The sequence below is a fragment of the Lycium ferocissimum genome, unplaced genomic scaffold (genome assembly GCF_029784015.1).
Source record: "Lycium ferocissimum isolate CSIRO_LF1 unplaced genomic scaffold, AGI_CSIRO_Lferr_CH_V1 ctg7998, whole genome shotgun sequence".
Classification (NCBI taxonomy): Eukaryota; Viridiplantae; Streptophyta; class Magnoliopsida; order Solanales; family Solanaceae; genus Lycium; species Lycium ferocissimum.
In genome coordinates this window covers 1-64,361 of record NW_026727045.1, presented here as the reverse complement: position 1 = coordinate 64,361, position 64,361 = coordinate 1, and the positions used below count along the sequence as shown (strand labels likewise).

Below are 64,361 nucleotides of genomic sequence, written 5' to 3'. Positions count from 1 at the left end.
GAAGGCACGTGTACATAATGCAAATAGAAAAATCATGCATAAGGCTCAGGAACGTGGTCACCACTCCGACGCTGGTGCCACACACAGTATACTTCAGAAGGTTTCAAATCTCCGTACAAACCCCGAACACAACACATCATATCATCAAACATATCATAAGCCATATCACAGCATAACTCCATAAACGGAACCCGGCCCTATGGCGAGGTCTCGGGAACGTAACACGAGATACTTTGAATTTATCATAGTGCACACGATCACAATCCGGCTCGGGAACCGGTGAACGATATCATAGTAATAGGCACGAGCAGAGTAGTGCGGAAACCATATGCATATACACCATTAAATTCCAAGACTTGACAAATAAATGCACACATATATATATATATCTATTGAGATCAGAAAGTTCAAAATAAGTATCGAGTCTGTCAGAATTGGTATACAAAAGATATGAGCCTTTAAATTACAAGAACTTTCGAAAATACTTCATAAACCGTTTTCTGAAAATTTAGCATCATTCACATTTAGGAGCCTTCAAATAACTTATAGAGCAAATCAAACATTGTTCTATAATAGCCAAAATCATAAGCAAAGGTCTTTCCCCGACATTATACAAAGATGAGTGTATTAGGGCAAACGAAGGAGAGTCTCGGGGGCTAGTGGGCCCACCTCGGGTCAAGTCGAGGTGGCGGACACAAATTACGAACATTAGACTCTATGGAGTCATCCATGTAAATTTCAAAACAATTCTATCACATTTGTGCAAATTATGGATGTTCGGATAGTTTTCCAACAAAACATAAGAATTATAATTCAATTACATTGAATGAATAGTGTCTAGAATCAGACTCGAATTTCTATGAACAGAATTGCCCCCGAGGCTCAAATATCAACCTAGTATGTCTAGGACATGCCAAAGAATAAAAGTGATAGCTTTACATACCTTTTTCACTTCTTACGCTCGCCCAAACTCAAATCCCGTTTGCTTCAAAATCTTTTTCTTCAATTTTCCACTTGCCGCAAACGTCGTCCTTTCGCTAAACTAATTATACCACGTCGAAGAGCGTCTTGAACTTACTAAGATTTCAAGAAGAACAAGATTTTTGAATCAAAGTTGAAAGCTTGAAATTTTTTTTTTTCCTTGAAGGGGCCGAACCCCTCTCTCTTGTTCTTCTTTCTTTCTTTTGTTTTGTTTTTTGCCTTGAATGCTCTAGGGAACTAATTATATAGTAAGCCATCTCAATTATTTGTCACATGGAAGAATTTCCATGGACATGGGCCAAGGCCTCATGGCCGGCCACCCCTTATACTTTGCCTCAATTTCTCTTTTATTTTTTTGAGCCCAACTAGTTAAGATCATAATTTCTAATTCCCGAAACTAATTTCCGAAATTCCAATTTTTCCCTTGGTCTTCTTTCCGTATTTCGACATCAATATTATTTGAATATCACACACATGTTAAGTAAAATAAAAATATAGCTGTGTTTCCTACAAAACAAGATTATTCCAAATTTTTCCAAACGCGCAAAAACACGGGATATAACATTTTGTTTTCCATAACTTCTCATATTCTAGGAGATATGCCTCTCTCAAGTTGGACCAAAAATCCTGTCCAAAATTCTGCCAAGTTTTCCCAAATTTTTGACAAACTTAATTTCTTCGATTCGCTTGATCTCGAAACATTTAGACCTTTGTTTATCACTTGCTAGAATTCCTCCTTAACCTTAGAAGGGTTCCATGACCTCTACGGTTTACGTTAGTTTACTTACAATGAAAACGACGCAAAAATTTTCTAGGTGTAACACACTTGAGGATAGGTTTGTTGATTGGTGTTTCAGAAAGTGTGTGGTTAGTGTAGTGGAGCTTTTTGGGTAGGTGAAGAGGTAGTAGGGGGATATTACAAGGCGTGTGCTTTCCCGGGTGTAAGATTCAGGGTAGTTTTCTTGTTCTTATCTAAATCTCCTTCAACTTGAGAATGGGGAGTGCCAACTCTACTTGAGGTCTCAACTGGCACCACCTTCATCTCCAAACTTCCTATCCTTTTCATCAACCCTCCCTCATTCGCGGTTAATGTCGTCAATTGACTAATGATCATGTTCAATGAACTCGCCATGTATGATGGTTCCTCCACTTCTTGAGTATGATCTCCTTGATTAGACATTATAACCTATAAAAACTAGCAAACAATGTTAGTAGTAAAGGTCTTATTGAACTCTCGCTCCTTACCACACAACCTAGTGTTATCTCCAAAGTTGGAATAGCAACCACTTGTCCAATCAAGTCACTCAGTTGCTAGCTTTGTGGAAGAATGAATTCTTGTCAATTGAAAGACAGACGACTCGATAAAGCTAACGAACATGAGCCTATGAACTTCCAATGAATTTAAAGGAATAAAAGCTTGAAGGAATTGGCATGAAAGAAGTTAAGGACACAAGAACTAATTAGCAAGTAGTAAGAACAATTAGAGTTGCTAACTAGCTTAGAAGATCAAATAGATGATATGGAAGTGAACGGAAATTATTCAATCAATGAAAAACTTACCTTGTACTTGGGTGATTATACGGTTGGGGAAGGGGTATTGTACGGTCTGTATAATTTTTGATGGTCTGTAGAATGGAAACTTATAATGGGAACAATAAGCAAGAATTTGACCTTCAATTATACGGTGGACAAGGAGGTAATTTGACTCCCCGTATAAAATTCTGCGGACCGTAGAAAGTTAACATATAATGGAAACAGTAGCGGGGTTTTTGGTCTTCAATTTGATGGGACGTGAAATATTTCACGGTGCGTATACAAGCATCGTATAATAGGAACAATTTACTATTTTCTTGGCTACATTTTGATGGAGCAATTTGACGGACAGTGGATTTTTATGCGGTCCGTATAATGGACTGTACAATTGCTTCGTTGATGACGTCTTGTACTTGAACTTCTTTGATCTTGGGTCAAATTTTCTGACCTTGTTGACTTCCTTGGGTCCACACAACCTATTAATTACCCTTTTTAGGATATTTTAACAACTTTTTCACTTGTACTTGGAAAATTTTAGATCAAACCTTCTTTTTTGGTCTTCTTCCTTAAGATGAATTTATGAAGGAGCTCAACAACATGAAGAATATTAAAAATTCCAAGTACCTTAATTCCAACTCATTTTTTCTTCCAACTTTTGGATCTATGCTCCTCTTGGTTAGAAGAACAAAGCCCAATATCTATTGAAGTCAATTTCACTCTCAATCACCAAGACCCAATTGTTGTTCTTCAAAAGCTTAAGGTCTTCAATGGTGATTGAGCCAATTCTTGTCCAAATACCTTTAAATTCGAACCCTAGCTAGATTTGATACTAAGGAACTCAAATATAACCTGAAAAACACTCAAATCAAATCAAAACAACAATTTTTTGGAATTTTTGAATTTTTCACATTTTGAATTTTTTTTTGGGATTTTCAAACTATGAACCCAAGATTAAGAATTGTAGGGACAATCCTTTAGCCTAAGCTCTGAAACCAAATAATAGAATCCTAATTGAGGAAACTATAAAACTAAACTAAAATGGCGGAAATTGAAGAAAACAAAAGAGAAATTGAGATGAGAAGATTAGAGATAGTATAAGACCCAATTCATAAAGGAATTATAGGAAAATCTAGGTATGTGCAATCTAAACCCTCCTAATTGAATCCTATCAATGAACTGCTACTATTTGAATTCAATAAAAGGAGAGACAACTTGAATCCACAAAGGTGCAACTCCAATTGAAATCAATAGACGTAGGTTTGCAATTCCAACAAAGGATTAACACAACTAAAGCTATAATAACTAATCTTAACAAACTATCACTCATAGGATATTTTCATCATAATTCAAGGCTAGTCTATAATGAATGACTAAGGCATCTATTTATACAAGACCTATTACAACAAATTCCCTAATGTGACACTTTGCGAAATTAACCCCACATGAGGCCTTCAATACTCCACACGCCAATAATTGCAATTATAGCCTCAATTTTCACCCTTAGCCTTGAATTTTATTCCTAACCATGAGTTGCAACCTTTAGCCATGAATTGAACTTCTAGCCCTCTTTGCGCTCCTAGCCACTTTGTGTAGTAGCCTCCTTTCTTATGGTTTCCTCTCCAATCTTCTCCCAATCATCCAAACGTCATATGCTCTCTTATGTGGGTCCACAAGAGGGTCAAATGTTCCTCTTAGTATCCACATGCCTTGGATGTAAGTCCTTGAGAAATTTGTGCCATATGTGCTATTTGAAATCATATCACACGTGTACTCAGCAACATCGTTGACCAACCCTAAACTGATATGATGACGAGGGTTGGTCCTTCCAATACTCACCTCCACCCTTTGTTAGTAAGAAGTTTGTATAGTTTATAAAGACTTAGGTAATTAAGATTAGAAAGTCCACATTTCAATCAAGTCATAAAGCTTGGTTCTTTCTAATTATTTGTATAAGAGTCACACAAAGACAACACAACCAAATAAGTATGGTATGAAATGTAATGCAATGGCCAATATGCACCAATATACACACTCTTACAGTAGGTTTCACGTGACCCATGGGAGACTCATGATGTCTATATACTCACTTGGAATTCCAGATCCTCCAGATCAGCATCGGGTACCATCCAATAGGCTATCATGTCATCAAAACTCCAACTATGTACCATATTCAAATCCGGCCTCTACAGGCGATTAACAAAATCATGAATGTATGAAATGGATATGCATACAACATGCAAATGCATAATATCGATTCAATACCAAATATAGTTCCTTTTTCATGATTTAGACCAGATGCAGTGATGAATGCACAATCAATCAATGATTACAAGTATTAATCAAATTTGGCTATCATAAGCCCACATAATAAAGAAACATACCAAAAGTTAGATTTAACACTACCATTAGATTTAACACTACCACCAATGCCCTTAGGCTCAACATTCATCCCCTTCAAAATATTATTCCATTTTCCATTAATTACCCATAACAATACAACAGTACCTGCACAAGTGCTCGTCACCTCACAAGTACGGGACCAACAATTCCTTATTACGCTCCTTAATTAGGTTAACCAACACAAATACTTCACAAAGAGTCTAGTAAGTCTCAAATTTCCTTAGATTTGAAGTCTCATAGCGCACGAATGAACTTGCCCTTTCTAGACATCTTCAAAAGATACTAAACTTGATCCTATCATGACCCAAATGATGATCATGGGCACTTACACTTTCCCATCGGTAGGTGAACCATCTCTAATTGCTTAGATAATATTTTCAAGTAAGAGAAGGAAAAATATAATAATAAGATTATCTTTAAGTCTTAATTATATAAACACTAGAAGGCCAATAGTATCCCCAAAATTTAATCTATGTTGTACAAGGGCACTAACAAAAGTCTGAATACATGCCTCGTAGGATGAATAACTATCTATAGAAATGTCACGACCCAACTAGGGGCCATGACGGGTACCCGGAGCTGACTGTCGAGCACCTCTTAAGATGCTAACTATCATACTCAACACTAATTTATCATGAAACAATCTCCAATGATCTCTCTAAACAGGTATATACGTATAAGCCCACGAGGCTACAAAAATGATGTACAAAATATACGCTGAAAAAGTCTCATAACACCTACAACCCATATATAAGTATCGCGAGCCTCTAACTGAAGTACCGAAATCTTAAGGACAGACAAGACCCCGCCGTGCCCCAATATGTATACAAAAGAATATACCAAGAATGGCGACTCGGAGTAGTGAAGTCTTGCTTTGTAACCTGTCGAAGAGCTCCTAGGTGTCCGCACCGTCTCCCTGTCTACCTGTGGGCATGAACACAGCGTCCATAAAGAAAAGGACGTCAGTACGAACAATGTACTGAGTACGAATAATGTACTGAGTATGTAAGGCATATATGAAAAACATAATAAGGAAACATAGAAAGCATAAAAAGAAAGATAACTGTAGCTGCTTGCCTCTTGAGGCGGGATCATGCATGCTCACTTTTACCTTTTGAACATGTCACATATACATAAATAATCTGCATGACTCAATAACATCATTAACCCGCATCCGGGGTAACCATCTCACGCCGCCCACTAGTGGTGCTGCCCGTGCCATATAGACATGGTGTAATCATCCATAAGCTGCCCACCTTAGCGGTGCTGCCCGGCCGTATAGGCACAGTGTAATCTTACATATATATAAGCCAATGCATGCATGGGAGCTCAAATAAAAGCTATCAATCTATCGGAGTGACGTAAGGTTGGGAACCTCCGATTATGTTATGGAATAATCATGATCATCATGTCTCACCTTGAAGGAACCAAAAGCATGATGTGAGACTAACAGCAAGAAGCAACATTCATGAAATCAAGAAAATAAGAATATCGGACTCGCCATAGCATCATTATCATCATCATTATCATGGAACATAGCTCATCTCTATATCATAAGAAGCTCTTAAAAATCATTAGCTTACCTCTTTTAGAGGGTAGAAAGATCATGGAAATGTAGGGAAGAAATCACAATACAAGAGTCATGCCTTTGAAAGAAGGGAACTAGCCTCACATACCTTTATATCTCTTTAACTCTATCATCTACTTGGTTTCCTTTCACGCTCGCAATTCTACCTTCAAGAGAATTCGTACTAAGGTTAGATAACCGAAAACATACTTGAGCTTGAGCTAAAGCTAACGAAAATTGGACAACACTTCCTTTGTTCCTAAAACTTCCTCCATATAATATAACAACTCCCAAACATCCATAGCAACATTCATCATATCATAACAAATAACTTCTTCAAGTTCAACATTATCCAATTCTCACAATTCCTTCCCAAAATGATTCATGACCATAACTATGGCATAACACTGTATTCGTTCTCATGTAATACTTCTTTAACATCATTTGTATTATTTACAATAAGATTTTACTCATAACATATCAAGAGTCATGATTCATGTCAAACTACTATTCACGAATACCATTATTTTCACATTTGAGCTCCATATTCTACTTTCTTCCCCAATCCAAGTCTTTCAACCATTCACTACTCTTAATAACATGAAATGATCATAAAACTCACCTTTGATTATGTAGGAATGGGCTTTGGATGAAAACAACTCATTTGGAGGAAACCCTAACTTCAATTCCAAGGGAATTTCTAGCTTCCATGAACCCTTGTTAGCCTCCTTGCACTTCATTCCACTAATTATTGGTGTTTGATCTTGGATTTACCTTAAGTTTATATTGGTGAAATATATGGAACCTTCTAGAGGCACTGAGAGAAGTTGAGAAGATGGGAAATGAAAAATAATAACTTGGATCACCTATTTATAGTTGAAAAAAAAAACCTGTCCCGATCATGTTATATGGATACTTATACGGTCCGTATAACATTATACTGTCTATATAAGTGACTGTATTTCACCATCAGGGATTTTGCTTTCCGGTTAAGGTTATACGGACCCTTATATGGACCGTATAAGTGGTCGTATAACTCCAATTTTCTGAAGTTAATCTCGTCGTTTCGTTTAATCTCCAATCCTTGTGGATCCTTCTTAGAACTTGTTTAACACTTCATTGACAATCTAAGGGGCACTATAACTCTTCCTCAAGACATCATTAAATCAACATTAACTCGGTACTTTGCAAAATCCTTCCAAAACACAACTTATACCTTGCCTTCCCCGACGAACTTTCTTCTCTTACCTCAAATGTCTTTGGAATCTTAATTAGAATTGCCAAGTAACCTCTCTTAATTGTAGGGACATCATATACATCTCACCCTGTGTTAGTCTATCTACCACATGACGACATGAGATTTTTCGAGGTATAACACTCTTCCTCCCTTTAAAACATTCGTTCTCGAATGTTAAGTTCTCGGGAATCCTACAAAAATTTCGCCAGAGTTTCCCCTATAATATGGCGCTACCATACTGTTTCAACAACCCACAATAATAATGCCTCACAAGGTTACAATACAATGGAAAGAAAATATGGCCACGCACGACCAAAAGCACCAAAAAGAAAGCATTACATACCTTATGATTATGGCATCTCATCTGGAATCTCTTCCGGGGGTAGAAACAATTGCGGGTACTTGGACTTCATGTCTTCTTCTACTTCCCAAGTCATCTCCTCTCGGTTATTGTTTCGCCACAAGACCTTAATTGAGGCTACCTCCTTATTCCTAAGTTTCCGTACTTGCCTATCTAGTATGGCAATGGGTACCTCTTCATAAGACAACTTTTCCGTAACTTGAACATCATCTACAGGTACGATTCTTGTAGGATCTCCAACACATTTACGGAGCATCGATACATGGAAAACTAGATGAACCGGCTTAAGTTCTGAAGGTAAGTCCAACTCATAAGCCACTTGGCCCACTTTTCGGATAATCTTATAGGGTCCAATTTATCGAGGACTTAATTTTCCCTTCTTACCACATCTAATCACGCCCTTCATTGGTGACACCTTCAGGGATACCCAATCATTAACTTGGAATTCTAAGTCTTGCTGACGGTTGTCCGCATAAGATTTCTGGTGGCTTTGGGCTGTCAACAATCGATCCCGAATAACCCTGATCTTTTCCACTGCCTGCTGAATCAGTTCTGGACCTATTAGTTGTGTCTCCCCAACTTCAAACCATCCAATTGGCGACCTATATTTCCTTCCATATAGAGCTTCATACGGAGCCATTTGGATGCTGGAATGATAGCTGTTGTTATAGGCAAATTCAATAAGTGGCAAATGTTCATCCCAATTACCTCCGAAGTCTAATATGCATGCCCGCACATATCTTCCAATGTCCGAATAGTGCGTTCAGCTTGTCCGTCGGTTGTGGATGAAATGCCGTGCTAAGTCTTACCCGAGTTCCCAATCATTCTTGAAAGGATTTCCGAATTTAACGATGAGGCTATGCTCCTCTATCTGTGATAATAGACACTGGGACACCATGAAGTTACACGATCTCTTTAAGATACAACCTTGCATAATCTTCTGTCGAATATGTGATTTTGACTGGAAGAAAGTGAGGGCGATTTTTGTGAGTCTGTCAACAATCACCCATATGGAGTCATACTTGCGCCGGGAACAAGGCAAACCTACAATGAAATTCATGTTGATCACTTCCCATTTCTAGGTCGGGATTTCCATGGCTTGTAAAAATCCTCCTGGCTTTTAAAAATCCTCCTGGCTTTTGATGCTCAATTTTCACTTGTTGGCAATTGGGACATTGAGCTACAAATTCTGCTATGTCCTTCTTCATTCCATCCCACCAATATATTAGCTTAAGGTCGTGATACATCTTTATCGCTCCTAGGTGAATGGAATACCGAGATTAATGAGCTTTTTCTAAAATCCAACGACGTAGTCCTGCAACATCTGGAACACATAGCCTATCTCGGTACCTAAGAACTATATCTGCAGAAACTTCAAATGGCGACTTCTCTTTCTCAGGAAATGTATCTCTATAGTGACTCAACTGAAGATCTTCATATTGACACCTTTTCACTTCTGTTTCTAAGGACGCAACAACTGGGATATGAACACCGACTCTCGCATTGCCTGAATCAATTAACCGAACTTAGAGGCTAGCTAGCTGGTGAAGCTCACAGATTAATTCCTTCTTCTCTGGAGGGGCCTCACATAGACTTCCCATTGATTTGCGGTTAAGTGCATCAGCTACTACATTTGCTTTTTCGGGGTGATATAAAATACTCACATCATAGTCCTTCAGCAATTCTAACCATCGCCTTTGCCGTAGATTCAACTCCTTCTACTTGAAAATATATTGGAGACTCTTATGGTCGGTATGAATATCAATATGTACACTATACAAATAATATCTCCATATCTTTAGTGCATGAATAACTGCAGCCAATTCAAGATCATGGGTTGGATAATTCTTCTCATGTTTCTTCAACTGTCTGGAGGCATAGGCTACAACCTTCCCATGCTGCATTAATACATAGCCTAACCCGACACCGGAGGCATCACAATAAATAACATAGCCTTCCGACCCCTCTAGAAGTGTCAAAACTGGGGCCGAAGTCAATCTATCTTTCAATTCTTGGAAACTACACTCACAGGCATCAGTCAATTGAAATTTTACTAATTTCTGAGTTAGCTTCGTCAATGATGCAGAAATAGAACAAAATCCTTCCACAAATCTCTTATAGTAACCTGCCAATCCCAGAAAGCTACGGGCTTCTGTAGGTGTTATAGGCCTCGGCCAAGTCTTCACAGCCTCAATCTTTTGAGTATCTATGCGAATACCATCAACTGAAATAATATGGCCCAGAAAAGTCAGCGATTCAAATTTTAACTCACATTTCGAGAATTTAGCATACAACTCACGAGTCCGAAGAATCCCAAGGACAATACGCAAGTGGTCTATATGCTCTATTTCTGACCGAGAATATACTAATATGTCATCGATGAATACGATCACAAATAGATCTAGAAAGGGCTTGAATACATTATTCATCAGATTCATAAACATTGCCGGGGCATTAGTTAGCCCAAACGACATCACTCGAAATTCATAATGGCTATATCTAGTTCTGAAAGCCGTCTTCAGAATGTCTTCTTCCTTAACTCTCACTTGATGATATCCCGGTCTCAAATCAATCTTTGAAAACCACTTGACACCTTGCAATTGATCAAATAAATCCTCGATTCTCGGAAGTGGGTATTTATTCTTGATTGTCACCTTGTTTAGTTGTCTGTAAGCAATGCACATTCATAGGGAGCCATCTTTCTTTCTTACAAATAGGACGGGTGCTCCCCATGGTGATGAACTAGGCATTATAAATCCCTTCTCAAGCAAATCTTTCAATTGTGCCTTTAGTTCTTTCAGTGCAGAGCCATTCGTAAGGAGGTATAGATATAGGCTCGGTGTCCAAAGAACATGTCAATAGTAAAGTCAATTTCTCGTTTCGGTGGAAGACCTGAAAGTTCATCTGGAAATACATCCGGAAACTCATTTACTACCGAGACGTATTGAAAAGTCGGCGGCTTTGCTTTGGTGTCATGAACTCGGACTAGATGATAAATATAGTCTTTAGTGATCATCTTCCTTGCCTTAAGGTAAGAAATAAACCTACCTCTTGGGGATGCTGTGTTACCCTTCCATTCAAGCATTGGTTCGCCCGGAAATTGGAATCGAACCATCTTTGTTCTGCAAAGAGCCCAACCAATCCATGCCCATAATCACATCAAAATCCAACATTTCTAGTTCAATCAAGTCAGTTGTAGCCTCGCGATCACATACCACAACCACACAATTTTTGTATATTTGTCTAGCTATCACTGAGTCACCAATCGGAGTAGATACCTCAAAAGGTTTAATTGGCTCAGGTTTCACCCCAATACGGCCAGCAATATAAGGAGTGGTATAAGACAAGGTAGAAAATGGATCGATCAATGCATATATATTATGAGAGAATATGGATAGTATACCTGTAACCACATCAGGGGAAGATTCAAGATCCTGTTGTCCGGCTAAAGCTGTTATATCCCGTCTTTTCGCATAATCAAAAAATTCGAAATAATTGTGAATTGTGAGAAAGAAGGTCATGTTTGAATTTTTCTTAGTAGGTGTGTGGCGGATGTGGAAATTTGAACGTGAAAACACCGGATAAGGCCTAAGGGCAAAATTGGAATTTTGAAAATTTGTTTCGGAAATTTTGAAATAAGAATTCTAGCTTATTGGGCCAAATTAATGAAAGGAAAATTTGGGCCCAAAATTAGGGGGGTGGCCGGCCATGGTGGCCAAGCCCACAAAAAATTTTAAGCAAATTTCCCATGTGATCAAAATGTTTATAAGGGTGGAAAGTCTTAGAATTTTCAAGAAAAGCAAAGAAAAATCAAGAAAAAAAGAGAAGGGAGAGTGCACGGCTAAGGAGAGGAAAAGAGAGAAAGAAAAGAAAAAAAATTCTTTTCTCTTGCCAAACCTTGGTTCAAAAATTCAATTTCTTGTGAAATTATTACTAAGTGCGTTGCTCTACAAAGTGATATAATTATTGTGGCAAGAAAGCAATTCTAGTGACAAGTGAAGAACTTGTAAGGAAAGGTAAGAATCTTATGCTTTTGTTATGTTATGGAAGGTGTATGTGTGATGTAGTAAGTGGAAAATGAATGAAAAGCATGAAGATTTTTGTGTGTTGAGATTGTATGCATGTTGGCCGTGAATATGCATATCTATTGCATGGCTATGATGACTTGAAATTATGTTGGAATTTTGTTGTAGTTGTAGTAGAATTTGTATTAGAAATGGAAGTTGAATGAATTAGTGGAAGTTGGAAATTTAGTAGCATGTGGCCGTGTGATGTTTGGTGTGAAATGGAGTTGAATTAAATCATTTAGTATGTCAATTGTGTGTTGTGGGAGTCTTGTGATGAAGATGGAAGAATAATGGATTAAGTTACTATGAAAAGTTTGTTGTTAAATTGTCGTCGGAAAGTATATGATTTTATTATAGATTATGTAATTGAAATGAATTAAGTTGTTAGTATGTTAAGTGTGTTATGATGAAGTAAATGAAAGGATAATAATTCTTGTCATCATGGAAAAATGGTTGCTATGTATTATGAGAAATTATGCAAGTTTGTAGTAACTTATGTAAATATGGAAATGAAAGTAGTAAGAGGCAAATTAGGATTCTCATTGATGAAGTTGGAAGATATAAATATGTCATGAGCATGTTTGCTAAAAGATTGGAAGTTGTCGGTGAATTATGTCTTTGGTAGGAAACTTGTATATTGTGTATATTTTATGTATATTTGGTGAAAATGATATGATATGCCTCCAGATTGTGTTGTAATGATCTTGATTAATATGTTGAGATTGAATTGGAAATACGAAGTTGGAAACGAAAATTATTGTGTTATGTCGGAAGGATGGATAGTTGTGCCATATTGAGTATTTTGCAATACTTGTTGTTGTTGTTGGATTGGTTGTTGATGTGATATTTGGGCCGAGATGATTCTCGGGATGTTATATATATATAAACGCTAAAATTTCGGTAGCCAAACGTGAACCTAAGATTGAAATGTTAATCTTCATGAATAATGTAACTTCGGTAAAGGTGACCATTTACGCATTTTTGACGAAACGGATTGGAGATAAAGCAAGCGTAAGACGTCCGCAAGGTATGTAAGGCTTACCCCCTTCTTTCTTTGGAATGTCTTAGACGTGTAGGCTTGATTTCACGCCTCGGGGACTTTCCCAATTCTAGGAATCCGAGATTGAAAACGGCTACTATTCATTCGATGGAATTGAAGGAATGCTTATGTATAGTTGCAAGAATTGTCCAAGTGCCTAGGAATTGCATGAATAGGATCCGGTTACCCTAAAAACCCTAGTAGGTATGTCATGAAACGTATTATACGTAAATTCTGCATGCCGCCACATTTGGCCGAGGTGGGGCCACGCGTCCCGAGATTTCCGTATGACGCACCGTTTGACATATTTTTGTGAAACTTAAAGAAAGCCTTTGGCTATTGTCTTATTTACTATACAATAGTTGTTTGATGGTTCCCTTGAATTGTATGATATGTTTGATACGTAAAGTGTTCGCGGAAGTTCATAACTTTTACTTATTAATCCCGGTCAACCTGAAGTCTGTTTATGCGCTTTTAAATGACGATGAATATAGTTGGTCCTTGAGTTTTGGAAAAAGGATCTGGTTATTTACTTGTTATATGCATATGACCTCTCACTACTCTGCTCGTGCATGTTATGCTATGTCCTCCACCGAGTCCCGGGCCGGGTATGTATTCGTGCATAGACTATTGCATTGTTCACCGAGTCCCTCCCCGGAGGGCCGGTCTATTTATACATATACGATTCACTTACCGAGTCCCTCACTGGAGGGCCGGGTACGGCATATGCATATGATTACCATACATGATGTTTATACGATTTACTTACCGAGTCCCTTGCTGGAGGGCCGGGTACGTTATATGTGCATACTGATTTAATGATATGATGTGGGTATACATGATACATGTTTCTCAAGTGAGTTCTAGTTTTCCTGACCCTATGCTTAATTCGATATGGTCTAGATTGGTTACGGTTCTTTCTACTGTGTTTACTGCTTTACATACTCAGTACCTATTTCGTACTGACCCCCTTTCTTCGGGGGCTGCGTTCATGCCGCGCAGGTGCAGATATACGTTCGGGTGAGCCGCCAGCTTAGGGCCCCGTTCGGCCCATTTTGGGAGAGCTCCTTGTCCGGAGCCCGCATTTTAGTGTACCTTTTGCTACGTTCGTGTATATTTGTTCAGGGTACGGCGGGGCCCTGTCCCGTCATATATATATATTCGTATGTTCTGATTTGTGTATAGAGGCCTGTAGACATAAAACGTGGGTTATGGTTCCGTCTGTACAGTAAGTGTATGTGATATCTGTTTGGGGCGGTTTATCCACCGCGGCAGCCTCGTCGGCTCGCCTATATACGTGTATATGAATATGTTGGTATTTTCGAGTACGGAGTTGATTTTGGTTAGTAGGAAAAACGAGAGAGACTCTGTCCGGATTGTTCTAAAATCTTTGAGTTATTACCTTATTGATTTTCTTGTTAACATATGCAATACGGTGTGTTAGTACGTACGGGTGCCCAGTTCGGGCGCTAGTCGCGGCCCACGGGGTTGGGTCGTGACAAAAGTGGTATCAGAGCGGTCAGTCCTCGGAATGTCTGCAGGCCGTGTCTAGTAGAGTCTTGTTTATCGGTGTGTTGTGCACCACATCTATAAACGGGAGGCTACGGGACATTTAGGATAATGTCTTTTCTTCGATCTTAGATCGTGCGATAAGCCGTGTCATTAGGATGATTTTCTTTCGACGAAATTCTTATGTTTTCGCAATGCCTCCGAGAAAGGCGACGGTTGCCCGAGAAGGGCAAGTCCGCGTGCGGGAGACCGAGGGGCCCGAGAGTTACTAGGGCCATGCCCGGCCCGAGCCGGAGATTGTGCCCCGGTCGGCTAGTTCGCCACCCATCACCGTCCGAGGAGCACGGAGCGGCGGCGGTGCGGCACGAGAGGGTGGCCCCACCGCCGCCCCCGAGATTCGAGTGCCCGAGCCTCCGGCTCCGCGACACGAGGGCGGAGGCCGGGGCCATGAGGGACGCCGTTCGGCTTGTCGACCGGACGGTAGCGGGACGGAGTCCGCAGACGAGGGCGGGAGATGATTTTTTGGGGGACGCGACGACGGAGGGCCCGATATTTTCGACTTGCAATCCGCCGAGTTCTTCGGGTCAAAGCCCGAGGAGGACCCTCGTGAGTTCATCGAGAGATGCGGCGCACGCTGCGACTTGTCAAGGCCTCCGATACTGAGTCTGTTGAGTTCGCGTCGTATCGGCTGCACGATATTGCAGCCAATTGGTATGAGTCTTGGGAGCTATCCCGAGGTGAGGAGGCTGCCCCAGCTGTGTGGGAGGAGTTCGTGGAGGCTTTTCTTGCTCATTTTCTACCTCCAGAGATCAGACGCGCCAGGATTCATAGGTTTATACATTTGAAACAGGGTGGTAGGAGCGTCCGAGAGTACAGTCTGGAGTTTGACTCCTTAGCCAGATACGCTCCTCATGTTGTAGCGACATGGCTGATCGAGTACACCAGTATGTCATGGGGTTGGATGACTATTTGATTGACAATCGTATGTCAATGGCTTCTCGGCCGGGCGCGGACATTGCGCGAGTACGGGCGTACGCCCGGGGCATGGAGGAGCGGCATGAGGGCGCCGGCCGACAGGGATCGATGATAGGCGCCGGCCAGAGGGCTAGATCGGCGGGGTATTCGGGAGAGATTCACGAGGCGGACAGCCTCGGCGGAAGTACGGGATATTCGACCCCGGCCCGGCCACGAGAGCGCACCCTCACGATTTTCGGGCGAGAGAGGTTTGATGGTGCGGGGTATTCGGGGAGCCGGTCCGAGCTCCGAGAGGTTCGGGGCCCTGGGGATGATAGAGGTTCCGGTCGGACGAGGCCCCGTTGCCCCGGTGTTCTCGTTGTGGCGGGCCTCGTTTTGGGGAATGCGGTCGCGGCGCTGGTGCTGGGCCCCTTTCTTGTGGCCGTCGGGCCATATTATGAGGAGTGCCGTATAGGGATGGTTCGGGTGGTATGGCCCGGCCCTCTTTGGGTCGGTCGGCGGTTCGTCCTCCTCGGCCGCTATGCGCCTGCGGGGGCGGGGTACCGGCGGCGGGCCGTGGCGCAGGTCGCGGCGGAGCCCCCGATTCCGGCGGTCCATCAAACCGCTTATACGCATTAGCGGCGACGGGACCGGGAGGCATTGCCGGATGCGGCTACAGGTACATGAATCCTTATTAGAATTTATTTTCTTATATATGTGTGTCTGTGATATAATTGTGCGTAATGGTGGGGGATGGAAAACTTGAGGGTTAGTAATTCAGTATTTATAAACAGCAGTGATTAAGGTGTGTCTATTGTTATTACGGACCCCGGAGTCTAGGATGGAAAGTGATAATATCCATAAGTGTCAGTGAATAGGAAAATCGAGAGAGGGCAAAACGAATTGTGCGACAAAGACGTCCGAAACTTTGTTAAGACTTTATTTTACTCCAACTTACGTGATAAAGGTCCTATAGTGAGTGAACGCGATTATACTTACGTTAGAACATCGTATACCATCGAAGTTCGGAGTTAAGCGTGCTAGGGCGAGGGAAATTTTAAGATGGGTGACCCCTCGGGAAGTTTTACGAAGTTTTGCAACTTTAGCCAAAAGAGCGAATGGGGAGCCAGAGTAGTCTAAAGGGACTTGGAATATACTGGACAGGCCGACATTTTAAGGGGCCGCGTGAGCCGGAATGGACTAGATGGAGTACAGCAAAAAGAAGGTGCGTCACGGCGCTAGAATCAGGGCCATGTGAGGAGTAGTTGGCGAGAGGACCTCCCCGACTTAATCTGATTTACCATAAGGTTAATTTAACATTCGAGGACGAATGTTTTAAAAGGGGGGGAGGATGTTATATCCCGTCTTTTGCATAACCGAAAAATTCGAAATAATTGTGAATTGTGAGAAAGAAGGTCATGTTTGAATTTTTCTTAGTAGGTGTGTGGCGGATATGGAAGTTTGAATGTGAAAACACCGGAGAAGGCCTAAGGGCAAAATTGGAATTTTGGAAATTTGTTTCGGAAATTTTGAAATAAGAATGATCCATGAAAAATTGGGCCAAATAATGAATGAAAATTTGGGCCCAAAATTAGGGGTGGCCGGCCATGGTGGCCAACCCATGGTCTTAAAGAATATTTCCCATGTGATCAAAATGTTTATAAGGGTGGAAAGTCTTAGAATTTTCAAGAAAAAAGCAAAGAAAAAAATCAAGAAAAAAAGAGAAAAAAGACCACGGCTATTCGGAGAGGAAAAGAGAGAAAGAAAAAAAAAAATTTTCTTGGAGCCAAACCCTTGGTTCAAAAATTCAATTTCTTGTATTACGTAAGGCGGCGTTGTTTCAAAGTGATATAATCCGTATTGTGGCAAGAAAGCAACGTTAGTGACAAGTTAAGAACTTGTAAGGAAAAGTAAGAATTCTAATCTTGTTTTGTTGTGTTATGGATGATGTATGTGTGTTGTTTTATGCTAAAAATGAATGAAAACTGAAGATTTTGTGTGTGAGATTGTATGCATGGTGGAGTTGAATATGCATATATGTGTTGTGGTATATGATGACTTGATGTTATGTTGGAATTTTGTTGTAGTTGTAGTAGAATTTGTATTAGAAATGAAGTTGAATGAATTAGTGGTAATAAATTGTGTTGGCCGTGTGATGTTTGGTGTGAAATGGAGTTGAATTAAATCATTTAGTTGTCGTTAGTGTTTTCTTGTGTCGTCGAATAATGGATTTTAATATGAAAAGTTTGTTGTTAAATTGGATGACTTAGATATGATTTTATTATAGATTATGTAATTGAAATGAATTTTGTTAGTATGTTAAGTGTGTTATGATTAAATGAAAGGATAATAATTCATTGTTATGAAAAATGTTGTGTGTATTGTGAGAAATTAATGATGTAGAACTTATGTAAATATGGAAATGAAAGTAGTAAGAGGCAAATTAGGATTCTCATTGATGAAGTTGGAAGATATAAATATGTCATGAGCATGTTTGCTAAAAGATTGGAAGTTGTCGGTGAATTATGTCTTTGGTAAAACTTGTAATTGTTTATTGTTCTTGCATATTTTAAATGGTTTGATATGCCTGCGAATATGAAAATGTTGATAATAGTTGATTAATATGTTGAGATTGAATTGTGACATTATGTGGAAAGAAAGACTATTGTGTTATGTATGGATGTTTTGTGATTATTGGTGTTTTGAGGACTTGTTGATGTTGTTGTTGGTTGTTGTTTATTGATATTTGGCCGAGATTAATTCTCGGGGATGTTATATATATAGGAAACGCCGCGAAATTTCGGTAGCCAAACGTGAACCTAAGATTGAAATGTTAATCTTCATGAATAGTAACTGGTAAAGGTGACCATTTACAGATTTTTGACGAAACGGGATGGGAGATAAAGCGAGCGTAAGACGTCCGTAAGGTATGTAAGGCTTACCCCTTCTTTCTTTGGCATGTCTTAGACGTGTAGGCTTGATTTAACGCCTCGGGGACCTTCCAAATTCTAGGAATCCGAGATTGAAAATGGCTACTATTCATTCAGTAGAATTGAAGGGAATGCTTATGTATAGTTGCAAGAATTGTCCAAGTGCCTAGAATTGCATGAATAGGATCCGGTCACCCTAAAAACCCTAATAGGTAATGTCATGAAACGTATTATACGTAAATTCGCATGCCGCCACATTTGGCCGAGGTGGGGCCACGCGTCCCGAGATTTCCATGATGTACCGTTTGACATATTTTTGTGAAACTTAAAGAAAGCCTTTGGCTATTGTCTTATTTACTATACAATAGTTGTTTGATGGTTCCCTTGAATTGTATGATATGTTTGATACGTAAAGTGTTCGCGGAAGTTCATAACTTTTACTTATTAATCCCGGTCAACTTTGAAGTACGTTTATGCGCTTTTAAATGACGATGAATATAGTTGGTCCTTGAGTTTTGGAAAAAGGATCTGGTTATTTACTTGTTATACGCATATGACCTCTCACTACTCTGCTCGTGCATGTTATGCTATGTCCTCCACCGAGTCCCGGGCCGGGTATGTATTCGTGCACGTACTATTGCATTGTTCACCGAGTCCCTCCCCGGAGGGCGGCACGCTATTTATACATATACGATTCACTTACCGAGTCCCTCACCGGAGGGCCGGCACGGCATATGCATATGATTATATGATTACCATACATGATGTTTATACGATTTATTTACCGAGTCCCTGTCGGAGGGCCGGGTACGTTATATGTGCATACTGATTTAATGATATGATGTGGGTATACATGATACATGTTTCTCAGGTGAGTTCTAGTTTTCCTGACCCTATGCTTAATTCGATATGGTCTAGATTGGTTACGGTTCTTTTTACTGTGTTTACTGCTTTACATACTCAGTACCTATTTCGTACTGACCCCCTTTCTTCGGGGTCGCGTTCATGCCGCGCGGTGCGGATATACGTTCGGTGAGCCGCCGGCTTAGGGTCCCCGTTCAAATTATTTTGGGAGAGCTCCCTTGTCCCGAGCCCGCGCATTTTGGTACAGTCTTTTGCTACGTTCGTGTATATTTGTTCAGGGTACGGCGGGGCCCTGTCCCGTCATATATATATATTCGTATGTTCTGATTTGTGTATAGAGGCCTGTAGACATAAAACGTGGGTTATGGTTCCGTACGTACGATAAGTGTATGTGATATCTATTTGGGGGCGGTTTATCCACCGCGGCGACCCCCGTGTCGGCTCGCCTATATCTGTGTGTATAAATCTGTTGGTATTTTCTGAGTACAGGTTGATTTTGGTTAGTAGGAAAAGCAGAGGAGACTCTGTCCGGATTGTTCTAAAATCTTTGAGTTATTACCTTATTGATTTTCTTGTTAACATATGCAATACGGTGTGTTAGTACGTACGGGTGCCCAGTTCGGGCGCTAGTCGCGGCCCACGGGGTTGGGTCGTGACAAAAGCATAAATATGGGGCTGCTGAGGACCACTCGAACTAGATGCTACCCCTCTGCCTCTATCACGACCTGCTAAAGCCGGAGAAGTCTGCTCTACGGGACGCATGGACGAAAAAGAACCTGCTACCGATCCCATATGCTGAGCCCAACTCTACCACCTATCGATGGACAATCACGCATCATGTGCCCAACCTGACCGCAGGCATAGCAAGCATCTGATCCTCGGCGATACTGACCCGAATGTAGTCTACCGCACTGGCTGCATCGCGGTATCGGTGGTCTCCTTTGACTAAAATCACCTCCTAACTGAGGACTGAGACCCTCGAACTCTGACCCGGACCAAAATAAATTGGGTGATCAAATATCTTGCCTGTCAACTGAGGAGGGGCACTAGTCGTGGACTGGCCCGAATATTTGGAATACTATTGCCCCTGACCCCCTCTATACTCACTACTAGCACCGACCGATCTAGCCCTCTTATTCTGCCCTCTATCAATATCGCGCTCACCCCTTTGCGGCTGCTGTTGCTCTTTTAAATTTTGAGCGTGAGTCTGAATACGAGAGATATCCAGCCCCTCCTGCACCGACGATGTCAAGCAATCTTTGAACAAATGTGGCCCTAAGCCACTCAAAAATCTATGCACTCTGTCTCCCATATTGGCTACCATAACAGGAGCATATCTAGCAAATGAATTAAAATGAAGACTATACTCCCGAGCACTCATATTCCCTTGCTTTAGATTCAGAAACCTGTCAGCTTGGGCCCTTCGAACCTCGGGTGGCAAATAGTGACGAATGAAAGCATCTACGAATTCCTACCAAACTGGGGGAGGTGCATTTTTCTTTCTTGAAGAAATCCAATTATTGTACCAAAGAACCGCCACATCACGGAGCCTATAATATGTCAACTCCACGGACTCTGTATCAGAAGAATGAATAATCCTCAACGTTCTCAACACTTAATCTATAAAACCTTGCGGGTCCTCATCCGGCTTGGACCTAAAAAATTCTGTCGGATTCAAACTCATAAAATCACGGGCTCTGGCACTAGTGGCTCTATCACCGGGACTCGTACTCGGCCGCTGAACCTGAGCGGCAACTAGGTGAGTCAATAACTGAATAGCCTCGGTCATTTATTGACCTGAAGCACCCGGTGGAGGAACTGGGGGCATCGGAGCTGGACCAGAAGCCCCTTCTTGTTCTTCTAAGATAGACGGAGTGTAAGAGGTATTGGACGGAGCCTCATTATGGGATTCACCTTTTTCTACATTCATTGACGGCTCCCTTTCCATCCGTCTTTCTATCGTAGCCTTGCCCTTCTGGGTGGCTGTGGCTTTTCTCTTTACCGGCATCGCTGAAATCATAACGCACAATTAGAGGAAAGGAAATCTTATAACATAGCTCTATCGCACGATCTAATAGGAAGAAGAATGGTCATTTTTCCTAAATGCCCCGCAGCCTCTTGTTTATAAGTGTGGCGTGCTTCACACCCATAAAATAAGACTCTACCGGACACGGCTCGTAGACACACCCTAGGACGGAACTGCTCTAATAACAATTTTGTTACGACCCAACTAGGGGCCATGATGGGTACCCGGAACTGACTGCCAAGCACCTTTTATCATGCAAAATATCATACTCAACACGAACTTATCATGAAATAATCTCCAAACATCTCTCCAAATAGGTATATACGTATAAGCTCACGAGGCTACAAAAATGATGTACAAAATATAAGTTGAAAAATTCTCATAACACCTACAACCCACATATAAGTATCTACGAGCCTCTAAGCCTGGGCTTGAAATCTTAAGGATGGGACGGGACCCCACCGTGCCCCAATATGTACACAAAAGAATATACGAGAATGGTGACTCGGAGTAGTGGAGTGCTCCTGTCATCTGTTGAAGAGCTCCCTGGTGCCCGCACCGTCTCCCTATCTACTCAATGGGCATGAACACAACGTCCATAAAAAAAATGGACGTTCGTACGAACAATGTATTGATTATGTAAGGCATATATGATAACATAATAAGGAAACATAGAAAGCATAAGAAGGAAGATAACTGTAGCTGCTTGCCTCTTGAGGCGAGATCATGCATGCTCACTTTTACCTTTCGAACATGTCACATATACATACATAATCTGTCTGACTCAATAACATCATTAGCCCGCGTTTGGGGTAACCATCGCACGCCGCCCACTAGTGGTGCTGCCCGTGCCATATAGACATGGTGTAATCATCCATAAGCTGCCCGCCTTAGCGGTGCTGCCCGGCCGTATAGGCACGGTGTAATCTTACATATATATAAGCCAATGCATGCATGGGAGCTCAAATAAAAGTGATCAATCTATCGGTGACGTAAGGTCGGGAACCTCCGATTATGTTATGGAATAATCATGATCATCATGCCTCACCTTGAAGGAACCAAAAGCATGATGTGAGGCTAACAGCAAGAAGCAACATTCATGAAATCATAAAAATAAGAATATTGGACTCGTCATAGCATCATTATTATCATCATTGTCATGGAACATATCTCATCTCTATTTCATAAGAAGCTCTTAAAAATGATTAGCTTTCCTCTTTTAGAAGGTAGTAAGATCATGGAAATGTAGAGAAGAAATCGCAATATAAGAGTCATGCCTTTCAAAGAAGGGGATTAGCCTTACGTACCTTTATATCTCTTTAACTCTATTGTCTACTTGGTTTCCTTTCAAGCTTCTACCTTTAAGAGAATTCGTACTAAGGTTAGATAACCGGAAACATACTTAAGCTTGAGCTAAAGCTAATGAAAATTGGACAACACTTCCTTTGTTCCTACAACTTCCTCCATATAATATAACAACTCCTAAACATCCATAATAACATTCATCATATCATAACAAATAACTTCTTCAAGTTCAACATTATCCAATTCTCACAATTCCTCACCAAAATGATTCATGACCAGAACTGTGGCATAACACTGTATCATTCTAATATAATACTTCTTTAATGTTATTCATATTATTTACAATAATATTTTACTCATAACATATCAAGATTCATGATTCATGTCAAACTACTATTCGCGAATACCATTATTTTCACATTTGAGCTCCATATTCTACTTTCTTCCCCAATCCAAGTATTTCAACCATTCACTACTCTTAATAACATGAAATGATCATAAAACTCACCTTTGATTATATAGCATCTGGTGGAGCCACACCTGCGAGCTTTTGGTCGCACCTGTATGTCCGGTTTTGCTCGGAAGCAGCCCTCGGGTGCCACGCTGGTCTAGCCAAGGCCGATCTCCGCACTTCGTGAAGATTTTCGCGAGGTACAAGGCTGCTCCTATGAGTCTCCCTCAGCACCTATGTGTCACGACCCAACTAATGGGCCATGATGGGTACCCGGAGATGGCTAGCGAGCACCACTCATCATGCTATCTAACCTACTCAACCTGGACATACATCATTCTCAACATAAAACTTATCATGAAATGCTCCTCAAATATCTCCCAAACATGCATATATATATATACATAGGCCCACGAGGCTACAAAAATGGTGTACAAAATATACAATGAAGAGATCACATAGCGTCTACAACCCACACATAAGTGTCTATAAGCCTCTAACTGGAATACTGGAATCATAAGGACGGGACAGGACCTCGCCATGCCCCAATATGTGCACAAAAGAATATATCAAGAAATGGCGACTCCAGAGTAGTGGAGTGCTCCTGCATATCTACTGAATAAGCTCCTAGGAATCTGGTCCGTCTCCCTGTCTACCTGTGGGCATGAACACAGTGTCCATAAAAGAAAAGGGCGTCAGTGTGAACAATGTACTGAGTATATAAGGCATGCATATCGAACATAATAAAGAAATGAGCGAACATAAAGCAAAGGGATAACCTGTACTGCTTGCCTCTTAAGGCGGAATCATGCATGCTAGCTCTTAAATTAAATAACATCATATCATGCAAACATATATATATAAGCTGCCCGACCATATAGGTACGGTCTGATCATCATTAGCCCGCGTCCGTGGCACTCATCTCATGCAGCCCACTAGTGGTGTCTACCCGGCCATATAGCCACGGTGTAACCATAGTTGCCCACTACGCTCATCGTAGTGGTGTCTGCCCGGCCAACTAGGCACGGTGGATCATCATCATATACATGACATCAAGCATGCATGAGAGCTTAATTAAAAGCTATAACTCTATCAGAGTGACGTAAGGTCGGTAACCTCCGATTACATTATGGAATGATGATCATCATCTCTATGCCTCACCTTGAAGGAACTAATATCGTGAGGTAAGCCCACAATAAGAAATAACATCAATGATATTGTAAAATAGGATCATCAAGCTCATAATAACATCATCCTGTATGCTTCGGGATTTCTAGAAATAGCATCATCCTCATCATCGTTATCATAGAACATATCTCATCTCTAGTTCATAAGGAACTCTTAAAAATCATGAACTTTCAGGTTTTGGAATGTAAGAAGGTTATGGAAGATATGGAAGGTAGAATATAAGAATCATGCCTTATGCAAGAAAAGAGACTAGCCTTACATACTTTTACGTCTCTTCAACTTTATCGACTGAATGCTTTCCTTTCAAGCTCACGATTCTACATTCAAGAGAATTTGTACTAAGATTAGAAGACCGGGAACATACTTGGGTCTTAAATAAAGCGACTAAGATCTAACGAAAATTAGGAAGCATCTCTTTTGTTTCAAAAACTTCCTCCATATAATAAACAACTCCCAAACATCAACAATAACACCTATAATATCATAATTAATAAACCTCTTCAGGTTAAGCATTATTCAATTCTCACAATTCCCTTTCAAAGGTATCCACAACCATAATTACAACACAACGTCATATTTATTCACATATACTGCTTCTTCAACATCTTTAATATCATTCATAACAAGATTATACTCATGGCATAGCAAGAACTATGATTGATGTCATGTTACTATTCACTATTTCCCGTTTGAGCTTCATATCCTACTTCTTTCCCCAATCCAAGTCATTCAACCACTCAATATTCTTAATAACATGAAATGAATACAAAAATCAGCTTTGATGATGTAGGAATAAGCTTTGGATACAAATACTTCACTTGGAGAAAACCCCAACTTCAATTCCAAAGGAATTTTTGACTTCAATAAACCTTTGTAATCTTCTCTACACTTGATTCTCTTGGCTCTTGATGTTTAATCTTTGATTTCCCTTGAATTTGTGTTAATATGGTTTGTGGAACTTTCTAGAGCTTTCAAGAGGTATGGAGAATATGGGAAATGAAAAATATGAACTTGGGTCATACATATATAAAAGAGGAAAAATCTGGAAAAAGTGGCCCGTCCATATTATACGGACACTTATACGGTCTGTATGATTTTATTCGGTCGTATAAGTGGCCGTTTTCTTGTTGCGAATTAATCTACGCAAAGGTAACAGTCCATCTTCCTTGTATGATTAAATATCATGATTATATGAGACCTTATTCCATTGTTATGAAGTTGTTAATATTTCATATGTGTCTAACTGGTTATTATTCTTTGACTTTATAATATGAATCGCGTTCAAATTTTTGCATCGTTAAATTAAGGTTAAGATTGATGAAACGTGTAATTGTTAATTTACAAATAAAGGTGCAGCGTTTGGCTTTAATAGCATAAAAAGTTGTACTTTGATTACGTGTTATCTACTTTTAAAAAACTTATGTTTACTTCAAGTGTTTAAATGGATTTTTCATTTCTTTGGTTAATCTGCTTTGCCATGTTTATTGGTTTAATGTTTGGTACAGTAGTTAAACATTTTTTTTCTCTTTGGTACTTAATTAACTATGTTTTTTTAATACGCAAATGTGTTGACACTTAAAAAAAGTTCAGCCCTTTAAATTAGTTGAAGACTTGTCACGATACATGAAATTTCTATGAAAACAAAGTTTGAGAAGGAAAGTAATGTCGTAGGACTTTTCAGGCTTCAGCAAACTTTATTGTTTTCAAGTTAAAAGGTTTTCACTTGAGTAGTATGATTTTCACGTTTATACGCTAACACCAAATCTGCAGTACCACAAGCATTAATATTTATAGGTGTTAGTTGCGTCTTTAAAAAAAAAAACTGAAAAAAAAACAGAGAGAGCAACAACAAAATAACAATTTCAGTAAAAAAAAAAAAAAAAGAGTATTTTAGCAAAATAGCTTTGAAAATTTGAGTTTGGTTCTTATTTGACTCTCCCGTCAACGAGCAGATTCACGATTTATAAAGGAACTTCCACATTTAAGTTTTTTTTTTTTATGTTCTTTGTTTTGATTGAAGTAAATTTGTGTATATGGATAATTTTATTTATAAATTAAATGGTGTAGTATTTTAGCTCATGCTATAATGTTGATGATGTTTTGCTATTTTTTTTTTAAATAATTCAAAATTGATTCTTGGAGGTATTTGGTTGTCTTAGATAGTTTTTCTCTTTGATGTTAGATAAGCATGCCATTAAAATGTTCATCTTGATTTACAGTCCTTTGATTTAGTCGTATACTGATACAAATAATTTTAAATCGGTATCTTCGCTTTGAGCCGTACATTTTGATGGAAATCATATCCTTGTGTGAATGTTTTATATATGTGTTTCATTTTTATGATGAAAGGTGTAGGTATTAGCAGTAAATATCCAATGATAGTAGCATATTTGATATGGATTTACACTCATAGTTCTATCTTGTTTTAATATTTCCCAGTTATTTGTAAATATGTTCATTATTCAAGTTTTGCACGTGAACGATTTTATTCTGAGTTGAAGGCATACAAGTGATTTTTATTTTTAAGAAAAATTTGAGATGTAGTTGACAGCCCATTCCTGCTAAGGTATAAAAGTTTATAGTTAATTAATTTAAGTGGTAATTATGTTAATGGTCCATTTTAAGCCCTAATTAAATAAGTTAGAGATGACCGAGATGAGATGTGAATTATTTCAATCCTGTTGTCCCATAAAATAATAAAAGGAAAAGAGCGAAAGGAATATATATGAGGGAGTGAGGCATGGCCGAAAATATAAGTCAATATGTTCAAAGCGAATTAATTGGGTAAACTAGAATTAAGGCAAGCATGATTTTATCCAAGATTGGTTTAAGCCTAACATTAGTCGGTAAAAGCGACCGTGCTAGAACCACGGGACTTGGGGAATGCCTAATACCTTCTCCCCGGTCAGCAGAATTCCTTACCCGGACTTTTGTTTTCGCAGACCAAAAATAAAGAGTCATTTCCTTTTGATTAGGGATTCAATAAGGTGACTTGGAACACCAAAACTCGATTCCAAGTAGCGACTCTGCAATAAATAAATAATCCCTTCTCAAAATGTCACTTTAATTGGAAAAACCCTTTTAAATAAAAACAAATCAAATTTATTTTTATTACGGAAAAAAAAGGGGTGTGACAGATGGCGACTCTGCTGGGGATAACCAGAATTCGAGCTTTATATATTTACTTGTATTTGGCTTTCTTTATTTCTTGGATATATTCTGTGCTTGTTGGCCTAATGTGCTCTTTGCTGCTTATTTACCGCTTTGATATTATGTGACTTCATATATAAACTGTCTTCTCTTACGCACCCCTCTGAGTCTCTGAACACATTCACCACTGTTCACTATGTGTGCGGGTACGCTCCACAAAATTTTAAATACGTCTGAATGAGCCTGTGGGCGGTTACGCTCCTGGTTCAGGATAATTAGCAGTCACACATGTTAGGCGGGGTTGGACCACCAGTGAAGCCGGAAAAGCTCTGCTACCGGCGATCTGGCCCTTCCCCGGCTCGAGTTGTCCGCTCGGGTAAGCCAGTCTAGACACCTTCTCCTTTAGGATGTTAAACCTAGCAGAACAAGCCACAAGTAATGATTATCCCTAGTAGGCTACGCTTTATTTACATCACGTGCATTTGACTTAGTGGGACTCGGCACAGGGGCCGGGTCCGTCTAAGACAGGTATCCATTTCAAAAGACCACCATGTTCATTTTATGTGCTATATGAAAACATATTTATTTGGAAGGCTTTTGCATGTTGACCGGTTTTTAGGTTGATTAGGAAGAATAAGGGAGAAATAATTATCCTCCATTTTAAAAAAAAAATAAAAAAAATCTTGTTTTGCAAAAAAAAAAAAAAAAAGGGTCGAAGATTGTTGGTGAAAATAATAATATATTGTCACACCCCGACCTCACTAGGGTGTGATGGGCACCCGACCCCGTAACCGGAGCCGAGCGAACCCGCTGACCCTTACTACGTACTTGAAATTTTTTTTTGAAACCTCTAAGCCAGGTTTATACAATAAGATTACTAAAACATTCTTTTATTGCTTTTACATCAAGTAAAACAGGTAACTATACAAACTTGTACTACAATACAAACCGACTCCCAAACCCACGACTGGCTCCGCAAAGTCTCTAACCGTAATCGAGGACTCTGGTACGTATACTCGACTCGGCTTCACTCCGGGCCAAATGGAGCTTGCCAACTTCGCCGGAACATCTTTTACATTAACTTCGATCCGTGCGGGTGTACTGCGCGGCATGAACGCAGCCCCGAAGAAGAGGGGTCGGACAAGCAATGTACCGAGTATGCAAGACATGAATAATAATAATACGAACAAGAACGTAAGTATGAACAACAATACCATGGGATTATAGAGTCGTGATGAGATAAGAGGATAGCTCCGTACCTATAAGTGCCCTTGGGCAGATGCTGTACTTTCTTAGCTTTCCTTACTCATAGATATATATATAAAGACAAAGAATATATATTATATTGCCGAGGCGTCGGCAGCCGATCCATTTAACCATAATATGCACACCCCGCGTCCGGGCATCCCGCGTCCGGGACGATATCATGTGCTATACTCCAACTGATCAGGTGGATATGCGTACATAACGCTTTGCCCTTATCCCTATTTTCCTCGTAAATATATGCATGCTTCAAGTATAAATATCGGCGTCTATAGCGCCCTGTCTCATTCAGCAAATATATATCAGCGTCTATAGCGCTCTGATTTTACCATTTTATTCCATGTATATTTATCAGCGCCTATATAGCGCTCTGATTCTGTTATTATATATATATGTATGCCGGGATCACACATCAATCGGGGTCATAAAGCGCAGTTCCCGGTATTTAGAATCCTTAGAATAGTCATTAAGACTTTTAATATTGTAAAACTTGATTTTTTTAAAGAAAAAGAAATATTTTGGAAAACAGTTATAAACTTTTTGTAAAGAAAAATCATGCATTGAAGTCAAAAGTTTAGTTAAAACCACTACTAATTGGTAGTAGGAACGATAACCAAAAACTTTTATTAGCTATAGCATGGAAATAAGCTTAATGTAACAATAAGAAGGGATTTGGGAATAGTGGGCCCGCCTCGGTCGAATGAGGCGGCGTACACAATTTACGTGTAAGACGCTTCACGACATTGCTTATGAGAGTTTTAAGGTAATCGGGTCTCATTTATGCAAGTTCTAAAGATCTAAGAAGTTTTCCTACATTTCGCACCATTTCTAGTTCAATCTTACTGAATGAATAGTAGCGAATTTCAATCTTGGATTTTGAGAAAAGGAATGATCCCCGAGGCCCGTATCCAACTTAGTACGTCTAAGACATGCCATAGAAAGAAGGGTGAAGTCTTACATACCTCTTTCCGCTCCTTTTGCTATTCCAAATTCACGTCGAAATCTCGTCCAAATCTGCAAATTGGTCATGTTTACCAAAACTCTTATTAGGATTCCTAGAGTTAGAGTCTTAAGGAAACACTTGGCTACCGAAATTTCGGCAGCACTTCCTCTGTAAATACGCCATCCCCGAGATTCCAACTCGGCTAATTTCAATCAACAACAACCGGGAATTCAACCCGGCCAAAACAACATCATTACTAGCAATACTTCGATATTCAATTCAATTCAATTCCTCAACATTCCTTTTACCTTCAAATAAACTACATTCATTCAAGCTCACATTATTGATCATATGTTCAAGTATGAATCCGAGACCATTCAAACATGATTCAAGAACGTTTCAAGCAATCCATAATATTCGAAACAATGCAAACACTAAGCCATGGAACCCGAAATCTTCCAACTACATTAGGAGCATCAATAACACTTTTTTTTTTCTTCCAAATTCATAAACTATATCTACCATTCCATACGCTAGCATTATCATTTTCATCAATACAAGAAATCATATTACAACCTCATTATATTCCAAATCAGCCCACAACACTCTTATCTCCAATTTGAATCATCAATCATTCATTTACATCATAAGATTCACAACAACGACAAGTAAACTACTAAATAAAATTTGCCCATTTCTTCCACATAAAACCCCCACCATTCGGCCACCCCACCATTCACACACAACTTCATGAATTTTATTCATTTCAACACACTACAACATTCAACATGTTAATTAAAATTAATTCGTCACCCCTAGACATATAACACACACACACGGCCATAACACAACTTTCATGGCTCAACTTCCATATCCATATTCCCATGTTTTCCATTCATTTCTACGTTGCACAACATGTACAAATCATGCATGACATATGGAAATAAGAATTAAATCTCACCTTCTTCACACTTCTCCTCCATTCGGCTAGGGTTGGTTTTGCATGGAAGAGTGCTTCCCTTGTTTCCACAACTACTCCATGGCGTAGAGAACCCCTTAATTAGTAGGAAGACATGAAGAAAAGAATTTTTCTCCTTCAATTTTTCCATGGACTGAACTCAGCCATGTTGGCCGTGTTCTCCTTCTTGTTTTTTCTCCATCTTTCTTCATGCTTCTAGAGTAATAAAAGATGAATACTTGTCTTATTTTTTTCATCACATGCTCACATATATATATATATATATATAGAGGGAGAGGTGGCCGGTCATGCCCCTCTTTACTTTCTCCAATTTTTTCTAGACTTTTCTTTTTCTTTCTTTGCAAGCTTCTTGAATTTTCTAATTAATAAAAGTTGAATTCCATGCATTTCTTGGTCATCCTTTTATATATATATAACCATAAAATGTGCACATGACCATGCACATGCTCCATGTCTTTTTCTTCTTTTCTCTCTTTTCTTTTTTTCAACAAGTCATGAATGATAATTTCCGAATTCCAAATTTGCCCTTACACTCCATGCCAATAATATTATAAGCGACTTGCGCATCCAACCGAACTAAAAATATAACCTCGTCCTCGACTTCCCGCCATTAACTCAAAATATTCAAACGTGCAAAAATGCGAGGTGTAACATCCTTCCCCCCTTTGGAACATTCGTCCTCGAATGTTCGACTAATCCGGTGGGGGTCGCATAAGCACCTCGGGGGAGCTCCCTTTTCAAAGCTGCTTCCATCCTTCCTATTAACTCTTAAGCTATCCAACGCCATTCTCTTTGTCATACTCTTTCTCTTCATATACGTCCATTTTCTGGCGTCGCACTACTCAAAGTTTGTGCGAACTCCTCATATTATCTTAAACATTATCCGGACTTCCATCCGCTCATTGTCGGTTTCCCCGACCTTACTAATTCACTTCGCAGAGGTCTCTCTGTAACTCAAGTGTTCATATCAAACACATTACCGCATCAACCGTCTATATCTCATTCTTACATTTCTCTCCCACCGCTTCCCCCTTTTGGGCGCACCTATCCCATCATCCATTTATACTTCGTCTCACACCCTCATTCCCAATCTCAATCTACAATGGAATAATAACAACACCTTGCAACACTTGTACCATTTACCCTTGCTGTCGCTCGAACTTCAGTACCCTTACCCGATTATTGCCTTTTGCATCGTGTCTTCGGTTGCTGGGATTCACATGTCCATCTATACAATCACATTTGGGAGATTCTACACCTTTATATATACATATATATATATATTACTACTAACTAGCCCACAAAATACGTCCAAACGCCGTTCAAACCTATCCTAATTCTCAGGGTTGTGAAGTACCTCCTGTCCCTTCACCGAGGTAGTTTGTCCCATCTTACGCATCCTCTTATAGTCCCCAACCATTCTGTATATCCTAATTTTCCTTAGGCTAACCCAACTTCTCATTTGTCTCATATCTCCTTTATGTTGAATTTTTGTAGACTTCCCGGGGTCACCCATCTTAGAATTACTCCCACCTGAGCACGCTTAACCTCGAAACTTTGGTGGGATTTGGTACCTTAACACTCATATCTTCGCGTCCGCTTTCTCACATGGCCTTTATTACCTGTTCCAAAGCCAGTCAAAGCCTTACAGACTTTCGAAGCGTTTCGTATTACGTCCTTTCTTTTACAATGACCGTTTTATCCTTTTCCTCTTCTCGGTGTCTACCTTCCGCCTGCATGTATGGCTATTTCCTGTCTGGCGCCCAGCTCCACACAACAGAACAAGTATATCAGTCCTATCTTGCTTTTTCTGACTTTCCATATCATCATTCGCCTTTTCCCGCCAATACTGGGCGCCTACGGAAATCAACGATTAATATAATGAATCTTACTTCCTATGACTTGGCTCTATCGCACGATCTCAGACAGAAAGAAGGTCAACCATTCCTAAATGCCCCGTAGCCTCCCGTTTATAAATGTGGCCGGCTTCACACCATAAACAGGACTCTACCGGACACGACTTTGCAGACAACCCTTGGACCGACCTGCTCTGATACCACTTTGTCACACCCCGACCTCACTAGGGTGTGATGGGCACCCGACCCCGTAACCGGAGCCGAGCGAACCCGCTGACCCTTACTACGTACTTGAAATTTTTTTTTGAACCTCTAAGTCAGGTTTATACAATAAGATTACTAAAACATTCTTTTATTGCTTTTAAATCAAGTAAAACATGTAACTGTACAAACTTGTATTACAATACAAACCGACTCCCAAACCCACGACTCGTCCGCAAAGTCTCTAACCGTAATCGGACTCCCGGTACGTATACTCGACTCGGCTTCACTCCGTGCCAAATGGAGCTTGCCAACTTCGCCGGAACATCTTTTACATTAACTTCGATCCGTCGGGTGTACCGCGCGGCATGAACGCGACCCCGAAGAAGAGGGGTCGACGAGCAATGTACCGAGTATGCAAGACATGAATAATAATAATACGAACAAGAACGTAAGTATGAACAACAATACCATGGGATTATAGAAAACCGTCTCGTGATGAGATAAGAGGATAGACCGTACCTATAAGTGCCCGTACATATAAGCGTCGCGTACTTTCTTAGCTTTCCTTACTCATATATATATATATAAAGAAAAGAATATATATATATTGCCGAGGCGTCGGCGTGCCGATCCATTTAACCATAATATGCACACCCCGCGTCCGGCATCCCGCGTCCGGGACGATATCATGTGCTATACTCCAACCGATCGGTGGATATGCGTATATAACGCTCTCGCTTCTTATCCCTATTTTCCCCCGTAAATATATGCATGCTTATAATATATATATATCGGCGTCTATAGCGCCTCGTCTCATTCTTTTGTCACATGCAATATATATATATATATATATATATAAATAAGTCTATAGCGCTCCGATTTTACCATTTATATTCCATGTATATTTATCGCGTCTATATAGCGCTCTCGATTCGTTATTATATATATATATGTATGTCGGGATCACACATCAATCGGGTCATAAAGCATAATTCCATGTATTTAGAATCCTTAGAATAGTCATTAAATAGACTTTTAATATTTAACATTTGATATTTTTAAAGAAAAAGAATATCATTATCTATCGTAGGCATTTTCATTTATAAACTTTTTAAAGAAAAATCATCATTGAAGTCAAAAGTTTAGTTAAAACCACTACTTATTTTAGTAGGAAAGATAACCAAAAACTTTTATTAGCTTCTAGCCAAAACAAGCCAATGTAAAACAATAAGAAAATCCGGGAATAGTGGGCCCGCCTCGGGTCAAATGAGGCGGCGCACACAATTTACGTGTAAGACGTTTCATGACATTGCTTATGAGAGTTTTAAGGTAATCGGGTCTCATTTATGCAAGTTCTAAAGGTCTAAGAAGTTTTCCACATTTCGCACCATTTCTAGTTCAATCTTACCGAATGAATAGTAGCGAATTTCAATCTTGGATTTCTAGAGAAAAGGAATGATCCCCGAGGCCCGTATCCAACTTAGTACGTCTAAGACATGCCATAGAAAGAAGGGTGAAGTCTTACATACCTCTTTCCGCTCCTTTTGCTATTCCAAATTCACGTCGAAATCTCGTCCAAAATCTACAATTTGGTCATGTTTACCAAACATTGATTAGAAGCCTTTAAGAATCCAAATCTTGAATCAACATTTGTCTATAGAAATTTCGGCAGCATTTCCCCTGTAAATGCGCCATCCCCGAGATTCCAACTCGGCTAATTTCAATCAACAACAACCCGGGAATTCAACCCGGCCAAAACAACATCAACACTAGCAATACTTCGATATTCAATTCAATTCAATTCCTCAACATTCCATTTACCTTCAAATAAACTACATTCATTCAAACTCACATTATTGATCATATGTTCAAGTATGAATCCGAGACCATTCAAACATGATTCAAGAACGTTTCAAGCAATCCATATAATATTCGAAACAATGCAAACACTAAGCCATGGAACCCGAAATCTTCCAACTACATTAGGAGCATCAATAACACTTTTTTTTCTTCTTCCAAATTCATAAACTATATCTACCATTCCATACGCTAGCATTATCATTTTCATCAATACAAGAAATCATATTACAACCTCATTATATTCCAAATCAGCCCACAACACTCTTATCTCCAATTTGAATCATCAATCATTCATTTTACGTCATAAGATTCACAACAACGACAAGTAAACTACTAAATAAAATTTGCCCATTTCTTCCACATAAAACCACCACCATTCGGCCACCACACCATTCACACACAACTTCATGAATTTTATTCATTTCAACACACTACAACATTCAACATGTTAATTAGAATTAATTCGTCACCCCTAGACATATAACACACACACACACGGCCATAACACAACTTTCATGGCTCAACTTCCATATCCATATTCCCATGTTTTCCATTCATTTCTACGTTGCACAACATGTACAAATCATGCATGACATATGGAAATAAGAATTAAATCTCACCTTCTTCATACTTCTCCTCCATTCGGCTAGGGTTGGTTTTGCATAGAAGAGTGCTTCTCTTGTTTCAACAACTACTCCATGGCGTAGAGAACCTCTTAATTAGTAGGAAGACATGAAGAAAAGAATTTTTCTCCTTCAATTTTTCCATGGACTGAACTCAGCCATGCTTGGCCGTGTTCTCCTTCTTGTTTTTTCTCCATCTTTCTTCAATTTCTAGAGTTAAAAGATAACTACTTGCCTTCCCTTTTTTTCAAGACTTGTCATATATATATATATATATATATGGAGGGAGAGGTGGCCGGTCATGACCCTCTTTATTTTCTCCAATTTTTTTTTTTTTCTTTTTCTTTCCCTCCAAATTATTCTTCAAATTGAATTTTCTAATTAATAAAAGATGAATAAATGTTTTTGGTCATCCTTTTATATATATATACATATATAACTGTGCACAACTATGAGATGAACACATAAGCTCCATGTCTTTTTCTTCTTTTCTCTCTATTTCTTTTTTTCAACAAGTCATGAATGATAATTTCCGAATTCCAAATTTATCCCTAACACTCCATGCCAATAATATTGAATAAACAACCTTACGCATCCTAAAAAAAAATATAACCTTGTCCTTACTTCCCGCCATTAACTCGAAATATTCAAACGTATAAAAATGCGAGGTGTAACATCCTTCCCCCCTTTGGAACATTCGTCCTCGAATGTTCGACTAATTCGGTGGGGTCGCATAAGCATCTCGGGGGAGCTCCCTTTTCAAAGCTATTTTCATCCTCCATATTAGCTCTTAAGCTATCCAATACCGTTCTCTTTGACATACTCTTTCTCTTCATATACGTCCATTTTCTGGCGTCGCACTACTCAAAGTTTGTGCGAACTTCGTATGTTGCCTTAAGCATTATCCGGACCTTTATCCACTTATTGTCGGTTTCCCCGACCTTGCTAATTCACTTCGAGAGAGGTCTCGTTTGTAACTCGAGCGTTCATATCAAACACACTACCGTATCAACTGTCTATATCTCATCCTTACATTTCCCCCACCTGCTTCCCCCCTTTTGGGGTGTACCTATACCATTATCCATTTATACTTCGTCTCATATCCTCATTCCCAACCTCAATCTATAGTAGAATAATAATAACTTACTTTGCAACACTTGTACCATTTACTCTTGCTGTCACTCGAACTTCGCACTTTACTCGATTAATGCCTTTTGTACCGTAACTTCGGTTGATGGATTCACATGTCCACCATACAATCACATTTGGGAGATATCTCACACATATATACATATATATATATTACTACCGAACTAGCCCACAAAATACGTCCAAACGCCGTTCAAGCCTATCCTAATTCCTGTGGCCGTGATGCACTTCCGTCCCTTTTTACCGAGCAAGTTTGTCTCGTCCTACGCGTCTTCTTATGATCTCCAACCATCCCATATGTCCTAGTTTCCCTTAGGCTAACCCAACTTCTCATTTATCTCGTAAGTCTGAAGATGTTGAATTTTTGTAAACTTCCCAGGGGGTTACCCATCCTAGAATTGCTCCCGCCCGAGCACGCTTAACCTCGAAACTTTGGTGAAATTTGGTGCCTTAACACCGATATCATCGCGTTCGCTTCCTCGTATGACCTTCATTACATGTTCTGGAGCAAGTCAAAGTCTTACCGATTCTGAAACATTTTCGTAACACGTCCTTTCTTTTACATTTACCGTTTTATCCTTTTCCTCTTCTCATTATTCACCTTCCGCCCGCATGCATACCTATTTTCCTATCCGGCGCCCGCTTCACATAACAAAACAAATATATCCATCCTATCTTCTTTTTCTCGACTTTCATGTCATCCCTCGCCTTTTTCCCGCCGATATCGGATGCCCGGAATTCCACGATTAATATAAGGATCTTATCTCCTATGACTTGGTTCTATCGCACGATCTCATGACGTAAAGAAGGTCAACCATTCCTAGATGCCCCGCGTAGCCTCCTCCCGTTTATAAATGTGGCCGGCTTCACACCCATAAACAGGGACTCTACCGGACACGACTTTGCGTACAACCCTTGGACCGACCTGCTCTGATACCACTTTGTCACACCCCAATCTTGATCAGGGTGTGATGGGCACCCGACCCCGTAACCGGAGCCGAGCGAACCCGCTGTCCCTTACTACGTACTTAAAATTTTTTGAACCTCTAAGTCAAGTATATACAATAAGATTACTAAAACCTTCTTTTATTGCTTTTAAATCAAGTAAAACTTGTAACTGTACAAACTTGTATTATAATACAAACTGACTCCCGAAACCCACGACTCTGTCTGCAAAGTCTCTATCTGTAATCGGAACCCCGGCACCGTACTCGACTCGGCTTCACTCCGTGCCAAATGGAGCTTGCAACTTCGCCGGAACATCTTTTATATTAACTTCGATCCGTCCGGGTGTACCGCGCGGCATGAACGCAACCCCCGAAGAAGAGGGGTCGACGAGCATTGTACCGAGTATGTAAGACATGAATAGTAATGACATAATACCGTAGAACATATCATGTAAAAAGAGTGTTCGTATGAGACATATCATAGAAAAACCGTAGGATTAGTAGTAACCGTATGGAAACGAGACCGTACCATAGAATAAAAGAGTAACTCGTACATATAAGTGCCCGCGGCGATCGTGCTTTCTTAGCTTTCTTTACTCATATATATATATATATATATAAAAAATAGAATATATATTATATTGCCGAGGCGTCGGCGGCCGATCCATTTAACCATAATATGCACACCCCGCGTCCGGCATCCCGCGTCCGGACGATATCATGTGCCATACTCCAACCGATCAGGTGGATATGCGTATATAACGCTCCGCCCTTATCTCCATTTTCCCCGTAAATATATGCGGCGTCTATAAATATCGGGCTCTTTCATCATATATATATATGTTCATATCACATACATATATATATATATTTCTTTTGTCACATACACATACTTATATCGTGTATATATATATATATATGGGTCTATATTTTATTTATATCATGTGTATTTATCGTCTATATAGCGCTCCGATTCGTTATTATATATATATACGTATGTCGGGTACACACATCAATCGGGGTCACAAGGCATAATTCCATGTATTTAGAATCCTTAGAATAGTCATTAAGACTTTAAATATTGTAAAATCTTGATATAGTTTAACATTTCCATATTTTCATTTTGGAAAAAGAACATATCGTCAAACTATCTATCGTAGGCATTTTCTCATTTTTGACTCCATCGTTGTTTAAGATCACGTTCATCAAACACTTGCACTAGGATGATACTCGTACTTATCGTTTAACAATCAAGACAAGAAAGGATTTTATTAGCTATAGCAAAATAAGCCAAGTAAAACAATAAGGAAGTTGGGAATAATGGGCCCGCCTCGGGTCAAATGAGGCGGCGCACACAATTTACGTGTAAGACGTTTCATGACATTACTTATGAGAGTTCTAAGGTAATCGGGTCTCATTTATGCAAGTTCTAGAGGTCTAAGAAGTTTTCCAACATTTCGCACCATTTCTAGTTCAATTTTACTGAATGAATAGTAGCGAATTTCAATCTTGGATTTCTAGAGTTAGGAAAGTCCCCGAGGCGCGAAATCAACCTATACGTCTAAGACATGCCAAGAAAGGAAGGGTGAAGTCTTACATACCTCTTTCCGCTCCTTCGGCTATTCCAAATTCACGTCGAAATCTCGTCCAAAATCTACAATTTGGTCATGTTTACCAAACATTGATTAGAATTCCTTTAAGAATCCAAATCTTGAATCAACATTTGTCTATAGAAATTTCGGCAAAGATTTCCCCTCAAATACGCCATCCCCGAGATTCCAACTCGGCTGATTTCAATCAACAACAACCCGGCCAAAACAACATCAACACTAGCAATACTTCGATATTCAATTCAATTCAATTCCTCAACATCCCATTTACCTTCAAATAAACTACATTCATTCAAACTCACATTATTGATCATATGTTCAAGTATGAATCCGAGACCATTCAAACATGATTCAAGAACGTTTCAAGCAATCCATATAATATTCGAAACAATGCAAACACTAAGCCATGGAACCCGAAATCTTCCAACTACATTAGGAGCATCAATAACACTTTTTTTTTCTTCTTCCAAATTCATAAACTATATCTACCATTCCATACGCTAGCATTATCATTTTCATCAATACAAGAAATCATATTACAACCTCATTATATTCCAAATCAGCCCACAACACTCTTATCTCCAATTTGAATCATCAATCATTCATTTACATCATAAGATTCACAACAACGACAAGTAAACTACTAAATAAAATTTGCCCATTTCTTCCACATAAAACCACCACCATTCGGCCACCCCACCATTCACACACAACTTCATGAATTTTATTCATTTCAACACACTACAACATTCAACATGTTAATTAAAATTAATTCGTCACCCCTAGACATATAACACACACACACACGGCCATAACACAACTTTCATGGCTCAACTTCCATATCCATATTCCCATGTTTTCCATTCATTTCTACGTTGCACAACATGTACAAATCATGCATGACATATGGAAATAAGAATTAAATCTCACCTTCTTCACACTTCTCCTCCATTCGGCTAGGTTGGTTTTGCATGGAAGAGTGCTTCTCTTGTTTCAACAACTACTCCATGGCGTAGAGAACCTCTTAATTAGTAGGAAGACATGAAGAAAAGAATTTTTCTCCTTCAATTTTTCCATGGACTGAACTCCCATGTTGGCCGTGTTCTCCTTCTTGTTTTTTCTCCATCTTTCTTCATGCTTCTAGAGTAATAAAAGATGAATACTTGTCTTATTTTTTTCATCACATGCTCACATATATATATATATATATAGAGGGAGAGGTGGCCGGTCATGCCCCTCTTTACTTTCTCCAATTTTTTCTAGACTTTTCTTTTTCTTTCTTTGCAAGCTTCTTGAATTTTCTAATTAATAAAAGTTGAATTCCATGCATTTCTTGGTCATCCTTTTATATATATATAACCATAAAATGTGCACATGACCATGCACATGCTCCATGTCTTTTTCTTCTTTTCTCTCTTTTCTTTTTTTCAACAAGTCATGAATGATAATTTCCGAATTCCAAATTTGCCCTTACACTCCATGCCAATAATATTATAAGCGACTTGCGCATCCAACCGAACTAAAAATATAACCTCGTCCTCGACTTCCCGCCATTAACTCGAAATATTCAAACGTGCAAAAATGCGAGGTGTAACATATATAAAAAAAAAAGCTTTTCAAGAGTCTAAGCTAGTTTAACGAACTACGCGGGTCTGATTCTCACCATTCGGTGTGATACGTAGGCAACCTCTCTATGGTTCGACCCCCCTTTTTATTTTTTTAAGAAAAAAAAAAGAAAGCTAATTTTAAGTCTTTAGTTTTTGCTTTTGGCCATCTTTATCAAAATAGCTTTAAATCTTGCAATGGAGAGTAAATAAATGTTGTTTTCGTAAGGGTAACCACTTTGTCAATCTTGTCTCCTATTCGGTCACAATAAAGGTTGATTTTGCAAAAATGATTACTTTGTGGTCCCGCCTTCGTCCATTTTTTGCTAAGACAATTTTAAAACTCTACTCAAAATTATAAAAATATTGTATCTTGCAAAAATAGTCCCATTAGTTAGTTTTACCCTCCGTTTGATCGTTTCATTAATTAGTCTTAAAACCTCCTATGAAGTCTGTCAGAGTTTGTTTCGAAAAAAAATTAATTTACTAAGGACCCGTGTCTTGGCCAAATCTACTTTAAGTCCCTCATTCTTTTAAGTGTTTTTTTTTTTGTATACTCGAGAAAATCGGGAATTTTGTGTCTTAGTAAGTTTCAATCTTAATTTTTCTTTATTTTTCCTAAAGGTACAATATGTCGCTACCAACTAGAGGAGTGTGTGACAAAAGGCCTAGGGTTGAAGGGATACCAAAGTTCATGATTGTCGACGAAATACCACTGAAACTATGGCAATGGTGGAGAAACATGGAGGGATATGACCAAAGGCAAGTAAAAGTTCATTTGGGGCATCTGGTGCATATGATGGAAATCAAACCTAGGAGAGACGTGTTTGAGGCATTGGTTCAGGTATGGGACCATAAGAACAATGTGTTTCGATTCTCGGACTGTGAAATGACACCGACCCTAGAAGAAATTGCAGGCTTCATGGGGATGGGCTCTAAGCTCCAGGGTTCTGATCTTCGTAATAAAAGACCCATAGTTCCGAAACCTGTGGATGGAACTAAGTTTTTGAATTATTTAAAAATCAATAAAATGAAGGAAGCAAGTTTGGAAAGCGGTTGGGTTTCTTTGGAGTTTTTATACGAAAGGTACGGGCAAGAAGAAGGATTTGAGAAGTATTTGGGTCAACTTAACAACAAAGGGGAAATCGAGACATGGAAAATACATAGACGCTTTGCTTTCATGGTTGCATTCCTAGGCTGTATTGTTTTCCCTGAGCGAGATAAACAAATTGATATTCGTCTGGCTGGAGTAGTACAGGCATTAACTATGATGGATAACCCCACTCTCATACCCATGATTCTTGGGGACATCTTCCGAGCACTGACCAAATGTAAAGAAGGTGCTATATATTTTGAGGGATGCAACATTCTTTTACAAATTTGGTTTCTTGAACACTTCTATCGTCATCATTTTGCACCAAAATTCAATGCTGATTGGGTGAACTACATGACCGAGCATGAAGAAAGGGTCGAGAAGTGTGATCTACCAATCGGTATCAAAGCCTGGGAGGAAAAACTCTCTAAGTTGACTGCTGATAAGATTATTTGGAACTACCACTGGTTCCCCGCACATGAAGTCATTTGTATGTCCTCACACCATCCTTTTCTAGTACTAATTGGGCTCAGGGGTGTCCAACCTTATGCCCCACTTCGGGTTATGCGACAGCTAGGTAGACTTCAAGAAATTCCTCGAGAGGAAAACATGAGCATATTTATGTATGACACTCCTCCAGGCTTTCTTTTTGATAGTGATGGAATACTGAAGATTTGGTATGGAGGCATAATCTCCGAATTGAGAGAAATGGTAGAGGATCGTGACAGGGGGAGAGTAGTTCCTGGGTACCTTTCGTGGTTGCGCAAGCCATCCCTATCTGAGAAAGGGCCCAAAGGGTCTAGGAAAAGAAAGTTGGACAGAGAATCAAAGGTCAGAGCAACAGTTTAGCAGGCCCGTCTCGAGGTTGAACATGAGTTTTGAGCCATATTAAATGAGCAACAAGCTGTATACGAGGCGAGGATCATGCAAACCTGTTTAGATGTGGAGAAAAATTATCAGTCCACTCTACACGCTCTCGATAAAGAGCTAACAAATGCCAGAGAGTATTTGGCCCAGATGGAGGCAGAAGTGGATGCTAGAGTTACGACAGCCCGCAAAACAGCTGTGAGGAAACATCGCTCTACAATTCAGACCTTGTATGAGGACTTAGGCATTGTCACGCAAGCTGTGGATCAGTTACAGAGGAAGCTTGATGAGAAGGGAGACCTTTTTGATGCCCGAAAGCGCGTTTTGAAGACGAGAAAGCTCAATTCTTGACCCTACAAGCTCGACAACAAGTCGAATTTGACAGAGAAAGAGTTCAGTTTGGTGTAGAAAGGAACCAATTAATGAATGACCGAGCAAGAATTCGAAACCAGCTTGAATTAGCATTGAATCGTGAGGCAGGTATAAGAGAGATAGCCACTACTCGCCAGCAGCAAGTCCGAGACTTAGAGCAGAACTATCAGGATGTTAGAGAACATGTTTACCATTTAGCTGTTCATGTTGCTCAAAGTTGTCTGGACTGTCAGGGGATGGGTTATGAGCAATTTGCTAGAGAGGTACCTACCTTCGCACGCCACTTCACAGCAGAACTGAAGCAGATATATCGCATGTTAGGGGGTCAGCCTGGGCCAGAAGCACCGTGAGCAGATATGCATTAGTTCACATGCAAGATCGAGGATTTCTCAAGATTGAAGTTTAGTTATAATTATTAGGAGTTCTAGTTCAGTAGTTGTATTTTGAGACTGACTCTTTTCGAGTCTTTATTTTTAGTTTGTTTTGGATATTCTAGTCCCGATTTAGTCTTTTCGAGTCTATGGTGCCTTTCTTTTTGGTTATTTTCCTTTACATCTTTGTATTGAAAAATACTAATTTGAAAGTCAATAAAAATATTTTTGGTTGATTCAAAAATCCAATTTTTTTTTCATGAACTACGTAATGATCTGATTCATGTTTAACATGATACGTAGGCATCCCTTAATGGGTTCGATCAAAATACTTCAAAATCACTGAAAGAGAAAAATAAATAAATAAAATAAGAAAAGTGTTGAAATGAATTCACCTAAAAACCGGGATGAAACATGAAAGCCTTCCGATGCTCATATTAGATGGGAAATAATTTAGGTGCATGGCATACAACGTGTGATTAATAGCTGCAAAATGCTAAACCCTAACTTGTTTGTTCTTGTCTTAAAGATAAGGTGGTTGGTTTGTGGTTGAACTGGCTCCTCACGAATATAACACAAGGTCCAAAAGGAAAGGGGATAATGGCCCATAAGGATGGAAACGAGTCGAGACGGTGATGAATCTCGAGGTCGAGATGGTTCAACATGAATCGGCATCGAGACGTCCAGAGGAAGTAAGGATGTTGAGACAACAAATGGCTGATATGTACCAGGCTTGGATAAATGGGCAAGCTCCACCATCTTCAATCCCTAGATTCCCGGATGTGACTATGTCAATTCCCATTGAAACCCTGACAAGTGATCCACTTTTTCCTCCTGGATTTGGTCCAAATGTTAACATATCCAACACTTCACGGAACTTCCACCGTGCGCCCTCCAAATGCACCCCTCAGAAATAACCCACTTTTCATTCCCACTATACAAACTACTACAATCCCTCAACCAACGTTGGTACAGAAGTCCAATAATGAGCCTCCATCTAAAGGTCACCACGATCAATATTATTCTCCGGAATTGACTTTTAAAGTCCCAGACACATATAACCCCTTTCAGCAGTATAGTTCCCCCGTCGAGATCGAGAAAACTGCTAAGAATGAGGAACAAGAAGAAATGGCTAGAAAAATGAAGAGTCTAGAGCAGAGTGTGAGGAATTTGCAAGGATTAGGAGGTCCAAAAAGCGTCTCATTCAGAGATTTGTGTATGTTCCCCAATGTTCATTTGCCCCTTGGTTTTAAGACTCCGAAGTTTGAGAAGTACGATGGTCACGGTGACCCCGTAGCACACTTGAAAAAGTATTGCAATCAACTAAGAGGGGCAGGGAGTAAGGAAGAATTGCTCATGGCATATTTTGGAGAAAGTATGGCGAGGATTGCCTCTGAATGGTTCATCGACCAAGATATTTCTAATTGGCCTACATGGGATGACATGGCAGGAGATTTTGTTCGACAATTTCAGTATAACATTGATATTGTGCACGATCGCACTTCTCTCTCCGGTATGAAGAAAAAGCCTACCGAGAGTTTTAGAATATGCTATCAAGTGGAGAGAACAAGCTGCCAGGGTCAAACCGCCGATGAAGGAGTCGGAAATGATTGATGTTTTCCTCCAGGCACAAGAACCTGATTACTTCCACTACTTGCTTTCCACAGTGGGAAAGACATTCGCAGAAGCAATTAAAGTTGGGGAAATGGTTGAAAATGGCATCAAGTCCCAAGAAAATTGTGAGTCAAGTAGCACTCAAGGCTACCACCCAAGCAATTCAAAATGGGTCTGGTGGTTTTGGAAATCGAAAAAAGAAAGAGGAAGGATCCATGATGGCATCAGGGTCCAGTGCTGCTCAAAGGGGGACAAACCACCAAGTCCAACAGGGACAATCCAACTCACCTCAACATTTTTATCCGCATCAGGATCCCCACTACTCAATTGCTCCACCCCAATATACGGTTTTCAACACCCAGGCATATGCCCGACCTCCTCAACGCCAACAATGGAGGGCGCCTGCTCCACAAGGCTTTCGTCCCCAACAACAAAATTTTCAAGCACCTTATAATCCACGTCCTAAGACTGATTATGTAAGAGAGCAAGGACAGAGGGAAAACTTTACCCCAATTGGAGAATCATACACAAGCCTACTGCGAAAATTGATACAATTGGGTTTGATTGAACCTATCATGCCGTATAATGTGAACCCAAATGCAAGAGGTTTTGACCCCACTGTCAGAGTAGTATCATTCTAACACTCGGGGTCATAGTACGTAAAATTGTTTTACTTTGAAGAGAGACATTGAGAAGCTAATTGATGACAAAGCAATTGTGATACATGACGAAGAGGCTCCGAATGTCACCAACAACCCACTTCCTGCTCACAACAATGCTCATGTTGTTGGGATGATCTGTGACAATAAGGAATACAAGCAAACAAGCAAAATAGTAATGGAAATTGACACCTTAAAAGAAGGGTTGGGTATGGTGACAAAGTCCGCACAAGAAGCACCGTTGATTGTAAAAGGTGCAAGTTCTAATGCAAATCTCAGAGGCTCGGGGAAGTTGATATTGTATGTCCCTGGAGCCATAAAGAAAAAAGAGATATCAGTGACTGGACCAAAATTATATGTTCCTAGTGGTTTTCCCAGGTTTGGTCAAAATCAGAATGGTTTAGGAAAGATGACAGAACCAATTGTGATAAAGCACACGACACAACTTCCAGTGACAAACATGAAAACTGTCCCATGGAACTACAACAAAACCACTGTGACTTACAAGGGCAAAGAGATTGTTGAAGAAATAGATGAAACCGGTGGCTTAACGCGTTTTGGAAGGTGTTATGCTCCAGAAGAATTACGGAGAGCCAAACAAGCTAGGGATAGCCAATTTCCAGTGAAAAAACCTATCACCGAAGAAGAGGTTGAAGAGTTCATGAAGAAGATGAAAGTTCAAGATTACTCTATTATTGATCAGTTGAGAAAAACTCCTGCTCAGATTTCATTGCTATCTTTGCTCATACATTCTAAAGAGCACCGTCAAGCATTGATTAGAATTCTGAACGAGGCACATGTTTTGGACAAAACAACCGTAAGTCACTTGGAAAAGATGGCCAATAGAATATTTGAGGTGAATAGAATCACTTTCACCGACGATGAGTTGCCTGTGGAAGGAGCCGGACATAACAAGGCTTTGCATTTAACTGTCAAATGTGAAGAACATTATGTGAAAAGAGTCATGATTGATGGAGGCTCGGGTGTGGACATCTGCCCCCTCTCTACTTTGCAGAGTTTGAAAATCAGCACAGATAGAATTCGTACTAACAATGTGTGTGTTCGAGCTTTTGATGGCACAAAAAGAGACACCATTGGTGAGATTGATCTTACTTTAAAAATTGGACCTGTTGATTTTGGGATCACATTCCAAGTTATAGACATGGACACTTCCTACAACTTGCTTTTAGGAAGGCCATGGATCCATGCAGCCAGAGCGGTGCCATCTACTTTACACCAAGTGGTCAAGTTTGAATATGAGAAACAAGAAATTATTGTTCACGGTGAAGATGATCTTTCAATATATAGAGACCCTTCCATCCCATGCGTCGAGGCCAAGGAAGGTTGTGAATCCCTCGTATTTCAGACCTTTGAGATAGTGGCAGCTGATCAGTTTATGGAAGGGAAGCCTATCCCAGAGCCTCGTCTATCCTCTACTTCGGTCATGGTGGCTACACAAATGCTGCAAAACGGTTATGAGCCAGGAAAGGGCTTGGGGGTGTCGTTGCAAGGAATTGTTGACCCTATCTCTCCGTTTGGTAATCAAGATACTTTTGGTTTGGGTTTTAGGCCAACTAAAGCTGATAGGAAATGGGCAAAAGAGCAGAAAAATAAGGTTTGGAAATTGCCAAAGCCAGTTCCCCACATTGCCAAGTCTTTTACTAGGTCACGTCTTGAAGAGAATAAGGACATGTCTGTCCAAGATGACGTGGACGAAATATGTCAAGGTCTCAAAGAAATGTTCTATGGGGTAAACATGGTTCAGATTGGTGAAGGCCCTAGTCATGCAGATGTGCAACGTATTGGCCCAGAAGTCAAGCTCACCAACTGGGAAGCTACTCCTCTCCCCACAAGGAAGGAGTCTTGGTAGTTTATTTTGCTGTTTTTCCTATATTTGGATTATTCTCTGGGTGGTAATCCATGGTAATCCAATAAAATGAAGTTTTATAGTTTAGTTTTTTATATGCTCCATGTTAACCCTTCTATCCTTTCCAATTCAATAAAATGAAGTTTCATGAAAGTTTTTTTTCGGTCAATTCTATCTTCTCTTTTTCCCTAATTTTGTTATTTAATTTTCATTTCAATTTCATTAATGCCGCTTTAATAACATGACATGCATGCGGAATTCACGTCCAGATCTTAAAGAGCTATCTAATCTCGAAACAACGAATCAAGAGGTTGATGAATATGATGAAGAAGAGGCTTTTGAAGAAATAAAAAAGGAAATGGATCAATTTGAGAATAAACCTAAGCCTAATCTAAATGAAACCGAGGCAATTAATTTGGGAACTTCTAAGGAAACTAGAGAAACAAAGATAAGCATTCATGCCGAACAAAAGACCAGAGATGACATAATCCAGGTTTTGTTTGAATACAAAGATGTGTTCGCTTGGTCTTATGATGACATGCCGGGTTTGAGCGTTGATCTGGTAGTGCACAAACTTCCTACATACCATGATTTCCCACCAGTCCAACAAAAGCAAAGAAAATTTAAGAAAGAGGTAAGTGATAAGATTAAAGAGGAAATCATGAAGCAATTGAGTGCAAATGTGATCAGGGTCATCCGATTTACTACATGGCTAGCAAATGTTGTGCCCGTACCAAAGAAGGATGGGAAAACCAGAGTTTGTGTTGACTATAGAGATTTGAACAAAGGTAGTCCAAAGGACAACTTTCCCTTGCCTAATATCCACATTCTTGTTGACAATTGTGCAAAACACGAGATTCAATCTTTTGTGGATTGTTATGCCGGGTATCACCAAATTTTGATGGATGAAGAGGATGCAAAAAAGACCTCCTTCACCACCCCATGGGGTACTTACTATTACAGGGTCATGCCATTTGGTTTGAAGAATGCAGGGGCAACTTACATGAGAGCTATGACTACTATCTTGCATGACATGATGCATAAAGAAATCGAAGTGTACGTCGATGATGTGATCATTAAGTCCAAAACTCAAGCTGACCATGTGCGTGATCTGAGAAAGTTCTTTGAAAGATTGCGCAAGTACAACCTCAAGCTCAATCCAGCCAAGTGTGCATTTGGAGTTCCATCTGGGAAACTTTTAGGGTTTATAGTTAGTCGGCGAGGAATTGAATTAGACCCTCCAAGATAAAGGCCATTCGGGAATTACCACCCCCGAAGAACAAAGCTGAAGTCATGAGTCTTCTTGGTAGGTTGAACTACATCAGTAGGTTCATCGCTCAGCTCACCACTACATGTGAGCCCATATTCAAGCTGTTGAAGAAGGATGCCGCCGTCAAGTGGACAGACGAGTGTCAAGAGGCTTTTGATAAGATTAAGGAATATTTATCGAACCCTCCAGTGCTTGTCCCGCCAGAACCGGGTAGGCCTTTGTTTTTGTATCATCGGACGGATAATTCCTTTGGGTGCATTCTAGGACAACATGATGCCACAGGTAAGAAGTAACAAGCGATCTATTATTTGAGCAAGAAGTTCACAAGCTATGAGGTAAAATACACATTTTTAGAAAGAACGTGTTGTGCCTTGACTTGGGTCGCCCAGAAACGGAAGCACTATCTTTCGTCCTATACGACTCACCTCATATCTCAAATGGACCCTTTGAAGTATATCTTTCAGAAACGTATGCCGAGTGGAAGGTTAGCAAAGTGGCAGATTTTACTTACGGAGTTTGACATTATCTATGACACCCGCACCACTATAAAAGCACAAGCATTGGCCGATCATTTGTTAGAAAACCCAGTTGACGATGAGTATGAGCCTTTGAATACTTACTTTCCTAACGAAGAGATTAATTCAGTTGAGGAAGAAGTTCGCGATGACAGTCACATCTGGAAATTATACTTTGATGGGGCGGTCAACATTAAAGGTGTCGGGATTGGGGCAATTCTCGTTTCACCAATGGGGCATCATTATCCCGCCACGGTACAACTTCATTTCTTTCCGTACCAATAATACAAATGAATACTTGCATAATGGGTTTAAACATGGCAATACATCTGGATGCACATGAGTTAATAGTTTTGGGAGATTCTGACTTACTCATTCGGCAAGCTCAGGGTGAATGGGAAACTCGAGACATCAAGCTCATTCCGTACAAACAATGTTTGGAGGACCTTAGCAAAAGGTTTAAGTCAATCGAGTTCAGATATATTCCCAGATGTCACAATGAGTTGGCTGATGCTTTGGCCACCTTAGCCTCAATGCTTCCATACCAGGCAATGCTTACATTGATCCGTTGGAGATTCAGATTAGGGATCAACACGGTTATTGCAATACAATTGAAGAGAGTGGTAGATGCGAGCCATGGTATCACGATATCAAAAGATTCCTAAAAAACAAAAGAATATCCATTACATACCGATGGAGATAAAAAAGTACTATTAGGCGACTTTCCAATAGTTTCTTTCGAGTGGGGAGATCTTATACAAAGGACCCTGATTTGAATTTGTTGAGATGTGTGAATACCCGAAGAAGAAACGATCATGAATGCGCACTCCGAGTATGTGGCCCGCACATGAATGATTATGTTCTAGCAAAGAAAGATTCTTCGAGCAGATGCTATTGGCTTACCATGGAGCGAGATTGTCACGACCCAAATTGGGCGGATCGGTGCCCTACCTAGGCACCCGAACAAACTTACGAACCAATTTATCGTGATACCACAAGTTCAGATTTGACAGACCTTACTCATACTGATAGTCGAAAGCAGATATCGTACAAATGCAATCCTGAGCGGGCACCCGTGTCAAACATCACATCAGAATCAAAGTTGGCGGAATGTACGTCGCCCAAACACACTCATGCAAACAGACGGGCCATATTGGCCATAATAGCCTACGGGGCCGCTTAAGGACGCAAATCGAAATCATATACGTACAAACCGAAACACACACGAACAGACCGGACCCACGACCCACAAACATGACTACAGCCTCTACAAATGTAACGTACATACGAACATATGACGGGAAAGGGCCCGCCGTACCCAAACAAGAGCAAATGCAAAGTAAATATCCGATCGCAGCATATGTACCAAATGTGGGCTCCGATCGAGGAGCACTCCAATGTAGCGTATTAGGTAGCCTAAACCAGGGAATCACCCAACCGAGCGCCCGTACCTGCGCGGTACGAAACGCACCCCGAAGTGAGGGTCGACGGAAAAAGTACTGAGTATGTAAAGCAGAAGGTATAGTAATCCAAATCAAAACTGGAGTCAGGAGATACAGAACAAATATAGAAGAAACAGACCCAAACCTGTACGGAATGCAAACGTGCAGAATGCAAATAAAAATCATGCATAGGCTCTTAGAACGGTGGTCGCCCGCCTGTCGTTGGCGCCACACCACATCATACTCCAGAAGTTTTCAAATCTCCGTACAGCTCCGAACAGATCATAATGTCACACACATCACATCATCAAACATAACAGAAGCCATATCACATCATAACACCATCGACGGTAACCGGCCCTATGGCGAGGTCTCGGAAACCGTAACACATCATACTTCCGAATATATCATAACACGCACGATCACAAAACCGGCCCGGGTACCGGCGAACGAAATCACAATAATCGGCACGAACAGAGTAGCGTAAATCATATGCATATTAAAGTAAACCCGTAAATCGACACATAATTTCATATACAAATACATTAGTATCAAAAAGCTCAAAGCGAGTATCAAATGAATCGGAAATTAGTGTACAAAGGTTGCGGACTTTTAGTATCAATTTTTCGAAAAACATGTCGTAAGTTATTCTCGGAAAATATAGTAGCGCTCATAGAGATGAGCGTTCAAATAACATAATAAGACATTCGAACGGACCTTAGAGTCGTAGGCAAACACCTCTTTTTATATCATACAGAAGGGAGTCGGACAAACCAGATAAGGGAAGCCTCGGGACTTGCGGGCCCACCTCGGTCAAAGCCGAGGCGACGAACACAATTTACAAACGTTAGGCTCCATAAAGTTGTCCGTGAAAGTTTCGGAGCCATTTGGATTCATTTGCGACTGATACAAAGGTTTATGCATTTTTATATCCAAAGGCAAACATTTTGATTCAGTTGCGCTGAATGAATAGTAACCAAAAGCAAACTCAGATTTCTAGGAGCAGAATTAGTCCCGAGGTTCCGTTTTCGGCCTAGTAGGCCTAGGACATGCCATATGAAGGATAGGTAAGCGTTACATACCTTACGGACGTCTCACGCTCGCTTAATCTCCAATCCCGTTTCGTCAAAAATCTGCAAATGGTCATCTTTACCAATTACTATTCATGCAAGTTAACATTTCAACTTTGGGTAAGTATTTGGCTACCGAAATTTCGGCAGCACTTCCCCTATAAATACAACGCCCCCGAGATTCAACTCGGCTCAAAACAACTAACAACAACCCAACAACAACATCAATAACATCAACAATCACAACATAACACAACTAGTCAACTTTCCAATATAATGCAATAGTTTCCATTCCGACTCCACACTTCCAACTTCACGTCAACGTTCTCATATTTATTTACTAATCCAAAACCATTCAAATACACTTCGGAGACATTTCATACCATTTCCATAAAGTATTTACAAAATATACTAAATATGCAAATGTTTCCATCAAGACCATAATGCATCCAACTTCCGATTTTTCAACATAAGTATTCATAACATATTTCCATCTTCCAATTTCATCCATAATCCTCACATCTAAATCTTACTTCCATACTTACATAAACATCATATAAAATTCTTAATTTCTCCTAATTGCATACAACCAATTTCAATGTAACTTAAATCATTCAACTCTTATTTACATCATAAATGCCTCAACAACACAACTAACAAACCAAATAAATCAAATCATTTTCCTTTCCTTTACATTACAAGGTCCACACACACACTTTTCAACTTCCATCAAATTCATTCAACTTTCATTTCTATATCTTCCATCACAACCACAACTAGAACACAACATAATTTAACTCATCATAGCCGTACAACACATATATACACACGTTCACACACACACACACACGCCATGCACACACACATCATAATTCCATAATCTTCATGCCACTCTACATATGCTACAACACATATATAATTTTCCAACACAAAAGGGTCAATTCTTACCTTTCTCTTGAAATTCCAATTTGCCGCAAACGTGGCTTTCTCGCATAAATAATTATACCATGTTGAAGAGCACTTTGAACTTATCAAGGATTCGAGAAGAACCAAATTTTTGGGTCAAAGACTAAGCTCCAAGAATTTTTTTTTTCTTTTTCTTTCTCCTTTCTCTCCATTCGGCCGAAGGCCCTTTTTTTTTTTTTCTTGATTTTTCTTGTTGTTTCTTGAATTCTCTTGAATCTTGACCTCTTTATATAATTTATTGGTCACATGAATAGCAAATTTAACATGGGTTGGGCCATAGTATGGCCGGCCACCACATGCATTTTGAGCCTCATTTTTCTTATTTTTTTTTTGAGCCCAATTCACTAGAATTCTCGTTTGCAAGTTCCCGAAACATATTTCCAAAATTCCAATTTTGCCCTTAGGCCTTCTCCGGTGTTTTCGCATTCAAACTTCCATAACCGGCTCACACTTGCTAAGAAAAATCCAAATATGGCCTTATTTCTTACAAGCAAAAATTATTCCAAATTTTCCAAATGTGCAAAAATGCCGGATATAACATTCTCCCCCCCTTTAGAACATTCGTCCTCGAATGTTAAATTAGCCTTGTAGGTCTGAAAGGAAAACTCCTCAGGGGGGGGCTCTCTTGCCAACCACATACTCGTATTTAATCAGAGCACTTGTGAGGGCATTTCTTTCCCAACTCCTTCTATCATTCCCTGATATTACCGCGTTAGGGCTGCTCGAAATCTTTATTAGTCTAGCGGGTTGCATAATCTTAAATGGGACATATGACGAACAGAATCTTTATCAGAACCAGGAGATCAGACGGATGTCGGACAAAGCCAGATCCAGAATCAGAGGTACAAAAGTACGACAGGCAGAAGCATAATCCAACGTTATCATGAGCCGATTCAAACTCGGAGCCAGACGTACAAAAGCTTATTGGACAAACCCACAATCAGATTCAGACGCACTGAACTATATCGAATAGGTCCGTAGTCAAAGTCGGACGTACGTACATTTATATGCCGGACGGATCCGCGGTCGAGGTCGACGTACGTACGTATGTCGACAAACGTGTTCGCATTCGGAAGTACCGAAGTACGGCCCAGACAAAATCATACTCCGATGTCATATCGAGCGATTCGTAATCGGGCCAAACGTACGAAGTATATCGAACGGCATCGTAATCGGAGTCGGACAGACGAAGATATATCGTACGTATTTGTAATCAAAATCGAGACGTGCGAGCTACGTCGACGATTCATAATCGAGTTAGGCATACGAGGTATATCAAACGTATTCATAATCAGAGTCGAACGAACGGAGGTACATCAAATAGAAGCGTAATCGGATTCGGAGATGCAGAGGCATAATAGACAGAGTTTCATCGAAATCGGAGGTACAAGAGTATGGCACACAAAATCCCGATCAAAGTCAAACCACTTCTCACTAATGCTTTGGGGCTTACGGAAGTTCCCTTGCTAACGTTTCATTACTCACTCCAATTTTTGTACCTTGAATCGTTGCATCAAAGTATCCAATCGGCTATAGCAAGTAAGCTATTCCGTATCCTTTGAACTCCGTTTACCCTGTACAATAGCCTTTAGGTCCCTTTTGTACTTTCTCATACTTACGCACATAACCTTTTCTTCTTACCATCGTCTTCTTACCTTACGTCCTACCCCAATCCATTTACAATACCACAAATACGCATCTTTTATTTATCACCGTTCGTCACACTTCCACACACGGGGTTTTATGCATCGTGGGGGGTTTTTGTTAAACCCATCCCTTTGTTCCAACATCCTTACTCACTTTCTTTTTCGACCTCGTCACGTTAGACGCTTAACCTCGAATCTTTAAGGCATTCTTTAGTGTCCTAATGCCGGGATGGTCACGTCCATTCCCCCACACGTCCTTTGTCACGTAATTCCCCACACGACCTTTGTCACGTATCGGGGGTCTTAGCAAATTTTCGGACGCTTCCCGTGGCGGGTCCCACCCCGATCTAGAGAAGAGTCTTTCACTTTTCTGACCATATGCGTATCGTGTCGCTCCTTATGTAAATCCTCAATACTTACCTTCGTCTATATATCAAATTCCACACATCCCACAAGTTTAAATAAGTTGCCAAATTCGTCGTCTCATATATACTTTCTCGAAATAGAATTTCCCATACAAAGAGGGTGCTTCTTACGAATAGCATAGAGGATATCTCTGAAATTTTTAGTCCAACGTAATAAATTTACTCTATCGCGTCGACGTTCAAGACATGTTAAGAACGTACATCTCATTTTCCTTTTATAATGCCGGAGAAAATCGGGCAGGTTCCTTCCGTATTTCTTACTACTCCAACACCCGTACGCGTACATACCAATCATGCCTCACAGGGCCAACATATATACGTACGTATCACATCGTATCATAGCCACACACGGCTAATAATTTCAAGTAGAAATATGGAGACGTCGAGACTTACCTTGCATACATGCATACATAATTCAAACGGCACCGATGGCATTTTCCTATTTATTTTCCTTTTCGATCTTCGACTTGACATTTCAATCATACTTCAAGCATACTTCAAATAACTTTCCCAATACACATCCTCCGTGCCATTACTTACCTCGCATACTGTGTAGCTTCCAATATCATCAATCATTGTCTTCTATCGATGCCGTTCTCTAGCTGAAATCAAGGATTAGTAAAAATAAATGCATTTCCTACGGCTGGCTCTATCGCACGATCTAAGATCCAAAGAAAGGTAACATCCTAGATGTCCCATAGCCTCCTGTTTATAGATGTGGTGCACAACACACCGATAAACAAGACTCTACGAGACACGGCTCGTAGACATTCCGAGGACAAGATCGCTTCGATACCACTTTTGTCACGACCCGGCTCTGGGCCGTGGATCGGTGCCCTACCTAGGCACCCGAACAAACTTACGAACCAAATCGATCGTGATACCACAAGTTCGGATTTAACGGACCTTATTTTACCGATAGTCGAAAGCGTATATCATACAAATGCGATCCTGAGCGGGCACCCGTGTCAAACATCACATCAGAATCAAAGTTGGCGGAATGTACATCGCCCAAACACACTCATGCAAACAGACGGGCCATATTGGCCATAATAGCCTACGGGGCCGCTTAAGGACGCAAATCGAAATCATATACGTACAAACCGAAATCACATACGAACGATCGGACCCACGACCCACAAACATGACTACGGGCCTCACAAAACGAACGACATACGAACATATGACGGGACGGGCCCCGCCGTACCCAAATAGTAGCAAATGTATACGTATATCCAAAAGCGAAGCATATATACCAAATGTGGGCTCCGGATCGAGGGAGCACTCCAATGTAGCAGAATAGGTAGCCTAAACCGGGAATCACCCAACCGAGCGCACGTAGCCGCGCGCGCGCATGAAACGGCCCCCGCGAGAAAGGAGGGTCGGTACGGAAAAGTGCGAGTATGTAAAGCAGAAGGTATAGTAATCCAAATCAAAACTGGAGTCAGGAGATACAGAACAAATATAGAAGAAACAGACCCAAACCTGTACAGAATGCAAACGTGCAGAATGCAAATAAAAATCATGCATAGGCTCTTAGAACGGTGGTCGCCCGCCTGTCGTTGGCGCCACACCACATCATACTCCAGAAGTTTTCAAATCTCCGTACAGCTCCGAACAGATCATAATGTCACACACATCACATCATCAAACATAACGAAGCCATATCACATCATAACACCATCGACGGTAACCGGCCCTATGGCGAGGTCTCGAAACCGTAACACATCATACTTCCGAATATATCATAACACGCACGATCACAAAACCGGCCCGGTACGGCGAACGAAATCATAATAATCGGCACGAACAGAGTAGTGCAGAAATCATATGCATATTAAAGTAAACTCCAGAAATCGACACATAATTTCATATACAAATACATTAGTATCAAAAAGCTCAAAGCGAGTATCAAATGAATCGGAAATTAGTGTACAAAGGTTGCGGACTTTTAGTATCAATTTTTCGAAAAACATGTCGTAAGTTATTCTCGGAAAATATAGTAGCGCTCATAGAGATGAGCGTTCAAATAACATAATAAGACATTCGAACGGACCTTAGAGTCGTAGGCAAACACCTCTTTTTATATCATACGAAAAGGAGTCGGACAAACCAGATAAGGGAAGCCTCGGGACTTGCGGGCCCACCTCGGTCAGGCCGAGGCGACGAACACAATTTACAAACGTTAGGCTCCATAAAGTTGTCCGTGAAAGTTTCGGAGCCATTTGGACTCATTTGCGACAGATACAAAGGTTTATGCATTTTTATATCCAAAGGCAAACATTTTGATTCAGTTGCGCTGAATGAATAGTAACCAAAAGCAAACTCGGATTTCTAGGAGCGAGCAATTAGTCCCGAGGTTCCGTTTTCGGCCTAGTAGGCCTAGGACATGCCATATGAAGGATAGGTAAGCGTTACATACCTTACGGACGTCTCACGCTCGCTTAATCTCCAATCCCGTTTCGTCAAAAATGCAAAATGGTCATCTTTACCAATTACTATTCATGCAAGTTAACATTTCAACTTTGGGTAAGTATTTGGCTACCGAAATTTCGGAAGACTTCCCCTATAAATACAACGCCCCGAGATTCAACTCGGCTCAAAACAACTAACAACAACCCAACAACAACATCAATAACATCAACAATCACAACATAACACAACTAGTCAACTTTCCAATATAATGCAATAGTTTCCATTCCGACTCCACACTTCCAACTTCACGTCAACGTTCTCATATTTATTTACTAATCCAAAACCATTCAAATACACTTCGAGACATTTCATACCATTTCCATAAAGTATTTACAAAATATACTAAATATGCAAATGTTTCCATCAAGACCATAATGCATCCAACTTCCGATTTTTCAACATAAGTATTCATAACATATTTCCATCTTCCAATTTCGTCATCCATAATCCTACTTTACATCTATAATCTTACTTCCATACTTACATAAACATCATATAAAATTCACCTAATTTCTCCTAATTGCATACAACCAATTTCAATGTCAACTTAAATCATTCAACTCTTATTTACATCATAAATGCCTCAACAACACAACTAACAAACCAAATAAACCTCAAATCATTTTCCTTTCCTTGGCTACACCACACGGCCACACACACACTTTTCAACTTCCATCAAATTCATTCAACTTTCATTTCTAATATGACTTCCATCACAACCACAACTAGAACACAACATAATTTAACTCATCATAGCCGTACAACACATATATACACACGGCCATGCACACCTTTCACACACACACACGCCATGCACACACACATCATAATTCCATAATCTTCATGCCACTCTACATATGCTACAACACATATATAATTTTCCAACACAAAAGGGTCAAATTCTTACCTTTCTCTTGAAATTCCAATTTGCCGCAAACGTGGCTTTCTCGCATAAATAATTATACCATGTTGAAGAGCACTTCGAACTTATCAAGGATTCAAGAAGAACCAAATTTTTGGGTCAAAGACCAAGCTCCAAGAAATTTTTTTCTTTCTCTTTCTCTTTTCTCTTCATTCGGCCGAGAGGCCTTTTTTTCTTTTGCTCTTGATTTTTCTTGTTGTTTCTTGAATTCTCTTGAATCTTGACCTCTCTTATAATAATTTAGTTGGTCACATGGCATAGCACATGACCAACTCCATGGGTTTGGGCCAACATAGTTGGCCGGCCACCACATGCATTTTGGGCCTCATTTTTCTTATTTTTTTTTTTTGAGCCCAATTCACTAGAATTCTCGTTTGCAAATTCCCGAAACATATTTCCAAAATTCCAATTTTGCCCTTAGGCCTTCTCCGGTGTTTTCGCATTCAAACTTCCATAACCGGCTCACACTTGCTAAGAAAAATCCAAATATGGCCTTATTTCCTACAAGCAAAAATTATTCCAAATTTTCCAAATGTGCAGAAATGCCGGATATAACAGAGATTGTTTTCGCTTTGTTCGCAAGTGTCATCAATGCCAAATTCACAAGGGATTCGATTCATTCGCCCTTCGAGTTGTACCCTATGTCTGCTCTTTGGCCTTTCGTAGCTCGGGGGATAGATGTTATTGGGCCAATTGAGCCAAAAGCTTCTAATGGGCACGATTCATTCTAGTGGCCATTGACTACTTCACCAAATGGGTAGAAGTCGTTACGTTCAAATCGACCACCAAGAAAGCGGTGGTAGACTTTGTTCACTCTAACATCATATGTCATTTTGGTATACCAAAGACCATTATCACGGACAATGCGCGCCAATCTTAATAGTCATCTCATGAAGGAGGTATGTGAGCAATTTAAAATTGTGCATCACAACTCTACCCCTTATCGGCCCAAAGCCAATGGAGCTGTTGAAGCTGCAAACAAAAACATCAAGAAGATCCTCAGGAAGATGGTACAAGGATCCAGGCAATGGCAAGAGAAATTGCCTTTTGCTCTTTTAGGGTACCGCACGACTATCCGCACGTCTGTTGGCGCAACTCCTTACTTATTGGTTTATGGAACTGAGGCGGTCATACCCCGGCGAAGTAGAGATCCCCTCTCTTCGAATCATTGTTGAAGCAGAGATTGATGACACTGAATGGGTCAAGTCTAGACTAGAACAATTGTCGTTAATCGATGAAAAGCGGTTGATGGCGGTTTGTTTTGGCCAGTTATACCAGCAAAGGATGGCTCGCACCTACAACAAGAAGGTGCGTCCAAGACATTTTGAGGTGGGCCAACTTGTCGCATCCTTCCGCACCAAGAAGAAGCGAGGGGAAAATTTGCCCCAAATTGGCAGGGCCCTTATGTTATCAAACAGGTGTTGTCAAAAGGAGCTTTGCAGTTGTCCGATATAGAAGGAAAGGTGGCTGACATAGCCATTAACGCAGACTACCAAAAGATATTATGTTTGATATGCTTTCACTTCGACGCGATGGTACTTGGCATTTTCAGGTTGGGATGACGAAAGGCTATCGTTCTCACTATCCAAACACCGGTCACCCCTTTCTAGACCTTTTGAGCTTTGTTTACATTTTCTTTGTTTTTCCCTCTTTGGAACTAATGTAGCGCAAAAAAAAAAAACAAAAAAAACAAAAAACAAAAAACAAAAAAAAACAAAAAAACAACAAAAAAAAATCAAATGTGTTTATTGAACTACGTTCGACCTGATTCCTAAAAGGATACGTAGGCAGCCCTATTTCGGGGTTCGGTCCCACCACTCAAAAGAAAAAAAAATCATATTTCCCTAGTATTCGAAGAAACTGGGACATTTTTTTTTTTTCCAGATATTTCATAAAAAGGTTCCAAAGTTGTAATTCAATCTATGATTCTTTTTGCCTTTCCCCTTTAAGACCTTCTAATCGATCTTTGAGAATGCCAAATCAGCGTGCCACGACTTTGGTGCTGTATACAACGCTTTATTTGAACGCAAAGGAGGAAAGAAAAAATGAGAGAGTCTTACTGGTGAAAACCCTTACGGGCACTATAAGGCGATAGTAAGTTCAAAAAAAAAAATTAAAAAAAAAAATGAGAGAGTCTTATTGGTGAAAACCCTCACGGGCACTATAAGAAGATTGTAAGTTTATAAAAAATAAAAAAATAAAAAAAGAGAGAGAGAGAGATAGAATCTTATTGGTGAAAACCCTCAAGGGCACTATAAGATGATTGTAAGTTGAGAGAGGTCAGTTGGTGAAGACCCGCAAAGGGAACCATTGATCGAATGAGTTTCTTCTATTCCGGCATGAACACGATCTAGGTAGAGAGCTCGGTTTTGGATTAAAGGGTACTATATTTTGAGATTTAGACAACTCAGACGGATCAAATGTCCAGTCCAAAATGCATGTCATGATTCATTGAAGTCGGCATATACCTCCAAATAAGCCTCTTCCCTCTTTCCCCGAAAGGGACACCTTTTTGTTTAAAGATAACTCTTTTTATTTTTTATTTTTTGTCATTTTCTTCTCCTTATCTCTAGTATGTTCTTTGAGTCCCTTTCGGTATAATCTTGGATCAAATTCAAGAGCAAAGAAAAGGCGGCAAAATTGACTACAGTTTCCTAGAGGTACAGAGCAAAGACTATTGGGCACGCACCGCATCGGCAACGGCATAAAGCCATTTATGATCTATCCAGGAAAGTGAACTGCCCAAAAAGCAAAGCATTATTTCGAGGTACTAGGGGGAAGGATCACCACAACAAAAATTCGCTCTAAGAATAAGATCGGTTACACCACATACGCAAAATGATACTGGGTACAAAATAGTCAAGGTGGGCATTGAAAGATCATGGTCTCTCGCAAGCAAAGATAGTTTCTAAGCAATTTGGTCGATCACTATCAGCCTCGTTTTTCGTAAAGTGGGATGGGCTCTAAGACAATTTCCACAGCGAGTGAAGGCCACAAACCGACCACCATTTTAAGACTAACAAATTTTTCTTTGTTGAAAACAGGGGCGAAGAAATTTAGGAAAACAGTTCTTAAAAAAAAATGATGAACGCTATAAAGTAAAGTTCTCAAATGTTTGTTTTTCCTTTGATATGCATATAATCATGTTATTATTGGTTGCATTTTAGGGAACAAAAACCCCTACTTTTTTTCATGACTTCACAGGGTACGACATTCCCTGGTTGCATTTTAGGGAACAAAAACCCCTACTTTTTTACGATGCCTTCACAGGGTACGACATTCCCTGGTTGCATTTTAGGGAACAAAAACCCCTGTTTCTTTTTATGTCTTCACAAGGTACGACATTCCCTGGTTGCATTTTAGGGAACAAAAATCCCTTCTTTTCTCATATTTTTAGGTTGACTACCTCCAAATAAAGTCATATTTTTCATAGGTTGACTGCCTTAGAATAAAGTCATGCATTTAAATTTCAGGTTGACTACCTCCGAATACAGTCACGTATTTAAATTTCAGGTTGACTACCTCCGAATAAAGTTATATTTTCATAGGTTGACTACCTCCAAATAAAGTCATATTTTTCATAGGTTGACTACCTCCAAATAAAGTCATATTTTTCATAGGTTGACTGCCTCAGAATAAAGTCATGTTTTTAAATTTCAAGTTGACTACCTCCAAATAAAGTCATATTTATAGGTTGACCACCTCAGAATACAGTCACGTATTTAAATTTCAGGTTAACTACCTCCAAATAAAGTCATATTTTTAGGTTGACTGCCTCACAATAAAGTCATATTTTTAAATTTCAGGTTGACTATCTCCAAACATAGTCATATTTTTAAATTTTAGGTTGACTACCTCAAAATAAAGTCATATTTTTAAATTTCAGGCTGACTACCTCAGAATACAGTAACGTATTTAAATTTCAGGTTGACTACCTCCGAATAAAGTCATATTTTCATACGTTAACTACCTCCAAATAAAGTCATATTTTTCATAGGTTGACTGCCTCAGAATAAAGTCATGTTTTTAAATTTCAGGTTGACTACCTCCAAATAAAGTCATATTTATAGGTTGACCACCTCAGAATACAGTCACGTATTTAAATTTCAGGTTGACTACCTCCAAATAAAGTCATATTTTTAGGTTGACTGCCTCACAATAAAGTCATATTTTTAAATTTCAAGTTGAATACCTCCAAACATAGTCATGTTTTAAATTTCAGGTTGACTACCTCCAAATACAAATATTTTTTTAAATTTTAGTCAAATACAAATATATTTTTAAATTTTAGGTTGACTACCCTCAGAATATAGTCATGCTTACAGGTCGACTACCTCCAAATAAAGTCATATTTTTAAATTTTGAGTTGATTACCTCCGAATATAGTCCCAAGTGGTTTATGATTTTGCTAACACTCACAAAATTTTCCTAGTACAAACTGGGGCAAAAAAAAATTTGTTCGTTTTGTTTGTCTTTGATGGCTTGCAGGTTCGCCCGCAAGCACATAATTGATATTCAAGAATGAAGTTTCATATTTTGTCAGAGAAAGAAGAATGTTCAATCTCGAAGGCAACTAGAGTTAGCTTTGACACATAAGGCGGTCTAATGTCTCAAGATACATCTTCTCAACTTCTAATCAAGAAACAAGCATCCAAGAATATCCTACGAACTGTTATTCGGAAGAGCATCAACAACTCATTCCAAGTTGCAAGTTGAAGTCTCAAATTCTAACTTCAAGATCATACTTTGAGATCAAGGTACCTACCGAAAGAAGGTGAGGTGATAACGGAAGATCCAAGTGAAGGTCTAAAGGAAGGTTATAGGTTTTTGTATTTCCTTTCTTTTGTTGTATTTTTCATTTCTTTAATGTAATAACAGGAGCTACGAACCGGAACCTCGAAGGAACCTCACTCGATTCTCCAACTCATCATTCCATCCTTCTACTCACTTGAACTACACGTGACCTGATTCCCTTATAACCCGGGATATGTAGGCTGTCCAAAACCAGGACTCGGTCACATCCTTTCCTTTTATTTCTTTTCGCTTTTCAAATAATGGTCAGGTCAAAAATCAGTCACAACGTTCACTTCTTTGCCTGAAAACTTTTCATGTTTCCAAGCAAAGAGGGACATTCTGTGAACACCTAATTTTTGACCGAATTTAAGTTTTTACACCATTTTAACGTTTAGATATTTCTTTTAGGTCTAGATTAGATACTTTAATTTTTTATGTCTTTTTTAGTAAGTGTTATTTTAGAAATTGAAAACTTCAAAAATAGAGTCACATTTTAGGATAAATATTGTTTTCATTTTTTTTCAAAAAAATATGTTTTCTTCTAATTTAAGTTTGGATAAATAAGCTAGTGATTTTAGTATTTTACTTAGTTACGTTTTATTTATTTATTTTGGACTAGCTATTTAACTAGTCTATATTTTTATTACTCTAAAAGTGATTAGTTAGCATTTTTATCTTTTAAAGAAAGTATCCAAAAAAGGAAAGACAAATACTAACCTAAATAAAAAAAAACCTATCCAGCAACCTAAACTACCCCATCACCCTCACGTCTCTTCCCTCTAATCCTAAACTACCCATAACCTATCTCCTTAAACTCCTCACCCCCAAAAACACTCACCTGAACTCCACCCATTCCCGATATTTTCTCTACGCATCTTTCGCACACAACCCATATATAAATACACCATGCAACGAATTCAAAAAAAAAAAAAAAAAAAAAAAAAAAAAAAAAAAACCTGCTAAACACCCCTCACTTCACGTTACTATCCCTTATCCCCATTCCCTTTTTTTCTCCTTCTTCCTCTCACACGATCCCTCACAAAAACAAATATATATCCATGCACGCACACAACATAGGAAGAAAAAAAAACACATCAGAAGCAGTAGAAAGAAAGGAAAAAAAAAAACAGTAAGCAAAGAGAGCAAAATATACAATAAAAAAAAAAAAATACATTGAGAGCAAAGAGAAAAAAATAGCAATTTCGAAAGGTTTGGTTTGAATGCTAAGTTGGAGTTCGAGGTTTCTGCTCACGGTTTTGCGTTTGTGGACTTGAAAGTTAGCGCTGTTAACTTTGGAAATCGTTAGAGGGTAGCCGTTTTCTTGTTGCGAATTAATCTACGCAAAGGTAACAGTCCATCTTCCTTGTATGATTAAATATCATGATTATATGAG

The 64,361-nt window shown here is 39.7% G+C and overlaps 1 pseudogene; it reads left to right on the top strand.

Annotated features, from left to right (window-relative positions):
- The first annotated feature begins 45,664 nt into the window (after positions 1–45,664).
- LOC132045806 (uncharacterized) lies at positions 45,665–61,239 on the top strand (annotated as a pseudogene).
- The last annotated feature ends 3,122 nt before the right edge of the window (positions 61,240–64,361 follow it).